Below are 71,844 nucleotides of genomic sequence, written 5' to 3'. Positions count from 1 at the left end.
ATGATATGGTGTGATAAAATGCATGCTCATAAGTGTTCTCAACAACATTGCATTAAGGTGATAACAAGAGAAATTATCTTTTACTGAGTAGGTGTATATCTCTTCTCTAGTAATTAAACAAATTATCATCTAAGCAATTTTCTGGACGGTAAGACATCAGCCACTTGTTTTGACCATAACTGAAGTTATGCACATCTAAATAATATGGTTGTAGACTTTCTGGAAACCTTATGAAATTTCCTACAACTTTATTTTAACCATATTAAGGTGATTCAGTAGTTATCGAGGCCAAACAATTCCATCCTTTAGATCTGTCTAGAGAATAAGTATTTCTGACAACAGACTTCTAAGTTATAACTCTCAAACCATAAGGCTTATGACTATGAAAATTTAACACAAGGTATATAAGTAAGTTATCTACAACTTTGTTATTAACAAGTTTCACATAAAATACCATTATCATCGTGAATTTACCACCACAACAGAAACTATAAATGCAACTATCTAGTTGAATTATAAAGCAATAATTAACTAGCTGCCTATAACCAATTACTTCTAAGCCTAACTAATAGCACTAACAGATCATATGCATCATAAGCATCATAGAAAACATCATGGTTATGCCTAACTAATTTTATTTATATTCATTTATTAATTTCCTTATATAATAAGGTGATTTAAAGGATAAATATTTCCAGTACTCAATAAATTCTGAGAAAATTACAATAACCTACAAATGACCCTAATACTCTATTGTACAATTTTCGTGTCATTTGGATAAGTATAGCCACCTCTACAAAAATGACAAGCTACATATGCTTAGTTTAGCATAGTAAAAAATGTCATGCAACAGATTTAATATTTTTCTTACTTTTCTCCTAGCACAAAAATACTATATAAAAAATTACATGATCATATGTTATGTATTTTTATTCCATTTAATTTCACTAGAAACTAATAATTAATTAGGATTAAATATGAAGATCGTGCAAGGTGCCGCTGCTATCGATGGTGGCGTCGCGGGTGACCAAGATGACGACGTCCACCAACGCGGAGGCCGCCGCGCAGCTCAAGGGTGTGAACTTGGACAGCATCGTCAACTCGCCACTGGCGCGGGAGATCAAGATTCCGTCGGTGGCGCAGCTCGCGCGGTGGGGCGTCCTGTTCGTGCCGGTGCCCGAGGGCATCGCGGGGATCGCCTTCGACGCCGCGACGGCGACGCTGAGCCTGCCCATCATCACGCTAGACGGCAACACAAAGGTGGTCCTGCGCAACCTGGTGGCCTACGAGGCCGTGGCCGTGCGTGGCCCTCTGGTGCTGGCGCGATACACGGAGCTAATGAACGGCATCATCGACACCCCCAAGGACGTGAAGATCCTCCGGCAGAGCGGCGTGGTGGTGAACCACCTCAAGAGCGATAAGGACGCCGCCGACATGTGGAACGGCATGTGCCGGGCGACGCGGCTGAGCAAGGTGCCCCGACGGGACACCGTGATACAGGAGGTGAACGAGCACCGGAGCCGCCGGAAGTCGGCGCGGGCGCAGAAGCTGCTCAAGAAGTACGTGTTCAGGTCGTGGCGGATCCTGACGCTGTTGGCCACCGTCGTGCTACTACTCATGACGGCATTGGAGACCATTTGCTCGGTGTACCCGTGCAAGAGCAGGTTCGGGTGGGATTAATGCGGTAATGGCTGGTCAAGGCATGCAGAGATGGACGAGGGGGGAACCACGTCAGGTGCGCGCGTGCGATTTATTCTATAATTTGCTTATAAGATATTCCAGTTATGTTGTTAATACAAATCAGAATCTGATCTCTTAAAAAACATCATTGTGTGTTCCTCTCTTCTCGCAATTGCATTCTCAATTAGATTGTTACTGTAACATAGACATGTGATTAAGTATGAAGGAGCTTATTGAATATGTATTGGGGCATGACATAGTCTCATATGTCAAGACCATGTGCGAGAGTGAAGGGCAAGTTAGAAGCTCGGGACATGACAGACCGTCGAGGCGGTGCAATGTGAGTAGAGGGCTTGGAGCCGATGGACAAGGCAACAATGGAGAGCGAGCAAGGCCAAAACCGATGGACTGTGAAGGCCATGTGAAACTATGAATTGGATCATATTGTTCATGAAGATCAAGCCAAGTGAAGATATGTGCATATCAAGTGGCTTGATGGAGTGAAGATGGAGGAGCTTCATGCTATGGACAATGGTCAAGGTAGCATGGTTAGCTACACTTGTTCATGACCATTGTTTATCACATGTTGATAAAGATGAATATTGGATGCTTGTGGGGCACCATCAACATGGAGATGGAATGTAATACGTAAGACAAAGGTGTATTTGTAGGGTGTTTTTTTTACTAACCATTGGTGTGCAAAGAAGTGCATGACCAGATTTAAGATAAATTGACTGTCGATGCGGGACCCATGGGATACCCCGCAAGGAAGAGATGAGAGCTAGTTTGATTAGGATTTCTCCCATGTAATCCTAGTAGGCTAGTAGTAGTGTTACCCTATAATCCTACTAGGACTCTACATTGTAAATCGACTAGGATTCTGGCCTCCTGACTATATAAAGGAGGGTAGGGTTCCTTAGATCGGGGAGAATAGAAGAGAACGAACAACACAGCGAAACATAACACTCCACAAATTAATCCAACGCAAAGGCTAACGCCGACTGGACGTAGGGCTATTACTCGGTCACGGTCGAGGGCCCGAACTAGGATAAATCAACTGTCTCTTGCGTTTACCGTTGAGTTCTGCATACGCTGAAGCTCGAACAAACTGCCCCGGGTACCCCCGTGGTAGGCTATCGGTGGTGAAACATCGACAGCTGGCGCGCCAGGTAGGGGCTGTCGGCGAATTTGCATCTGAGAGCTCGACGGATCTCAACAACATGATCTTCTCGACGGGATCAACCTTCATCTTCGGTTCATGGATTTGCGAGGCGGACGATAATGGCAAGCTTCAAGGCCGTCTCCTCGAAGATTCGGATCACCATGAAAACCTTTCTATTTCGACGACTACAACAGATCAAATCGTCGAAAGATTCGCGCAGCTCATGATATCTGATACAACTCAGATTTTGCGAATTTCCGCATCCGACTCAAACTCAGGCTCCGCATCCGAGATGGAATCTCTACCGAGTTCTTTCGAGAAATCGAGTTCTTTTCTGATAGGGCTCCGGTATGCGGCCTCGGCCTATCAAGAAAACAACTTGGAATACACTCAGACTCTTTCCAAGAAGTCGGGGCCTTTTCCGTTCGAACTCCACAACATGGCAAAATCTTATCAGGCACGACCCGAAGGATCCCTCGATCCAGTGCTTAGAATGCCACTAAAAGGAGCTCAAGAAGGTCTCGTACTGACTGTAACACCTCAAGACTACATCATCCACTGGCCAGGTTCTGTTCCTAAAGACAGCGGTATCCAACTAGTCGGCACGACTACGACGGCAATTCTACCCTACCAAGGAGACTTGATCTGCGACCTTGAAGCCTCTACCAAAATCATCAACAACTCCGACAGTGTGGAAACCAACACCAATAACAGAACAATTCACACACGAGAAGTATTCATGGTTCGTCATCCTCGATCACCTCTGGTCCCCCCAGAAGCACCCGACATCAGGTCATCGAACGAATCTGAGTCCAATATATCACCCTTTATCCAGGGGCACGATGGTGAGACCGAGAGTCAGAGGCAAGCCAGAGAAAGAAGAAACAAATTGAAACAAGGACCCCAATGCCGTGCTAGGCAGCACAAGGAAGCTTGGATCAAGTATGAGTCAGATCTAGCTGAGTATGACAGGAAAAAATTAGAACAAGAAGTCAAAAAAAAAACGTGCGACGAATACACCCTATAATAAGATCCGAGAAGCACTAGAAGAACTCGGAGCAGCATCACTCCCAAGTGAAAAACAGGAACAGCTCCGAGACCTCCTCCAATCAGCAGCCCTAAGGACGCACGACGGAAGGGCCCGCTTAAGACTGCCCGCCAGGTCAACATCTCATAGGAAGGAAGATCAAATTCAAAAGAAATCCGCTTTCGAGAGACTTGGACCAAATATAAGTCACAACAAAGAAAGTAGAAGGGACCACAGTCAAAATTACCGAATCGAACAACCAAGGAAGATCAGAAGCGAAATACCTATTTAGACATCCCCGCAGAACTACTCTCACCAAAACGACAGTTGGCAGGAAGGAGGTGCCGAATCAGAATACAAAGAAGCCGGAACGCACGATAGATTCCCCTGTTTTGCAAACAGATTTGCTTCAATACGGCTGCCTCACAAGTTCAAGCCGTCCAACCACTCTAAATTTGATGGCAAGACCGAACCAAGGTAGCGGCTCAGAATTTACTCGCAGTCGATTGAACTAGCTAGAGGAGACGACGATATCAAGACCTTATTTTTTCCCATGGCACTAGAAACCATGCCCCTCCAATGGTTCGACAAATTAAATCTAGGGTCAATCAGAAATTGGGAAGACTTGCAAAGAGTTTTCTGTGGAAATTTCGCGGGTATCATTACACACCCCATCACCCACGCAGAATTAAAAGGACTCAAGTAGAAAGGAGGCGAAACTCTCAGAAATTACTATCGATGATTTGACGAACTACGTGCCCAAGTACATGACATCACCGAACGAGAAGTAATCGAAGCTTTCTCTCACGGAATTATTGCTAGGTGGCAATTTCAAGACTTCTGGAAAGAAAACCCAAGATGCAATGAAGAATTTAGATGCACAGTAGAAAAGATAATTACTGCAGAGGAGAAGCCACAAGAAAGGTTCTCGGATAAAAACAATCAAGACAACCTAGACAAGCGAAATCATCGAAACATCAGACATCAGGAAAGAAAACGTGGACTAGACAACACTGTGGCAATGGCTGATAAATCAAGAAAGTTTTCCAAACCTAGAGGGTATGATGACATTGATAATATGCATTGCATTTTGCATCCTAAAGGAAGTCACACCACTAGAAATTGCTACACATTCAATGAGCGATACACGAGAAAAGATAATAAGGTAAACACTAAAGAAGACAATCAGAAAAAAGATGAAGACAACCACGAAGACAAGGGATTCCAAAAATCCAGGGGGACAGTAGTACTAATCTTCGCTGAAGCCCCAGATTCCAGAAGTAAACATCAGGAAAAGCTAGCTCTACGAACCATCATGGCAGTAGAACCGGCTACTCCAAGATATCTCAATTGGTCACAGTATCCAATCCAATTTTCAAGAGAAGACCAATGGACTAGCGTAGGAAACGCAGGCCATTACCCACTGGTTCTAGATCCAACTATCGTTGGCATGACTGTCACTAAAGTACTAATCGATGGGGGAGCCGGACTCAACATCATCTTTTCAGAGACACTAAGGAAGATGGGACTACAACTCACCGAGATGATTACACCAATGAGCACCCCTTTTATGGAATAGTACCCGGCAAGGCAGCTATGCCACTTGGACAAATCACTCTACCGGTTACTTTTGGCACTCCCTCAAACTACCAAATAGAGTTCCTCAAGTTTGAAGTTGTAGACTTCAATTCATCATATCATGCAATCCTCGGGCGCCCAGCACTAGCAAAATTCATAGCAATACCGCATTACCCGTACCTATTGCTTAAGATGCTAGGGCCTAATGGTGTCCTTTCCCTTCGAAGTGATTTGAAGCGCGTTTTTGACTGCGATGTTCAGGCAATTCAAATTGCAGCCAAGGCACAAGCCGCTGATGGTAGAAAAGAAATAGCCACTATTGCCGTAGAAATGAGCCTAGAAGAACTAGAGATACCGGCTAAAAAGCCCAGCATCCTCGCACCACTAAAAGAAGCCGACGTCAAGCAAATCGACCTGGGCACTGGTGATCCCTCCAAAATGGCAACCATCAGCGCCCACCTCTCGGCAAAATAGGAACTCGCGCTCACCAACTTTCTTTGGGACAACAAAGATATCTTCACTTGGAAGCCGGCCGACATGCCAGGTGTCCCAAGAGAGTTGGCTGAGCACAGAATCGATGTCAATGAAGGCTCAAAGCCTGTGAAGCAACGACTACGACAATTCTCACCCGACAAGAATGCAGCAATTAAAAAGGAAATCACAAAGCTAATGGCAGCCGGATTCATCAGAGAAATCCTTCATCAAGATTGGCTAGCAAACCCAGTTCTAGTACAAAAAAAAGAACACGGACGAGTGGCGCATGTGCGTCGACTAGACAGATCTCAACAAACACTGCCCGAAAGATCCATTCAGACTACCACGCATTGATCAGATAGTTGATTCGACAGCAGGATCTGCCCTATTATCCTTTCTTGATTGCTATTCAGGATATCACCAAATTGCATTAAAAGAACAAGACCAGAGCAAGACATCTTTCATCACTCCGTTCGGCGCCTACTGCTACAAGACCATGTCATTTGGACTCAAGAATGCTGGTGCCACATACCAAAGAGCTATCCAAACGTGCCTTGGTGATCAGATTGGCGAAAACGTAGAAGCATATGTGGATGACGTAGTAGTAGAAACAAAGAACTCGGATACACTAATTGAAGACTTAAGGCAAACCTTCTAAAACCTGAAGAGGTGGAGGTGGAAATTGAACCCAAGCAAGTGTGTATTTAGAGTTCCTTCAGGACAACTACTAGGATTCTTGGTCAGTCATCGTGGAATCAAAGCTAGCGCCAAGCAAATTTGAGCTATAACAGAGATGGGCCCTCCTCGAAGTGTCAAGGATGTGTAGAAACTAACAGGCTGCATGGCGGCCCTCAATCGCTTCATATCAAGACTCGGTGAAAAAGGGTTACCTTTCTTTAAACTACTAAAGAAGACAGACAAGTTCGAGTGGACATAAGAAGCCAATGAAGCTTTCAAAAGACTCAAGACGTACCTCACAACCTCACCCGTTCTCACGCCTCCAAAGAAACACAAGGACATGATGCTGTACATTGCAGCAACTTCTACTATGATCAGCACAGCGATAGTCGTAGAAAGAGAAGAAGAAGGGCACGTATATAAAGTACAACGACCCGTATACTACATCAGTAAGGTACTGTTAGAATAAAAAATCCGGTACCCGCATGTGCAAAAACTACTCTACGCCCTCCTAATCACTTCACGCAAGCTTCGCCACTATTTTGAAAGCCATAAGATTACCGTGGTGACAGATTTCCCACTCGGAGACATCCTACACAATAAAGACACAACAGGGCGCATATCTAAGTGGGCAGTTGAACTTGGTGCTCTCAATATCGATTTCACCCCACGGAAGGTAATTAAATCTCAAGCCCTTGCCGATTTTGTGGCCGAGTGGATAGAGATTCAACAACCCATGCCAAATACCATCCTTGACCATTGGAAAATGTACTTTGATGGATCGCTCAAGCTAGGCGGAGCCGGTGCAGGCGTTCTCTTCATTTCTCCAGACAGAAAACAACTCAAGTATGTCCTCCAGATACTATGGCAAGCTACAAACAATGAAGCAGAATACGAAGCCCTCATCCACGGACTCCGAGTGGCAATTACCCTTGGAATCAAGCGATTATTTGTATATGGCGATTCGGCGGTAGTCGTCAACCAAGTCAACAAAGATTGGGACTGCACCAAAGAAAACATGGGCGCCTACTGTGCTGAAATTTGAAAACTCGAAAAACATTTTCAAGGACTAGAAATTCTACATGTCCTGTGTGACTCTAATATCGCGGTAGACGTCCTCGCTAAGCTCGGGTCTGACAGGGCGAAGGTACCACCCGATATATTCATAGAGGAGTTATCAACTCCCTCTATCAAACAACCCGGTGATATAACCCCTGAAACCCCAGTTAAAGGCACCCAGATCTTGGTAATCACCACCTCATGGACCTAGGTTTTTATCGATTATATCAAAGAGAATAAGTTGTCAGCAGATAAAGCGGAGGCTACCCGAGTTGTCCGCAGAAGCAAGAACTACGTCCTAGTAGGGGACAAGCTGTATAGAAGAGCCGCATCATTAGGAGTACTCCTAAAATGTGTCTCGTTCAAAAAAGGCAAAGAGATCTTAGAAGAAATACACTCAGGTTGCTGTGGAAATCATGCAGCTTCAAGAACACTAGTCGGCAAGCATTCTGAACCGGATTCTACTGGCCGACCACTTTGAAAGACGCAGAAGAACTTGTTAAAAAATGCAAAGGTTGTCAAATGTTCGCAAGACAAGCTCATGTATCAGCTCACAATCTGATTTGCATCCCTCCCGCTTGGCCTTTCTCCTACTGGGGGCTAGATCAAGTAGGACCTCTCAAGAAAGCAAAGGGCGGTTTCGAGTATATCTTTGTAGCAATTGATAAGTTCACCAAGTGGATTGAATACAAACCACTCGCAAAATACAGCGTAGCCAAAGCAGTTGAGTTCATCCAAGATATTATGCACCGCTTCGGCATGCCAAATTGAATCATCACAGATTTGGGTTCTCCCTTTACAGCTATAGAAGTCCAAAGTTGGGCACAGGATTGCGGTTTTGGCATAGATTACGCATCAGTCGCACATCTAGAAGCCAACGGACAAGTAGAAAGGGCTAATGGACTTATACTAGCCGGATTAAAACCAAGATTATACGAAGAACTAGTGGACTATGGATCTAAATAGATTGAAGAATTACCCAAAGTAGTATGGGGGCTATGGACTCAAATAAGCAGAGCCACCAGATACTCACCCTTCTTCCTAGTTTATGGATCAGAAGCAGTACTACCTACCGACTTAATCTGGATGTTACCAAGGATAGAATAATACGATGAAGGAGAAGCAGAACACACCCAGAGATTAGAACTCAATAGTACAGAAGAAGTCAGAGTAAATGCTACCCTTCAATTAGCCAGATACCTCTAAGGTTTAAGACGCCACTACAATAAGAATACCCAACCTCGATCACTCCAAATCAGAGATCTAGTACTAAGAAGAATACAAAAAACTGACGGATGCCATAAACTACTCAGTCCATGAGAAGGTCCTTTTATTGTCACAAAAGTTACCAGACCAGGCACGTATAAGTTGGTAACTGAAGATGGAAAAGAAATCAACAATACATGGCACATCAGCCAACTAAGGAGATTCTACGCATGAAGACAACACAAGGAAGAACATAAATATAAGCCACAAGAGATCAACGTTCATGATCAGTAAAGATAGCGTTCCTCGACAACATGTCTTATTATGGCTTTCCCCCAGTTGTTTTCACTAAGCATGTAAACATTCATGATCAATAAAGATGGTATTCCTCGACAACAGATGTCTTATTACGAAGCTTCTCGAGTTGTTTTCACTAAGCATACCGGCTGAGAGTAAAAGAGCTAAAAAGATGCTTGAGCCCGCCGATGAGGGTAGCTAATAAGCTAACACCCGATCCAAAAAGCAAAATGGCTGAAATCATGCCTGAGCATACCAGCTGAGAGCAAAAGAGCTAAGAAGATGCTTGAGCCCATCGATGAGGGTAGCTAATAAGCTAACACCCAATCCAAAAAGCAAAATAGCTAAAATCATGCCTGAGCATACCGGCTGAGAGCAAAAGAGCTGAAAAGATGCTTGAGCCCGTCGATGAGGGTAGCTAATAAGCTAACACCCGATCCAAAAAGCAAAAAGGCTAAAATCATGCCTGAGCATACCGGCTGAGAGCAAAAGAGCTAAAAAGATGCTTGAGCCCGCCGATGAGGGTAGCTAATAAGCTAACACCCGATACAAAAAGCAAAATGGCTGAAATCATGCCTGAGCATACCGGCTGAGAGCAACAGAGCTAAAAAGATGCTTGAGCCTGCTGATGAGGGTAGCTAATAAGCTAACACCCGAACCAATCCTAAGATGTTTTCTACAACCAGACAAAAGCCAGACAAGCACTCGGCAAATCAAGAAAGTTTGTCAAGACAACGATCTACAAAAAACCGAGTTGTTTACACGGCACAGATAAAAGCCAACCAAGAAAGTTTGTCAAGACAATGATCTACAAAAACCAAGTTGTTTGCACGGTGCAGATGAAAGCCAGACAAGCACTCGACAAATCAAGAAAGTTTGCCAAGACAATGATCTACAAATACCGAGTTGTTTACACAGCGCAGACAAAAGCATGACAAGCACTTGACAAAATCAAAGACATCCAGGCAAAGAAGACATCAATAAAAAATAAAGGATCTTCATTAAAAAAGAAATATAATATTCTTATTATAGAGGTTGGAGTAATAAAGTCAAAATACATCAAGCATCGCCATCAGGAGAAGAAATATCAATATCAAGATTATCTACAATCCTCCTAGCCAAATCTTCAACCTCAGGCTCCATCTTTTCAATAGCATCAAGATATTCTTGACTCTCGGCTTCCTTTGCAATCTTGGACAGGGGCATCTATGGAGCAAGAACCCGGACCTGGGTAAGAATATTTCTGGTACATAGTTGGGCACATCTCTTCACGAACTCCTGGAAACAGGTCAGAACTTGGGGAATAAACTGAGCCCAAGATTGACCATCATCCGATGGAGTCCGGAGAAGATCGGCTACTGACTGAAATGATTTCCACAAAGCATTCCAGTTCTCAGTAGCCATCGTCAACTTACCAGTCAAGACTTCAACTGTTTTTTGGGCCTACACAAGATCCCTATCAGCTCCACGCCTAATCAACTTGGCAAGCGCAAGTTCTTCTTCAGCATGAGTAATTACCTCTTTAGCCCTGTTGTGACTATTGCGAGCAAGTGTCTTCATTTCCAAAATACCCTCCAAGAGCTTCTGCTTTTTAACTCAGAGAGCTAAACCAGGCACCAAAAACAAGTCAGCAGAAAGGGAAATTTGAATACAAGAGGAAACAAAAAGAACCCGCAATACCATTGCACTCATTCTTCATGGCCTCCACAGCTGCATCCCTCTGTTTTCCTGCCTCAACCACCTAGGCACGGAGAGCTTTCTCCTCCTTTTGGTGTGTTTGATGCTCGGTCTCCATCTCGGCCTGATAGAGATCAAGCTCTGTTTTTAGGGCACTAACCTTAGAAGATAACTTTTTCTCGGCTTCAGACGAGAAAAAGAAGTCGGTATGATCTCGAGAAAAAGACTGAGCAAAAAGAGAAAGAGAAAAACAAGACATAAGAACAGAAGAAAGATGAACATCCAAAGAAAGAACTTCAGAAAAGACTTACCTAAAGTTTTTCACCAAAAGAAGTCGCGAGGGTCCCCCAGGCAACGGTCAGCTCTAACAGCCGATAGTGGCATCGAATTGTTGCACCACATCATCATCCAGATGCTGAACGCCACTAGGAAGAGGAGCAGAGGGAGAAGCCGGCTGAGGCAAAGAAGACAAGACCAGAGCCATACCCTGGGAAGCCCCAGCTACCTCCCAGATGGCTCCACCGCCATGGCCACGGTCACCTCCGGGGCCAGAAAATTAGCAGCAGTGAGATCACTGGAGAACCCTGTCACCCTCACAGCCACCTCGCCGACCGCACATGCTGAGTCTAGAGACTCAGAACGCAGGGGCGCGCTAGAAGACTAAAAAGAAGTCGACTGAGGGTTGAGGGAAGGCGAAGGCCTGCAAGATGATAAAGAAAATCGACGATAGGAATATGAATCAGAGAAGGGGAAAACAGAAGCAGAGAAACATAACCAGGATTCACTCACTTAGCTATCTTCTTCTTCATAAAACCCCTAAGACCAACAGAAGACCTTAGAGGGAGAACTATAGAAGCAAAAATATCGCCGCCACCTTGCAATGGGAGTGGCGTGGTCGGAACCGGAGCTCCAGAAGAACGCGAGGTCGACGACCGCTTACTACAAGAGAATAAGGTCAAAGTCAGAACAAAAAGAAGTGTTCAATAGCAGAAAAGCAGGAAAACAACTCACCGACGCGTAACAAGGGCCGCATCATCATCCTCTTCCTCACTCTCAAGCATGGCAACCATAGCGCCATCTAAAAAAGAAGAAAAGTACTCGGTTAGAGGTAGAAGCAAACAACAAAAAGATAAAACATATTAATATGCTCACCTAGAAGCACGCTACCTATAACTTGAGTACCTGGACGAGTACTTGATTGACGAGACTTCTTGGCGGTAGACAAACTAGAAGAAGAACAATCTGCTCGCCCCCTTTTTCCAACACTGCAGGGAGCTCGAGGAACTAGATGAGGAACATACTCTACATATGTGTCAAGAATGGCAGAAGAAACACCAGGAAATATCATAGTGGTTTGAAACTTACTGGTTAAAGATGCCCCAGCAAGATTCTCCCCAAGCTCCACAATAGCGGGGCAGTCGTCAACTAGACAAGAAATATTAAGCGAAATTGGAGACAACAAAGGAAATACGAAAAGTACTAGCATAAGAAAAAACAACTCACAACAGGAGGTGGGTTGTTAGCACAATACTCAGAGACAGTATATGGGACGACGCTTACTCCCTTCAACATCTTCTGAAGGCGCTCGAGCACCTCCTCACCGGTCAGCTCAAGGGCAGGGACCATACGAGAAGGGTCCTCCGCTCTAGAGTATTCAAAACCATAGTTTTCTCGCTCCTTCAGAGGTTGAACACGATGGCAAAGAAAACTGGAGACGATACCAAAGCCGGTCAAGCCTTGCTATTTTAGAGCACATATCCTCTCCAAAAATGGCTTGATCGTCTGGAGCTCATCCGCCATCATGGGATTCTTCTCCCATCGGCCATTAACCACGGGACCAGAAGAAGAATGGACAGCAAGAGGGGGGATCATATTAGCGGCATAAAACCAGTCAGCACGCCAATCCCTCATAGAATCAACCAAATCATAATCAAAGAATCTACCCTTATGACCCTGACGAAACTGAACCCCACAGCCACCAAGAACATGGGTGTCATCGCTGCGGGGTTGGGGCTTCAGACGGAAGAAGTAACGAAAGAGAGAAAGAGAAGGAGGAATTCTAAGAAAAGTTTCACAAAGATGAACAAAAACAGAAAGATGAAGGACAGCATCGGGAGTAAGATGGTTCAGGCTAATCCCAAAATAATTGAGAAAGTGATGAAGAAAAGCTAAGGCGGGAAGGCAAAGACCAGCACGGATAAAGGAGATAAAAAGAACAATCTCACCAGAGCCTAAGGTTGGAACCCAATGCTGGCCTAGAGCTCTCCACTCAGCAATCTCCTTGTTCTGGATCAGGCAATCACTGACCAGCTCACGCAACTGATCCTCAGTCGTAGTCAGAGCTGGCCAGACCTTCTGAGCAGCCCTCATGGCCATGAATTCTTGATTTTCAATCACAGAAAGTGATGCCTCCTCGTCTACAAAGGCTGCCTAGGACTTGCTCGCGGATTTCTTCCTACCCATATACTAGCGAAAGCAATAAGGAACCAAGAAACGACGATGGTCAGGTGGCGGCGCTCAAATGACGGCGACAATGGCGAAGGCGGAGTAGGAACTAGGGTTTCAAGGCAAAAACAGGGCAGTAAAGAAAAAGAAGAAAGAAGGCCTTTAAATAGATTTTTACAGCAATAAAAATGCGGCCCATTAGGCCCGTTTTAACACGGCATGTGAATGCAACAGTTCATTTCCCAACACAACTGACAAAGCTAAAATGACGGACGGCACACTTCTACACAACGATACAGTTCAACGGACAGATTTTAGACTTATCCATCCAACACCAAGGCAGAGTTAACATATTGCTACAAAAGAACTCATCAACAATGAAGCAATGAAGGGTCGCCACACAAGGAACAGAAGAACTCAGATCTTACAGAAAGAACTAGGGAATCTCATAAACAACCAGGACATCAGCAGAAAAAAGAATGACAACCCAAAAAATAATATTCTTTCCATTATAAATGGCTTAAAAAATTACAAGATTACACATCTTACAAGACCCAACGAACTCGGTACTATGATGAGCAAGGTAGCAAAAAGGAACCCGGACACAACTAGGCTCTGGAACGACTACGTGTTCCAAATTGCTACTCGGTAGAACAAATCGCACTCGGCTACACTGTTTTCTTCAAAGTACGGATACAGAACATCCAAGGCGGAAGTCAATAGCACGACGGGACAACATGGAACAGGGAAGCCCAGTAGGCATCTGTCTACCCAAGTCCGACGTGACACCAGATCAGGCGTTGATCTGCACCGGACAGTCGTAGGGCAGGCAAGGGGGATTTACCCAGAACTACTGGATGAAGGAACATATCCCACATCATAAGACTTCCTCCAACTACCGCAACGTACCTCCTGGTACAATGCCGCTGCGAGATTAGTCTACCTCTAATTTCTATCACAAGACTCCCTCCAGCTACGACAAGATATACAAGAACTACAAGATACGCCCGGGGGTAGCTCTACTTCAGAAACTATCATATTCATAGCTACGAAGATTTCAGACCACGCAATAAAATGCTCGATGAATCAAAACAGCACACCAGGAGGGTATTTATAGACCAAAGAAGCGGTGCACATGGACCAGGAGCACCAACAGAACATACATAACAAAGGGCACAGTGAAAAGACAGAATTCAATGAAAGAGGACTCAGGCGTGAAGGAACAGTACTCAAGGACAAGCATATTCGAAAGGATATGCCAACACTATACAACTCGTGAACAAACGACATTTACACCCAACCACTACCATACAACCACATCTAACAATAGCAGACTACCAGAGAATATGCCAAAACCCTACGCCCGAGTTCTTTTTGGGTAAAAGAACCCGGATATACGCTCGGGGGCTGCAACAGAAGAGGTTTTTCAGCTCTTTTGAACAATATAAGATTCAAGACCCTCTAGCTCCTTGTTCCAAATAGCAAGAGGCTCGGGGGCTACACTCAGTGAGTGCCCTTTTTTCCTTGAAAAAAGCGCACGTCACCAAGAAGACTTCTTCAAGACAAACCACTTTAAGGACTCACGACAAAAAGTACCCGGACTGAGCTATATCCGAGTTCTTTTTGATAAAGAACCCGGGTGTATGCTCGGAAGCCTTTCGACGAAGAATCAGAGCAATTTCAAGACAAGACCCTCTAGCTCCTTGTGCCAAATAGCAAGAGGCTCGGGGGCTACACCCAGATGGGTGTACTTTTTCTTCCAAAAAGCACACACCACTCGAAGACCCCAAGAAGCGCTATATGGTTTCACTCAAGAAAGCACTCGGACGACGCTTGTTCCTGCTCGGCAAGACCTGGAGGAACAAGACGAGGCTTCCGGAGTTCAACCATGAAGTGCTCGGGGGCTTGTCGATGCGGGACCCACGGGATACCCCGCAAGAAAGAGAGGAGATCTATTTTGATTAGGATTCCTCTTATGTAATCCTAGTAGGCTAGTAGTAGTGTTACCCTGTAATCCTACTAGGACTCTACATTGTAAACCAACTAGGACTCTGGCCTCCTGACTATATAAAGGAGGGCAGGATTCCTTAGATCGGAGAGAATAGAAGAGAACGAACAACACAGCGAAACATAACACTCCACAAATTAATCCAACGCAAAGACTAACGCCGACTGGACGTAGGGTTATTACTCGGTCACGATCGAGGGCCTGAACCAGGATAAATCGACTGTCTCTTGCGTTTACCGTCGAGTTCTGCATACGCTGAAGCCCGAACAAACTGCCCCGGGTACCCCCGTGGCAGGCTATCGGTGGTGAAACATCGACATTGACTTACTATCAGGACGGTTATGAGGACGGTCATTCTTGTTTGCTAATCGGTTATCTAATGCCGTCCGCAGAGTGCTTGATGAAATGACAACGAGGAGAGGAGGAAGAAGATGGGAGCGGTAACTCTACTAGATTTCTGACGTAGGGTAACCGTATCTATTTGTATAGACAAACACGATCGCTGCTCGACCAGACTTGTCTGGACCAATAAAACAAACACAAGAGATTGCATCATGAAAGCCGTGCTCGAGCTGGCCGTAGCCATGCCAGACGGCCGTGTTGGGTAGGACCATGATTCCAAACAGGCCCTAGGCAGCCAGCCGTGGCAGCTGCCGGTTAGCCAGCCAGGTAACCTGCCAGCCGGGCGCCGGCCGGCCAGCCAGCCAGATCTGGCCGCAGCCAGTCGCCGGCTAGCCAGCTAGCCAGCAGCGCCAGCCAGGCGGCCGCCGGCCAGCAGCCCAGGCGAGCCAGCACCAACACGAGCAGACTGAGGACCTGGGTGCCGACGCGAGATCCGGGCCCCGAGGGCCCGAATCCGCCCTGCATGCCACAACCCAACAGTCGCCGCCGAGCCGCTTCAAATCAGAGGGAAGGGTCGGGAGGCCCCAGCTCCGACCAGAGGCCACAGACGCCGCCGCCGCTTCAAACGCCAGGAGGAGGGAGGAGCTCGCCGGATCCGGCCCCGGAGGGCCCGGATCCGCCCGGCCGGCCGGCCCAAACGCCGGAACAGTAGGGGAAGAGGTGGGGTCTCAGGGAAGAGGAGGCGGGGGGAGGATATGCAGGAGGGAGTGCGAACGGTGCCCGCTTTGAGGAGCCGCCGCCGCTCGCCGGAGAGCAGCGGCGGCGGCCGGAGGGGAGGCAGGAGGGGGCGGCGGCCCACCAACCATGGCAGCCGCCGCCACCGCTCACCACCTGCCCGTTGTGCCGCACCGCCTTGCGCCGATGTGGCACATCTGCAGCAGCCCGCCGCCGCCGCATCCGGCCCCCCGTTGTTCCGCCACGGGGAAGCTACCCGTCCAGCTCCAAGCGGCGCCGGCGAGGGCAGAGCGGGCTTCAGGGTTCGCCGCACGCGTCGCGTTCAACCCCTCCGGGAACTACGACCTCTCCCTCTCCCTCTCCATGGGCGAATACGGTGATTTTTTTCTCTTTTCCCCTCCCACTAAGCAATCAGCGGCATACTGATCCTCTCTGAATCTGAATGTACTACTAGCACTGAACAAAGTGACGCCATCAGGGAAAAATCAACTAAACAATCGTATGAAATGAACTGAGAACAGAACTAGATGACGCTATCTCCTGGTTCATCCGTTTCAGTGCATCTGAAATTGACTGCATGCTGAAAGGGCTAACTAGTAGGAGTAGCAATTTTGTTCAGATTCCCGTGTTTAGTTACGTTTATTTATGTAGGTCATGTTAGTACATGTCTGACAGCCATTCTGCCCAGAAAATATGTGACTTGCCCAAGCAAGAGCAGCCATTCATGTACTTCTTAATTGTTCTGTGGGTTTACCAGTCTGTCTCCCCGGCCTTAAAACGACATCTGTCTGCTTTAGACCAAGTACTAATTTTCTCCAAGAATTGATCCATTGATGCTATGAGCACTAATATCATACACTACAAAGATAGGCAGTTATATATTTGACACTTTTTTTTTGTAATCCCCTACCTATTTGCCGTCGGTGTGTCACTGACACATAGGGCTCACCTGTGGCGAAGACGGGATTTAGGCAATTTGCAATGGCTGACACTAATTTTCCCTGAGGTACAACCTTTTAACTGACTAACCCTGTGTTTCATTTGTGAACTATAAGAACTTTCTCAGGGATGCCAAGTGTTATGTGTTTTCAGCCATGCCTGGTTACCATTTCTAATTTTCATCTGAGTGTCTCCAATGTCCATATCCTGGCACCATAATAGTTTTTAAGCCTTGGCATTTGCGCTTGTAAGTAACCATTTTTTTTTTGTGCGGAGACCCACAGGTCCAACCTCCGTCACCGCCTACCGAAGGGCGTTTTGAAATCATTATCAACACTGACACCATCCGAAACTCGACCTATCGCCAGTTCAGGAAGCACTTGGTGACTTGAGTTCCTTAATAGCAGGTTCACAATCATACCTAGAGCACCATGCCATTAATTTCAACTAGCATTCACCAAGTTTGTGATCTGACAAGAACTTTATGTGCATTGTTCAGCTGATTCAAGAACCCTGTTGGATCAAACTGTTGGGTTTACCATTAATTACGAGAGAGAGGATGAGAGTACAACACGCGGGAGTTGTCAGAGTTTCCGGATATACGGCCCCTATGGTTAGTGAGGCTTGACACTGCTTACCCTTGGTTCCCGGTTGTAGTTGACTGGAGAGCCGGCAAGCTTGCCAGATACGCTGCAATGCTTGTCCCTCACCAGGTTCAGAGAAAAAAGTGGTTTTATGCACCCTTTAAAAATTTTAGTGTACAAAACTTTGTGGATGGATGATCTGCAGATGAGCATGCGAATGGGTGTGGTCTTCAACCTGGAGGCGCTGGAGCTGTTCGTGATGAAGAAAGTGTTTGCTGTGGAGACTTGGCTGAAGCAGCAGAACCAGACGAAGCCGAGGTTGAAGACGGCGTACATGGCCAGGATGGGTTTCGGTGTCGGAGATGAGCTATTCGACTTGATCGAGAAGTACCCTGTCCATCCTTCGTGATGAAATATACAAAGCTGAAAATGGGGATCCGATCCCACACAGAATCAGTTACAGAATTGTACAGAAAGGTACGTTTGCTTTCTTCCAGGAGCCCTTCTGATGCTGTCGTGTTGCTCATGGCCTTTTCGCTCTGTTGTACTCAGTTGCAGCAAACGAGGGCTGGCGCCCCTGCTCCTGTGACCGCAGAGTGTCGCTAGCTTGTCTCTGCTTTAGAAAATAACAGTGTGGTCTACAGTGGGATGACTTACTTTATGTCATCCTTTGGTGTAGAATGAATTTGCTTTTGCATAAATAAAACATTCGATTTTGAAAGGAAATCGATTACTGGAGAAATAGTAAAGAAAATCGTTCCCAAGGGGACGACTTTGAAATGTGGTTCCTCCGGTGCACAATTTCTGGATTGTCTTTCTTCAGGGATAGGAAGGACGACTTTATGTTGTCCAGCGTGACTTTTCAATTTTGTTTGACCACAAAGCAAAATTTGTGTTAGGAAAAAAAAGAGAAATGTATTTCATCGTCTTCTCTATTTGTTTGCGTGTTAACTCTCCGTTCCAAATTATAAATCATTTGGGCTTTCCTAGGTACATAATCTTTATTATGCATTCTCGGTACACAGCAAAAGCTATTAATCTTAAAAACCTAAAATGACTTATAATTTGGAATGGAGGGAGTATTTAACAACATTATATTCACATGATAGTTTTGTTGCCAGACCTCTACCGCTGAAACAATAATACCGTTAAATTTTAGAATAAATCTAGAAAAACATGAGCACCCGTGTTAAGTCGAGGAGATATGGCCGGCTGTGGTAGCTGCGGGCGGGCTGTAGCTAGGCTGCCGCCAGCTGGGGTGGCTGAAGTTGGCCAGAGGCCACTAGGGCTGGCCGAGTGAAGCTGGGCGCGTAGCAGACGTGGCCGGGGATGAGCAGGAGGCTGCAACCAGCCCACGACCGGCCCGGCGTGGCCGCGGGCAGCTGCGACCTGCATGGTGCTGCTGTGGCCAACGATGGCTGGCCGGAGATTGGACCGCGCGGCGAGGTTCGGTGTGCGAGACGAGCATTGGTGGCGGCTTGTGCGGCTACTAAGAGTCGAAGGTGACGGCTGGAGATGGCATTGCGCGGCGAGGCTGAGCGGCTGGAGATGCATTGCGCGGCGAGGCTGAGCGGTCTGCGGCTAGCACGGTGCCGTCATCCTCAGGACATCGCAAAGGGGGAGGAGTAGATGGGAGCAGCGGCTGCAGCGGGGAACAGCGGTCTGTGATATAATCAGTTCCAATAGCATTGTTTTTCTATTATCAAGTTTTTGGTGTATAATCTTTCCATAAAAAATTCAAATGATTTAAATAAAGTGTTACTATACATTTTTCACAAATAGATATACCTCTCAAATAGTTATATGTTCTAATTACTAATTGTTTATATCCATTCTATAGCACTCTTACATGGCAAATATTGGAACTGATTTGCTAGAAACCATACATTATGAATAAGCTAAGGCACGCTGACTGATTCAACCACCTAAGCTCGACTAGAGAAGTTTCCAATGAAGTTATATTTTAAATAATTGCGAGTCTTGCAAACTAGAGGTGTTCACATGTTGAGATGGCGCTGCACCTCTGATTGAGTTCGAGGGTTGATGAACGGCTCACCAACCGCAAGTTAGAGAACGCTAGGTAAACATTTATGCTAGACAAAGGAAAGAATGCTTCTTGTGTCTATATTGGACCTGCGTAGCTCCAAGCTGAGCATCAAAAGAAGTTTCTAGGTAAAAAATGACTTGTTATACGACTTAATAGAAAATGCTATATGTTCTATCTGGTAGGCTGCCCATGACGCGCAAAAGTTTCTAGTGCTATTAAGAGCCAAAGAGTAGAGAATCTACTCGCTAGAGAGGAAATAGAAGTGCTAATATATATTCCATACGGTCCATCAAGGACAAAAAGAAGCATATCTCACATTGCGGCATCTCGAGTGCTTAGGCTTGAAATCACCATAAAAGCAAGAATCAAAAGGGTACATAAATTTCATGCAGATGCTGAAAGAGTCTTGTACAACAACGATGGTTCTTTTTTAATAAAATCCATGGCTGACAACAAATTCTAAATCATTCCAGTACGAGTGTTCCTGCCACTCATGAACCAAGATATTCTTACCTTTATGTAAAATAGCTAAGCAATCGGAGCCCTCGGTCTGCCTCACTTGAACCTGGCTAAGCCAAGACTCACCTTGTCACTGGAGGGCATCAAGAATTCCCTTGACACTAGCTCAAGGACGTCGTTGGTGTCACTAGCTGGGTCACCACTGCCATCGATGTTGCTTGGCCCTGCTTCATCGTAGTAGCCAGTTGCACCAATGTTGTTGGAGGATTCACCAACGTAATGCGATGGACCAGATGTATGCTATCTATTCAGCGCTGTGAGAGGTTCAGCAAACGGGAACCAATTGAAGGTGGCTTGTTGGGGATTTTGGGTAACCAGCTGTAACTGTGGTGTCGATGCGGGACGATACATAGGATAGCCCATATAGTGCTTCTCCTGTGGATCATTGCTGATGTTCAGGTCTGGCAGCAGCGAATTGCCAAGATTGATTGCCCTAGGCTGGTGGGGCAATTGTGCAGCTAGGTTTGGGGAATTGAGGTGCATTTTTATCTCAGGCGCCGATGTAGGACGACCCTTGGATTGATAATTGGTAGGGATGCTGGTGGTTGTGGTGCTGCAGATTTGGAGTCCTGTTTCAGGCTGAGGATGTACTCCTCCAGGATGGAAAGTTGCTTGGGTGGCACTTATTGACTTTTCTTCTTCTTCTTCTTCAATTGACGCTTTGAATCTAGGCTACGCTTAGTTGAGTTCCAATGATTCTTGATGGCATTCTCGGGCCAGCCTGGGATGAACTTTGCTATTATTGACCAGTGCCTTCCATAGGATTTGTGAGCTTGAATAAGCACCATATCCTCCTCCTTCGTCCATATGTCATTTTTGTGTGACAAGTTAGTAATATGCAAGAATATTTAGCATAGCATTTCTAAACCTGAAGAGCATACTACTAAATATTCATGCCTTCAATTGCTCAACCATGTGAAATAGCAAAAACATTCAAATTGGCAAAAATATTAGAGGTGATGGGTTTCCTAGCTAGGCTTAGCATTTTGGGCATTTTTTTTGGGATTTCCATAATTGTCATCCATGGAAGAGATCTAGAGGATTCCGAACAACAAAATGGAGAAAGAAGGGGCTTGTGGTGTCAAGGTGGCAAGGGCACTACCAATAAGGGAGGTGGGAGAATAAATGGTGGCTAATGTTGCTCATGGAGAGTAAAATTATGTTGTTTAGAGGTAGTGACGGTGGTTATGTCTCCTACGACATGGAGAGCCACAAGAGGAAAGATTTGGGCCCATGTGGTGAACGTTTCTTAATTTATGAACACAAAGTTCCCTAGTAGAAAGATTTTTAATGTGTGTCTATAAAGTTCTTGATACAATGTTAGTAAGTTTTTGGTGCCCAACTTTGGATTTGCATGTGCACGGTTATATACTGACACATGAGTACAAAGATTTGTATCCAAAATTACAAATCTATTGTAGAAACCGGAAACTTGTGTATCCAAACCTATTGTAGAAACCTTTATGTGGGGTTAGATAATTCAAAAATATCATATACATAGTGTTTTGAAAAAGGAAAAATGAGGCACTTGAGGATAAACAAGCTCATTGGAATTGATACGAGAGTATAAGGAATCTAGGAGAGAGAAGGAAATCAATTTGTTTGAATAACAGTGCAAGAAAACATGGGCAATTAGATCAAGATCTAATGGCAGGAATCAGTAAATAAGGTTTAGAAAATAAATGCATTATCTAAGTAGTAATGATTTGGGTCTAAATCATATATATACACACAAATAGACCCTAACAAAAATATGGTAAATACAATTTTATTGATTCTGTTATATCAAATTTAGCATGAGTTCATTTTGTCCCTATCAACAAAGTTTTCGTTGAACCTTAATTTTCACAATCATACCATTATTGTATATATGGTAGGTGTAAAATGAACCTTTCCATCACAATTCAAATCCTATGTTCAACAAATGGACTAGCCAACACTTGAACAATTCAACTCAACATTTTAATATGTTTCCTATGGCTAAAAAGTATGGTTGCACGATTTAGTAGCTTTGATGAGGAATTCGCCATGTCAATAAGGCATGCTTCACCAGAACTATTCTTTTTTTTTTATAAAATATCTCCTTTATAATGGTAAGCTAAGACATTCAACATCGTTCATGTATAAAGCTCACAGGAAATTCCTTAATAATCCTACGGATTAAGTAAGCCACCAAAATTACAGAGACTATGGCCTTGTTTGTTTCTACAGATAACAACATGTCGCATGTGAGCAAACATGAGATCAGGGCTGCATCATGTGTCATGCAATTCAAATATCGCTTTTCATAGGCAAGTGTAGCACTAGGACACGCGGTGGACGCAATGTGTTTTGGTGGGTTTTCCGCCTTCCCGGCTTAAACGCAGCGAGAAACTAAACCGAACACGCCTTACAAATGAGCAAACTAAGAAACAAGAAACAAAGGAATTTGACCTTGATGTTGGGGTGCAGATGATTGATCCATCTTTCACGGCACTGCTTGCCAATCCGGCCAGGCAAAGACTGTGCTATCAGGGACTACCTCCCTTCACCAAGATGCATTACCATATCCCTCAAAATGCTACGGATTGGAGAAGCAAATGATTAGATCAAGGATGCAATTCAGAGGCTGAAGTTAAGAAGGGGAAGGAAACAAGTTTGATTTTACATTGTTACCTATCCTCTTCCGCTATCCATGATCCTTTGAAGGATGTTGGCTTGTTGTTAGTTGTTTCTAATTTGTTGTTGTGGAGCTGCAGCAATGTCAACAGGAATACAACTAAGGTCTTTGTAGCCACATGCTATAACTTCCACCTTTGGCATCTCAAACCCTGCTGGAGTCATACCTATACTAGACACAAGGGAGCTCACATTGAGGGGGTCGCCCATGACTTGAGCACCACCAGCTTGCACTAAACCAAGAGCCACTAGATCATGCTCAAACATGATATGCCCATGGCTAGAGCTTGCAAGGTTCCTCTTCGTCCTCCCATCCGCTGCCATGGGTGGCGCAAGCATGTCGTTGATGAAGGCAGACTCATTAGACGCCATGATCAGATCAAGATCCAAGGTTGGAAGCAACAGAATCAACTCTAGAGGCTAAAAATTTTAAGGTGGGTGAGATTGGGGAAAGTGGAGCATGATGAGGAAAGGATGACGATGGAGACCCAATCCCCTCCTAATATAGAGAACAAGGATGAAACATCAACCATTCATTGTCTTGAACCACTTTCAAATCCAATGGACATAAACAATGCAAAAACATGACATTCCACCTCTTGTTTTTCTTACACTTATGGGCTATATTGGGACAATTTTTAGTTGGGCCAAAAATAGTCAACCAAGCCCAACATAAGGAGTAACAAGTTTTTGGCCCAAGTTTGTTCCTTTGTGAATAAGTAGCCTAGAGATCTATGTAATGAACCATCATCTCAACTATTGCAATACTGAGATATTAATGTAGGCCAAAGAAAGTAGTCCCTCTAATCCATTTCAAAATATAATGCACAATTTGACTTGGCACGGTCTTTAGAACTCAGTCTTGACACATATCCCTATTACACTATTATTTGTAGCACAAATAACCATAAGAAATCAATTTCTGATTTGAACACAATTAGTTGAAGTTCACAACGCATGCCTAATAACATGTAATGGAGGGAACAGAAGTCGAACTGTTATAATCGGAAAGAGCTAGTCCAAACGGGTTGCCCCTATTACATGGTCCACCTCTATGATGTGGGTCAACCATTCTGCTTGTCACGTGGCATTTCCCCATTATTTCTTCCTCAAGCCCTTAACATTTCTTCTAAGTTCCACTTTGTCTTCCTTGAACTCCAAGTACAACTCCATCACTAATCCTTTGATAGTTTCTAAAAATTCATAACCAGGAACTTTGGAATAGATAGCAAGAATGTTTACTTGATGCAAAAAAAACTATCGAATTGTTGGGAACACCATATTGAAGTCTTAAAACATAAAACTCAATGGGTGAAACATTTCATTGAAGGAAAAATTAAGATTCAATGTTTTGGACCTTTTGGCTAGGCCATTGTCCTTGACTCTGTGACCACCAGGTACTCCCATGGTCGCTAGGCCACTTGCTCTTATCTTTTGGTCCAAGTCACCGATAGACTAAGCATGGCTACAACCCACATGAACAGTGCCCACGGTCCAATCTCTAGGTCCAGCAGTTAGACCGCCAAGGCTATTTTAGCAGCCCAAGAAACTCCAAATTGTCTCATTTCAAAATCATTTTCAACCATTGTAAATTTGTTAACTCCAAGTATTGTCCCACAGGACAACCACTACCATGAGCACTTGTTAGCATTTTTCAAATCATTTTGCAAAGGTTTTCAATCTCATTTTTTAATCACCACTCGTCTCTAATTTCAATGATAGGACCTCACAAGTGGCAGTAGATAACGAATATGCAAACACATTTGCCCCTCTTAAAATTATAGCTATCTATCCTAAACTCAGCCATTTTAAACTTCTCTACAAGACCTCATAGCTAGCAAAATGTAACACCTGATGTTCATACCTTTGCCTTGCACGAATCCAATTTCTCTCAAATTGATGTTCGCAAGGAAACATTGTATGACATGGTCACCAAGCCACTTGATATGATTATTGATTCTTTGGCTTGATCTTCATAAGTGGTGTGGATCCATAGTTTTTAAGGCGTCGCCTAGGCGACGACTAGTCGTCCGGGCAGATTTTCAAGCACGGCGTCGCTGTCGCCGCACCGTCCCGGCGTATGGCGTCGCCTTGCGGTTGAAGGCGTCGCCTAGTCGTCCTTCTCGCTGAGGCGGACGCCACGGACGTAAAAGGCGCGGGGAAAGAGCGGCGCCGCGCGCTCGAGCGGGCGGGAAAAGAGCGGCACGACGCCCTCGCGTGGGAAAAGCAGCAGCGCCGCGCCTACACCTCCCGCCAAAGCTCCCAATCCCCATCGCGTCTGAGAGAGCGAGAGAGGAGAGGGAAAGGAAGGAGAGAGGAAGAGAGGAGAGGGCGGCGACGCACCTCAAATCCGGCTACGGCGGCGGCGCAGGCGACTACCCCGCGCAAGTCTGTCCCAGTCGCGCGAGGCCGCCCGTCCGCGTGACTATGCTCCGCTGCTGAGGCCGCCCGTCCCATCCGCGCGAGGCCGCCCGTCCACGCGAGGACGCCCGTCCGCACGAGTCCGACTCTGGCGCCGTCCACTTCTGCTCTGCTCTGCTCCGCGACTCTGCTCTGCTCTGCTCCGCGCGACTGGCAGGTATATCCTCCCCTCCTCTTTCCTCTGCTGCTCACTGTGGCTCTACTCTTCCTCCGCGACTCTGCTCTGCTCTGTGACTCTACTCTTTCCTCTGCTCGTTGCGGCTATGTATGTTAGAGTATGTGTATGGCGTCGCCTCGCCGCGCGCCCAACTCGCCTAGGCATCTGGAAGGGGGTGGTGCGCCGCACCTCGCCTTAAAAACTATGTGTGGATCACTCAAACCATCACATAGACTTCAAGTCCACCGACCTTAGCCTCGCTTGCTCTTCTCCATTGCCTTGGTCCATCGGCGCCAAGCTCTCTACTCGCACTTCACCGCCTCAACGGTTCATCATGTTCCGAGTTTCTAGCTTGCCCTTCACCATTGCCTTACTCCATCAGTGCCAAACTCTATACTCACACTTCACCGCCTCAATGGTCCATCGTGACTGAGCCTTTTTAGCTTGCCCTTCACCATCTCTTCGCACACAGTCCTTTCTAGCCAAGCCTTGCCTTGGTCTCTTCTTGCTATGCTTGATTTGAGCTTTCCAACATGCTATCAATCATATACATGTCAGTGCCCAACTCTTCTTGTGAACTAAACCAATTTACCTTCAAACACTCAAATAGAATGGTCCGTCCACAAGCATTGTCATTAATTACCAAAACCCAAACAAAGGCCTATATCTTCTAGGGGCCTATAGAAGAAGTGGATGGGGGAGAGGATGATATGTTGAAGAAGAAAAGTATGGTGCGAAATGGCTGCTAGAGTGGACGGATGAGCGGATAAGGATATTTTTTAATTCAATGTGTTGGTGCTTTGATCTGGCTATGTTGTGGACCAACATCTCGGACACCCTGCACACAACATTTTTGTTTCACTAAGCATTGGGCATATTTATTATCTTTCTTTTAAGGAATATGGCCTTGTCTTCTAATAATTGATGTAGGGAAATTGGATAGATCAATATAATTTCTTAGACCGCTCCAATGACATTGATTTTTTGGGCAACTACCTTATTGAGTCCCCATAAGGTGCTAGATGACCAATGTGTGGGAGGGTATGAACCACTTGACATGTCAGGGTAGGGAGTCAATGGCTCTCTTCCACCCCCTCTATTGTTTCCTTTCCCTTCCTCTTCTTCTAGTTTACGGTGAGGAGATGCATGAGGACTATGACTACCAGAGCCTCCCTCTCTCCATTCTGCATATGAATCTAAAGCTTTGAATTCACATCATCCAAAATCAAAGTCTTACATCCTAAATCAAAAGTGTTACATGCTAGAGGGGGCAATTACAGCTGGTGGCTACAACGCCATCAACGACATTCATGTTGACATTGAGGCAGTTGCATAGCCACAAATCGGAAGCAACAACAAGCCAGCATCCTTCAAAGGATCATGGACAGTGCAAGAGGATAGGCAACAATGCAAAATCAAACTTTTTTCTTCCCTCCTAACTTCAGCTTCTTAATTGCATTCTTAATCTAACTGTTTGCTTCTCCAATCCATAGCATTTTGAAGGATATGGTAGTGCAGCTTAGTGAAGGGAGGTGGTCGGTGATTGCACAATCTTTGCTAGGCCGGATTGGCAAGCAGTGACGTGAAAGATGGATCTATCATCTCCACCCTGACATCAGGGTCAATCCCTATGTTTCTTGTTGCTTACTTTTTGCTCATATATAAGGCATGTTTGATTTAGTTTCTCGATGCCTTGAAGGCAGAAAAACAAGAAAAATCCAAAAACACGCCATGTCCACCATGTGTCCCCGTGCCGCACGTGCCTATGAAAAACGATATTTGAATTGTGTGGCGCATGATGCAGCCCCGATCACGTGTCTGCTCACACTTTGCCATTATCTATAGAAACAAATAGGGTCAGAGTCTCTTTAATATTGTAGGATTACTTGATCCATAAGATTATTAAGGAATTTCCTATGATCATTTCTTTATAGATGGACGATGATGAATGTTTTACCTTACCATTCTAAAGGATAGAATTATATAAAAGAGGAATAGTTCTGGTGTAGCATGCCTTTGTTTTTGGTAACTGACATAGAGAATTCCTCATGAAAGCTACTAAATCATGAAACCATACTTTTTAGCCATAGGAAACATATTAAAATGTTGAGTTGAATTATTCAAGCATTGGCTCGTCCTTTTGTTGAACGTAAGCTTTGAATTGTGACAGAAAGGTTCATTTACACCTAACACACTACAATGGTATGATTGTCAAAATTAAGGTTTCAATGAAAATAACTTTGTTGACAGGAACAAAATTTGATATTACAGAACCAATAAAATTTTATTTACCATATTTTTGTTCAGGCATATTTGTATACTATAGATTTAGACCCAAATAATTATTGCTTAGATAATGCATTTATTTTGTAATCCTGTCATCTTTCACTGTTATTCAAACAAACCGACTTCCGTCTCTCTCTCTCTCTCTCTCTCTCTCTCTCTCTCTCCTAGGTTCCTTGTTCTCTCACATTAATTCCAATGAGGTTGTTTATCCTTTTTTGAAAATGATTGTTTATCCTCAAGTGCCTTCTTTTCCTTTTTCAGAACACTATGCATACGATATGTTTAAATTATCTAACCCCACATAAAGGTTTCTACAATACATTTAAAATTTTGGATACGAATCTTTATGTTCTACAATACATTTATAATTTTGGATACAAAACTTTGTAAGCACATGTCCATATATAACCCTGCACACGCTGATCCAAAAACTAAGCACAAAAAACTTACTAATATTGTATCAAGAACTTTATAGACACATATTCAAAAATCTTTCTATTAGGAAACTTGTTCATAGATGAACATTCTCCAGATGGACCCAAATCTTTCCACTTGTGGCTCTCTATGTGGTAGGAGACATCACCACCGTCATTACTTCTAAACAATCCAATTTTACACTCTCAGCCACCAACAGCAGCCACCATTGATTCTCCACCTCTCTCACTGCTGGTGCCCTTCCCACCTTGCCACCAACATATCCCCTTCTTTCTCCATTTGTTCGGGCTCCTCTAGATCTCTTCAATGCATGACAATCGTGGAAAATCCCTAAAAATTCCTGAAATGCTAAGCCTTGGAAACCCGTCTCCCTAATCTCTGCCAATTTGAATGTTTTTGCTATTTCACACAGGTGAGCAATAGGGAGCATGCATATTTAGTATGTATGTCCTTCAAGTTTAGAATTGATCTTCACTTATGCTAAGCATTCTTGCATATTACTAACTTGTCACAAAAAAATGAAATATGGATGGAGAAGGACGACATCATGCTTATCCGAGCTCACAAATCCTATGGAAAACACTGGTCAACAATAGCAAGGCTCCTCCCTAGGCTGGCCAGAGAATGCCATCAAGAATCATTGGAACTCAACTAAGCGCAGCCTAAAGTCAAATCGTTGATTGAAGAAGAAGAAAAGCGAACAAGTGCCACCTGGGCAACTTTTCATCCTGGAGTACATCCGCAGTATGGAACCAAGATTCCAATCCGCAGCACCAGACCCACCAGTTATCGATCCGAGGGTTGTCCACACATCAGCGCCCAAGATGGAAATGCACCTCAATGCCGCCAACCTTGCTGCACCAATGCACCACCAGCATAGGGCAATCAATCTCAACAATTTGCTGCTGCCAGAGCTGAACATCAGCGCTGTGATCCGCAGGAGACACACTATATGGGCTATCGTATGTACCCTCCCGTGTTAGCGCCGCAGTTGCAGCTTGTTACCGAAGAGCCCAAACAGGCAGCTTCAATTGGTTCCCGTTTGTGGAACCTCTCACGGCACTGAACAGAGAGCTTACAACTGGTCCGTCCTACTACATTGGTGAATCCTCCAGCAACATTGGTGCAAATGGATACTACAATGAAGCAGGGCCCAACAACATCGGTGGCAGTGGTGACCCAGCTAGTTGCACCAACGACGTCCTTGAGCTGGCATCAAGGGAATTCTTGATGCCCTCCAGTGATAAGGTGAGTCTTGGCTTAGACAGGTTCAAGTGAGGTAGACAGAGGGCTCCTACTGCCTGGCTATTTTACATAATGGTAAGAAAATCTTGGCACATGAGTGGCATGAACACTCGTACCTGAATGATTTAGAATTTCTTTTGTGAACCAGGGATGCTATTTTAAGAACTGTTGTTGTTGTACAAGACTCTTTCACTGCATGAAATTTATGCCCCCCTTTTGATTCTTGCTTTTGGTGTGACACATGCGTTAGATCAAGATTTCGAACCCAACCACCTAGGATGCTGCATTGTGAGATATGAGTCTTTTTATTCTTGAGATGAACCGTGTGGAGTATATATTAGCACTTTCGTTTCCTCTCTAGCAAGTAGATTCTCTTTGGCTCTTAATAGCACTAGAAACTTTTGCGCATCATGGGCACCCTACCAGATAGAGCGTAGCATTTTCAATTCAAGCGGTATCACAAATCTTTTTTGCTTTAATTTGTGATTACATAGACAATTGTCACAATTTCATTCATCCACATATCATTCACAAAGAATAAATTGGAGATTTGCTATTGTGTACGACCAACCATCCAATGGCCATACAATATTAATGTCTCATCACCACAATATAAAAATGAACCAAAGGTATTGTTGAAAGGACATGGCATCTAGTGATACAACCATTGAATATAAAATGAGCTCGTTCTTATGTTGCATACCGATATCAATATGAATATGTTGCTAGATGATGACTGATCACCAAATCGTTGTTTTGTAATACCGAATGCCCAAGCCGACGCAACGACATTACTGAAGCCCTCCATGGATGTCCAGAACGACTCAAATCTGAACTGCGGCTTTGCCCATGGCGTGGCGTTTAGTCTCAGCACCAACGGTGCATGATCTGTATACTTCTTAATTGGTGTGTGTTGTGGGGTTATTACCACTGTCTGTCTCCCTCGCCTTAAACCGACAACTTGCTGCTTCAGACCAAGTACTAATTTTCTCCAAGAATATTTTGATCCGCTTATGCTATGAGCACCAGTATCGCACTCGCACACTATAAAGACAGGCAATCAGATATTTGACACTGAAGATTTTTGTAACCCCCTTCCTATTTGCCATCGGTGTGTCACTGGCAAATAGGGCTCACCTTTGGCAAAGACAGGATTTAGGCAATTAGCAATGGATGACGCTAATTTTCCCTTATGTTTCATCTGCGAACTATAAGAACTTTCCCATGGATGCCAAGTGGTTATGTGTTTTCATCAGCCATGCCAGGTCACTATCTCTAAGTTTCATTTGAGTGTCTCCAATATCCATATCATGGCACCATAGTAGTTTTTGAGCCTTGACATTTGCACTTATAAGTAATCATTTGTTTGTGTTTTGTGCACAGACCCCACAGGTCCAACCTCCACTGCCACCTACCGAAGGGCGTTTTGAGATCATTATCAACAACGACACCACCATAACTAGAGCACTTGGTGACTTGACTTCCTTAGCAGCAGGTTCACAATCATACCTAGAGCACCATACCATTAGTTTCAACTAGCTTTCACCGAGTTTGTGATCAGACAAGAACTTTATGTGCATTGTTCAGCTGATTCAAGAACCTTGTTGGATCGAACCATTGTGTTTACCGTTAACTACGAGAGAGAGGATGAGTACGACACGCGGGAGCTGTCAGAGTTTCCGGACATACGGCTATGGTTCGTGAGGCTTGATGCTGCTACCCTTGGTTCCCGGTTGTACTTGACTGGAGAGCCGGCGAGCTTGCCAGATACGCTGCAACGCTTGTCCCTCACCAGGTAATTTCAGAGAAAAAGTGGTTTTATGCACCCTTTAAAAAATTACAGTGTACAACAAGTTTTGTGGATGGATGGTCTGCAGATGAGCATGCGAATGGGTGTGATCTTCAACCTGGAGGCGCTGGAGCTGTTCGTGATGAAGAAAGTGTTTGCTGTGGAGACTTGGCTGAAGCAGCAGAACCATCCGAAGCCGAGGTTGAACTGTTGAAGACGGCAGACATGGCCAGGATGCTCGGCTTTGGTGTCGGAGATGATCTGTTCGACTTGATCGAGAAGTACCCTGTCCATCGTTCGTGATGAAATATACAAAGCTGAAAATGGGGATCCGATCCCACACAGAATAAGTTACAGAATTGTACAGAAAGGTACGTTTGCTTTCTTCCAGGAGCTCTTCTAATGCTGTCGTGTTGCTCATGGCCTTTTCGCTCTGTTGAACTCAGTTGCAGCAAACGAGGGCCGGTGCCCCTGCTCCTGCGACCGCAGTCTCTTTCTAGCTTGTCTCTGCTTTAGAAAACAACAGTGTCATCATCCGTGGGATGACTTTCAGAAGTCTATGGATGGGAAAATGAAATTGAGTATAGCAGCCAACTATCCAAATCAGCACAGCCCAAGGCCGTGACCTTTACTCCGGTGCTAGCCCTTCTACAGGCGCCGGATAAATCAGGTGGTGCTATAAACAACACATTAAACACATCTCTGAACACCTTTTCAAACCTTTTTAAATGTTGCTAACTCCAAGTGTTGTCTCACGAGACAACCACCACATCTAGCACAAGTATGCATTTTTAAATAATTTTAATTTGCAAAGGTTTTTAAACTCATTTTCAAACCATCACTCAACCCTAGCATGTATGCAGTGTTAGATCGCTCAAGTGGCACTAGATAACTGGTATGCAAACTAATTTTCCCCTCTTGATAGTACGGCATCCTAAACCTTGTCAAACACTTCTCTACTCAACCTTAGACTGGTGAATAAATGAAATGCCCTACAAATATACATTTGACTTGCGCATTCCATTGCATCTCCATCTCGGTGACGCTACTCAAGCATCCAATCTCCATCTTCATCTTCCAAATGAATAATGGTCATCCATATGTGTAACCAACCACACTACCATTGCCCATAGCATGAAGCTCCAACATCATTCCTCCATGAAACCACTTGATGATCAACACAAATCAACACATGGCTTAATCTTCCATGAATGATATGGTCTACTTCATAACTTCACATAGCCTTATTAGTCCATCGATCATAGCCTTGCTTGCTCTTCACCATTGCCCCGGACCATTGGCGCCAAGCCCTCTACTCACACATCACTGCCTCGACGGTCCATCATGTCCCGATCCTCTAGCATGCCTTTCATCCCCACACTTAGTCCTTCAAAGCCAAGCCTTGCCTTGATCTTCTCCACTTAGCCATATGAGATTACAGCATGTCTCATATTCAATAATCTCCTTCATCTTTGATATTTCAGCACTTGCATCACATGCACAAGCCATCTCTCTCCATAGCTTCTATGTCCTGCTCAACCTAGTGTGTGTGGACTAAGTATTTGTTCATCTCACATGAAACATATTAGTCCACCTAAGGTTGTCACTCAATTACCAAAACTAAATTGGGACTTTCACTAGGATGTGCTAAGGACTTCATAGGGGTGCATGTGCAAGGTGTTAGTGCTGTGAAATTATGTTGAGTCTCATATAAATCTTTATTGGTTTTGATGTTCTTCCCTATGTGTGGATTTCTATACCAAGATTGAGAGAGATGGTGATGAATATGTCCCTTGAGGTCTAGGAATATCCTATCACTAAGCTCAACCTCATCTTCTTAACCTTCATTCACTCATAAGGAGGATGTCTTCTTCAAGCTTGGGAGGAAATTGGGAAGAGCTCCTTCTTGCATGAACATGTGAATTAGAGATTGATATGAGAGCAAGGAGTTGACAGAGGGAGAGATTACGAGCTTATGCTTGGAATTGATCTAGTGATCAAGGTATTGAGCTTCATCTTCTTCTCCATCCAAAGCAAGAGCTTCCTTCAACCCTTCATCCATCCTTTGCCATCCTTACTTATTCTGTTTTTTGTTCTTGTTTTAGAGTGAGTGAGATGGTGATGAGAGTGGTGATATGAGTGGGAGAGAGCTGATGCTAGTAATTTGGGGTGAGTTACGAGCTGACAGGTGGGGACAAATGGAGTATGAAGTGGACAACACAACATTTGCATGTTTCTAGAATGAGAGAATTATTTATTTGGCACCGAAACAAATCAGTGTTTCGTATTTGGCACTCGAAAATTTAAACTTTCTTATCTGGCATCAAATTAAAATTTCCTTTCATAAATGGCACTGCCGTCCATTTAGGACCATAACGGTGTCAAGTGACTGATAAAAAGACATAAATACTCTTGTTTTGCAGCACAAATCCATGGTGCCAAATAGGGAAGTTCAAGTATTTTAGTATGGACGATATTGCGGGAGCTCTTGCGCAGCCCCGTGCCATCGCCCTGGCGACCCGACGCATAGACCCCGTACGAACGTACCAACATCCCCGCATCGCCGCCCTTCCGACTGAAGGAGGCAGGACGATGGCGTGTCGCTGCCCCCATGGGAGCGCCTAGCTCGCTTTGCCGCAATCTCGCCAGTGCCGCGAGCTGGTCATCGCGGTCTCCACGTGCCGCTCGCCGCTGTCACGCGAGGTCTGCCGGCACCACAATGCCTCACCATGCACCGGCGCCGCTGTCGTGGCCCCACACGCGAGCTCCCAGCTCGCTGCCGCACGCGAGGTCCACTCGTGCTATTCCCCGTGCGAGGTCATTCAGTGCTCACAGGTTTCTGCTTGCGGCCCGGTCGCGAGTCTTCAAAGCAGAGCTGTGGGGCGCCATGAAGGAGAGCACGGCCACAGGGGACTACATCCGGATTGATGACATGTTACCTCAGGTGTTCAAGGCCCTGCTCCATTTCATCTACACTGACTCGCTGCCACAGATGGAGGAACAAGAGGAGGCCACGATGGCCCAGCATTTGCTGGAAGCGGCGGACAGGTATGACATGCAGAGGCTCAAGCTGATTTGTGAGGAGAAGCTATACAGGCACCTAGACGTCGGCACGGCCGCAACCACGTTGGTGTTGGCTAAACAGCACTCCTGCCGTGGTCTCAAGCAGGCTTGCATTGAGTTTCTCAAATCTCCTGATGCACTGGAAGCAGTCATGGAAACTAATGGCTTTGAGCATCTGACTAAAAGCTGCCATGTTCTCGTGCAGGAGTTGATGTCCGAGCTTTACCTGTTCAAGCAATGCAAGAGAAGGAAATTGAAGACATGAGCCTAAGATTTCATCATTTGGTAATGACGATTAGGACTATCCTAGAAGAAATTAGTGGTTAAGCCCTTTGGAAAGAATGAACAAAACGCAAAGCTACGCTTCAGCGGCATGAACAGGTGGTCGTAGCTCACCTTCAGCACCGGCAGTACCAGATTCTTCACCTCATTGTCAGCCCACAAGTCGTTATTCAGGACTTCATCCCAGTGCTTCCAGCTGGTTGAAGCACCCAGGGCACTACCAGCTGCCTCTGCCGCCAATGGCAAGCCCTGACATTTCTTCGCGATCTTCTCACCGATCTCTACAAGTTCTTGGTCGACGTTGGCATCACTATTCGGCAGTGCCCGTCGCTGGCATACATGCCAGCAGTCTTCATCTGACAAGCATTTGAGATGATACACCTTGGTGCTCACCATCCTGGTAACCTTGTTGCTCCTCGTCGTCACGGCAACCGCGCTCCCCGGAGCACAGCGGCTCAGCAGGGCCGTCAGGCTGTTCCAGTGGCTGGGATTGTCATCCCACACATTGTCGAGAATGATCAAGCACCTCATCCCCGCAAGGTGCTCGACTATGAGCTCATGAAGCGTGCTCAGCTCGCCGCACTCCGGGCGCGATCTGGTGACCGCCTCGACGATCTTGCGGGTCACGCTGACGACGTCAAACTCATAGGATACCCAAATCCAGTGTGTTAGTTCGAAGCACGACTTCACAGCCTCCATGCCGTAGACGTGCTGCATCAGAGCTTTCTTGCCGACGCCGGCCATCCCGATGATGGGCACGACAGCGTAGGTCCTCCCGCCGTCCGGCTCCCCGCGTACCAGCGCGGTGACCCTCTCGATGTCACGCTGCCGCCCGTGGAGGCGCTCAGGACGGGGAAGCGCGCTGCTTGGCACGAGCGGGCTCGCCGCCGGCCGGGGCGCGCCGTCGTCGGGCTGCAGCCGGAGCTTCTTCCTGTCCGACGCAATCTCCTCGTACCTCCCCAGATGCCGTCGATCTTGCGGCGGAGCCGCCTCGCGATCTCCTCGTACCGCGCCCCCGCCCCGCGAGATGGGGCCAGCGCCGGCCGGCGAGCCCGCCCCACCGCCGCGTCCCCTGCCGGAAGCTCGGCCCGCCCCGCTGCCGCGACCCCTGCTGGACCCGCTCGTCGATCTGCCACCATGGGGAGACCTCGGCTGAGGGACCGGCGCCTCTAGCTGAAGGAAGGGCGCCGTGATTTGCTGGGCGCCGGCGGCCGACGGCTCCTCCGGCTTCAGTTTTGTTTTTTTTCACAGGAAGAGAAGACTGACACGGAAGAAGGGACCGAGCAGATGTGTGCGACCAAATTAAGAGGGCTATTTTGGTACTTATTAAAAAAACTGACATGGTCAACGAAGTCAACAAACGGTTGGATGCCCAAAATGGACGGAAGTGCCATATACGTAAGGAATTTTCAAGTTGATGCTAGATAAGGAAGTTCAAAATTTCTAGTGCCAAATACGAAAGAGTGATTTGTTTCGGTGCCAAATACAGAATTCTCCCTTCTAGAATCACTAGTGTCCTGTAGGATAGTCCATCAATAATTGTCGACTAGTCCACTCGGTCCTTGCGGACTTCTTTGTGCTGACAAGTCAACTAGGGCTGACTGCAGATTGATGTATAATTGAAGAGGTATCATGAGACAGTCTGTGGATTCATAAAAAGTCCTGAATTGTTTGCCAAACTTAGAAGAGATGGTCTCTAGGACACTTCTTCATTCACAAGAGTCACTTAGTCCTTAATGGAGCTTCTTAATCTGGCTTTCTTCCATATCTTAGTCTTACATCCGATGTCGGTTGGTCTTGTTTCAATTGGGATTTGACCATCACTCGGGAGACTTCTTCTTGAGATCTAGGAGTGGGAGTCAATGGGTTGCTTGAGAACAAACATAGTTCTCATTCGGGAGACTTCTTCTTGAGATCTAGGAGTGCGAGTCGATAGGTTGCTTGAGAACAAACATAGTTCTTATGGTCAGAGTTGGAGGTTAAGTCTAGATTGCTTAGGGGTCAAGTCCAATAGGGACTATAAATATAGGGGCACTGTAACTATTTCAACTTAAGCAAGAAATAGAAACCTCTCCTCTATCTCACGCTGCTGTCTCTCTCTCTTCTCCCTGCGCCCACGTCTCTCCCTTCCCTAAGCCGCCGCCGTCACCAGCAGCAGCCGGCGCAACAGCACCGCTGCCCCTGCAGCCCGCTCCACCACCCCTAACCGGCCACTCCCAAGAAAGACTGTGACACCTAGTATCCAAAGACCAGATTGATTGGATGGCCACCATCATGATCCACGAGATGAAGAAGTAGATTGATGTCCTCACCACCACCCACAACAAACAATTCGACGAGGTGAACGAGTACTTCATCAAGGCCAACGCCTGCTTGGACAAAATAGAGCATACATGATCCAAGGAGGACGCCAAAAATGACATCAGCAAGGTCACCGATAATCGGAGGAAGAAATTTTACGGATTCTTCGATGGGCTCGAGGTCTCTCCAACAAATTCATATCCAATTTAACCAGAGATCAAAACACTAGAAGCACCGATCGCGCCCAAAGTTCAAACACCGTCAGGAGAGAGTGACGCCTCCCGGATCGTCAACAATAGGTACACATCTAGCAACAAATAGAGAGATTCCACCACCAGCGCCACCAAACCGATGGACAGCATACAACAGCACACCGCAAACTCCGACACTCGCAACCTGGAGCATGGTGGAGACTCAGAGGAGAATGACAACACAGCCACCACGACCAAAGAAAAACAGGAATAGGAAATTGCTGCCAAGGAATTCGCGGCCATGGAGAAGGCAGAACGGTCCTTCCTCTTGGAGAAAATTGAAAGCCCAAAATTGTCAGCAAACCCAAAAATCGAGAAAAAAAATGATGAACAAACTGTTCGTTACCAAACTGGAGGACGAGATAATACCTACGGCAACATTACCCCTCCTGCTTCCTCGCCTACAGAGAATGCATCTGAAGGTGCCTTCAGTTGGAATCACCTCGGCGCCCACATCGACACCAGCGGCAACAACGTCAATTCCACCTACGTCGACCATGTTACCCAACACGTGGATTACAATTACAGCACCAGGATCCTACACACTCCTCCATACCACGGTCAGTAACTCCACCCTCACCATGATTGCAAAGGAAAGTGAACAGGGTACCATCACTGACAATGGGCATCGAAGCCTGGTTCCCTACTAGCAACACCGCAACACTGGAAATCCTAATCAGCCCAACAAAGGGGCAGCGGGGCACGCCCAAAATAAATACGACTACAGGTGCCAGCTACACCACCGACGTCACACCTACTGCCATCACCAGACCCTGCAGCACCAACATGAGAAAGAAGTCTGGACTCCTGTATAGGGCACCGTCAATCTGCAATGGTAGGAGATTGCCAGATTATGCAAAAACAGGCAACAGGTACAAAACTCCAATCAACACTCTCGGCCTATACAGCTAATCTGGATGGATCTCGACATTCCACACTCCCCGATAGACGCTGAATAAGCAACACAGGGTGCTCCATCTCCACCAGCACAATACAACTACGACCTCTTCAACTACATCACCAACTGCAGCATCATCATCTACATCCTCGGCATAGCAGGGTTGGACAAGACTGAGACGACCTACTGTTACTTCAGCACCAAGGGGACAAATTCAAGACGGCGCAATCTCACCGACGTCTATAGCAGCACTGGACCAGCATCTATGCTACTCAGAACCATCAGCATCAGGCATGCCCACAACAAAAGCTGTGGTAGTCTCTAGGAAGGAGGCCGCTTACTCCTCGTCACCTCCACACTAACAATAACACAGTAGAAGGATGCACTGACAAGAGAAAAGGGGAGAGACGTCATGGGTCCAACCCCAAACACCATCGTCACGGCACCACCTGAGCAACTATAGGCATCAACACCAGCATGTAAGGCCATCATCATCACCATGGGCAGAACTACATCATCGGCTTGGTCACTTGGCCAAGAAATCATTGCTAGCCTCTACAAATGCTTCTATTGCCAGGCACCACCACCACCGTCACCAGACCAGCTGGACAGTCCCATCTTAATTGAGTGGTCGACAAACCTGCAAATCCTTGTGGGCTCCGGCACTCCACCAACAACTATATATGGAGTACATCTCCATCAACAAGCACGACAACTCCGGACATCCACATAGGTCACTGCCCCAAATATGAGTCCAGAGATGCAATCTTTGCCAACATTCAGGTATACGGCTATGGGAAACCCACATGCCCCATACAGATACTCTATGTCAGAATCTACTGTCTCTTTCTCAAAACTGCACGAGACGCGACATCAACAATCGGGACACAACACCTCGTCTTCAGCTACGTCCACAACCTCTAGCCCTACTCCGAGCTCAATGACATCCACACGGAGAACATGCGCGAGCACTTCATCTTCGGCATCGAGACGGCAATCGTTGGAGGAGCCTTCTTCCCCCAGCAACATCAAAAAACGAGCAAGGATACAACACGAGGACGTGTTGTGCGGAGAACAGGGGCATATGTCATGCTACTAAATGGGACCCCCTCCACGTCGGGGCAAATGGGCCAGGCAAGGCCTAGGACCGAGCCCTAACTGGCCACAGGGCCGCTCGGCACACGGCCTTAGAGGCGCGAGGCTAGGGGGGCAACGCTGCCGCCGCCTCAAAATCTCCTGATATCTGAGGAGGTCTGGAATAAAAAGGAAAAGTCGAAAAAAGTAGGAAAATAAATAGAGATTTGGTTAAATATAATAGATCAAGATTTATTGAGAAATAAATAGTTTTGCTTGTAATAAAAGCAGTCCAAATCTATAAAGATTCTTTCCTTAGTTTCTTGGAGGTTAAATCTAGATTGCTTAGGGGCTAAGTATAATTGGGACTATAAATATAGGGCATTGGAACTATTTCAACTTAAGCAAGAAATAGAAACCTTTCCTCTATCACTTCTCTCTCTCTCTCACGCCGCCGTCTCTCTCCCTTCTCTCTGCACCCACGTCCTCTCCCTGCCCTAAGCCGACACCGCCGCCTTCACCAGCAGCAGCCGATGCAATAGCGCCTCCGCCCCTACAGCCCGCTCCACCGCCCATAACCAGCCACCCCCAAGAAAGAATGTGACAGGGCGATTATACAACCAGTGGCTACAACGCCCTTAGTGGCATTCAGTTGACATTGCGGCAGCTCCACGGCCACAAATCGGAAGCAACAACAAACCAATGTCCTCGAAAGGATCATGGACAGTGGAAGAGGATAGGTAACAATGTAAAATCAAACTTTTTCCTTCCCCTTCTTAACATCAGCCTCTTAATTGCATTCTTGATCTAATCGTTTGCTTCTCCAATCCATAGCATTTTGAGGGATATGGTAATGCGTCTTGGTGAAGGGAAGTGGTGCCTAATAGCAAAATCTTTGCCCGGACGGATTGGCAAGCAGTGTCGTGAAAGATGGATCAATCATTTGAACCCCAACATCAAGGTCAAATCCCTTTCTTTCTTGTTTCTTAGTTTGCTCATATGTAAGGCGTGCTTGGTTCAGTTTCTCGCTGCGTTTAAGCCGGGAACACGGAAAGAACACCCTAAAATGCGCTGTGTCCACCACGTGTCCCGGCGCCGCACTTGCCTACGAAAAGCGATATTTGAATTGTGTGACGCATGATGCAGCCCCGATCTCATGTTTGCTCAGATGCGTCATGCTATCGTTATCTGTAGAAACAAACATGGTCATATTATGTTTAATTTTGGTGGATTACTTGATCCATAGGATTATTAAGGATTTTCCTATGAGCTTTATACGCAGACGATGTTGAATGTTTTACCTTACCATTCTAAAGGAGAAAATTTATAAAAAAGGAATAGTCCTGGTGAAGCATGCCTTTGTTTTTGGTAATTGACATGGAGAATTCCTCACCCAAGCTACTAAATCATGCAACCATACTTTTCAGCCGGAGGAAATATGTTAAAATGTTGAGTTGAATTGTTCAAGTGTTGGCTGGTCCATTGGTTGAACATAAGCTTTGAATTGTGATGGAAAGGCTCATTTTACACACCTATACAATAATGGTATGATTGTGAAAGTTAATGTTCAATGAAAATAAGACTTTGTCGATAGGCACAAGATGAAGTCATGCTAAAATTTGATATTACATAATCAATAAAATTGTATTTACCATATTTTTGTTAGAGCATTTCCAGCAGGCTACCTAAACCCACTACCTATCCTATATTTGGGTAGTGAAGGTCAAAAAACACACTCTAGCAGGCTACTTACTAGACTACCTACTTTTGTTGGCCCAACAAATTCCCCCTCCCACTACCTACATTTGTTGGCCTAACAAATCTGTCTACCTATTTTTCCCTCCCACGCTCCTCTCTCTGCACTCGTACGCTCGCGAGCCGCCCCGCACTGCTTAACGGCGCTGCTCCCCTGCTCGCTGGCCCTGCACCCCGGCGGCGCTCTAGCCCTTCCTGGCGACCCTCCTCTGCCCCGACGACCCTCCTCCCCGCCTGCCCTGCTCCCAGCATGGCAGCGCCACTCCTCCGGCTCCCCTCTCCTCCAGCGCGCTCCTCCGGCTCTCCTACCCTCCCGACCACACGCGGGCGCACCTCCTCCCCACCGGCCCGCTCCCAGGTGTGGCGGCCGAGCGGCACGCTGCTCCTCCGGCTCCCCTCCCCTCCCGATGGCGCGCGAGCTGCCAGGCGCGGCGGCCTCTGCCGGCAACTCCCCTCCCGATGGCCGAGTTCGTTGATGGCTACAAGGAAGGGGATGACATGTGGGTCCCCTGTGTCATTGACTGCTAAAATAAATTTAGGAGCCATGTTTTAGGTAGTACTGCCGGAGTTGGAGATAAAATATAGGTAGTTAAAAAATAGGTGGCTACCTAAACAGATATTTAGGTAGTCTGTTTTAGGTAGAACTGCTGGAGATGCTCTTAGGGCCTATTTGTATACTATATAGATTTAGACCCAAATCATTATTGCTTAGACAATGCATTTATTTTCTAAACCTTATTTACTGATTCCTACCATTAGATCTTGATCTAATTGCCCATGTTATCTTGCACTGTTATTCAAACAAATTGATTTCCTTCTCTCTCTCTCCTAGATTCCTTGTTCTCTCACATCAATTCCAATGAGCTTGTTTATCCTCAAGTGCCTCATTTTACTTTTCAAAACACTATGCATATGATATTTTTAAATTATCGAACCTCACATAAAGGTTTCTACAATAGGTTTAAAATTTTGGATACAAAATTTTTTGGTTTATACAATAGATTTATAATTTTGGAAACAAATCTTTGTAATCACATGTCGATATATAACCGTGCACATGCAAATCCAAAAGTTGGGCACAAAAAACTTACTAATATTGTATCAAGAACTTTATAGACACATATTCGAAAATCTTTCCACTAGGTAACTTCTTGTTCATAAATGAAGAAACGTTCTCCACATGGACCGAAATCTTTCCTCTTGTGGCTCTCCATGTCATAGGATACATTGCCACCATCACTACCTCTAAACAACCCAAGTTTACACACCATTGATTCTCCACCTCCCTCATTGGTAGTGGCCTTGCCACCTGGCCACCCATATCCCTTCTTTCTCCATTTTGTTGTTTAGAATCCTCTAGATCTCTTCCATGCATGACAGTCATGGAAAATCCCTTAGCAATTGAACGCTTTTGCTATTTCATATGGCTAGGCAATTGAAAGCACGGATATTTAGTACTCCCTCCATCCTAGAATAGAAGACGTTTTAGGGCTGGACATGGGAACAAAGGAAAAGTGAAAAGGTGTTGTGCATAGAAAACAAGAAGGAGAGAGATATAGAGAAATAGAGATAGATATGTATTGGGAAGAGAAAAAGGTGTATTGAAAGAAGAGAGGTGTATTAGGAAGTGAGAGTGTCAAGTATTTTGGGACAAAATTGAATCCTAAAACGTCTTCTATTTTGGGACGGAGCGAGTATGCATGTTCTTCAAGTTTATAAATGTTATGCTAAATATTCTTGCATATTGACTTGTCACAGAAAAATGACATATGGACGGAGGAGGAGGATATGGTGCTTATTCGAGCTCACAAAACCTATGGAAAGAGTTGGTCAACAATAGCTAGGTACCTCCCAGGCAGGCCAGAGAATGACATCAAGAATCATTGGAACTCAAATAAGCGCAGCCTAAAGTCAAAGCGTCGATTGAAGAAGAAGAAAAGTGAACAAGTGACACCTGGGCAACTTTCCATCCTGGAGGAGTACATCCGCAGCGTGGAACCGGAATTCCAATCCGCAGCACCACACCCACCAGTTATCGATCCAAGGGTAGTCCAGACATCGGCGCCCAAGATGGAAATGCACCTCAATGCCGCCAACCATGCTACACCAATGCACCACCAGCCTAGGACAATCAATCTCAACAATTCGCTGCTGCCAGACCTGAACAGCAGCAGTGATCTGCAGGAGACACACTATATGGGCTATCCTATGTACCCTCCCGTGTCAACGCTGCAGTTGCAGCTAGTTAACGAAGAGCCCAAACAGGCCAGCTTCAATTGGTTCCCGTTTGTGGAACCTCTCACGGCGTTGAACAGAGAGCATACAACTGGCCCACCATCCAACTACATTGGTGAATCTTGCAGCAACATTGGTGCAAATGGATGCTACAATGAAGTAGGGTCAAGCAACATCGGTGGCAGTGGTGAACTAGGTGATGATACCAACACTGTCCTTGAGTTGGCATCAAGGGAATTCTTGATGCCCTCTAGTGAAGAGGTGAGTCTTGGCTTAGCTAGGTTCAAGTGAGGCAGACAGATGGCTCCGATTGCTTAGCTATTTTATTTACATAATGGTAAGAATATCTTGGTGCATGAGTGGCATGAACACTCGTACATGATTTAGAATTTGCTTTGTGAACCATGGATGTTATTTTAAGAACTGTTGTTGTACAAGACTCTTTCAGGCATCGGCGTGAAATTTATGTTTCCTTTTGATTATTGCTTTTGTGGTGTGACACATGCGTCGCATAAGAATTTCGAGCCCAAGAACCTGAGATGCCACATCTTGAGATATGCTTCTTTGTGTCCTTAATTGATGAACCGTGTGCAGTATATGGGGTTGTTTGGTTCCCCGCCTTGCTTTGCCACGCCATGCATGTGGCTGCCACCAAAAGTTTGCACCTGCTTGGTTCATGTGTAAGTTAAGGCGGCCACACACGATTCTTTAGTTCATTTATGTGCTAGCTTTTCGCCACAAGTGTGGCGGCCGTTTTCTCTGTCGCAGCTGCGGCACACCACAACTGAGCATGGCCTGTGTGGGCGAGGAACCAGCAGGCCCTATATTACCACTTCCCTTTCTTCTCCAGCAAGTAGATTCTATTTGGTTCTTAATATACCACTAGAAATTTTTCTATTGGCTATATGTATATCTCTGTACTTGTCGATATCTCTATCTCTCTATCTATCTATCTATCTATCTATCTATCTATCTATCTATCTATCTATCTATCTATCTATCTATCTAGCAGTCTATCTCTCTATCTTGCTATCTATCCCTCTATCTCTCTCTCTATCTGCCTATGTACCTATCTCTCTCTCTCTCTATCAATCTATCTATCTATCTATCTATCTATCTATCTATCTGTCTGTCTGTCTATTGTCTGTCTGTCTATCTATCTATCTATCTATCTATCTATCTATCTATCTATCTATCTATCTATCTATCTATCTATCTGTGTCTATCTGTCTCTCTCTCTCTCTCTCTCTCTCTCTCTCTCTCTCTCTCTCTCTCTCTCTCTCTCTCTCTATCTATCTATCTATCTATCTATCTATCTATCTATCTATCTATCTATCTATCTATCTATCTGTCTGTCTGTCTGTCTGTCTATCTGTCTGTCTGTCTATCTGTCTATCTGTCTCTCTGTCTCTCTGTCGATCTATCTATCTATCTGTTTGTCTGTTTGTCTGTCTATCTCTCTCTCTATCTGTCTATCTCACTATCTCTGTATATGTCTATCTGTCTATCTATCGATCTATATATCTATCTATCTGTCTTTCTGTCTATCTCTCTCTCTATTGTCTATCTGTGTCTAGCACTACTACATAACTGATAATCACCGCCGCCACTTTCACCACCGGTTTCCTAAAAACCAATGGAGATACTCATTACCGCCGGTTCGTATTACGAACCGTTGGTGAAATGATTTTCACTACCGGTTCGTGTTACGAACCGTTGGTGAAAAATTTGGGCTAGTATAACCGGCTGGTAACACAAACCGGCGGTGATAACCAATCCTTATAGCCGGTTTGTGTTACCAACCGGTAGTGACGGTTGACCCATTTTTACCGCCGGTTTGTGGTACCAACCGGTGGTGAAAATCATTTCACTAACGGTTCATGATACGAACCGACGGTGATGATTTATGCTGCAGCACAATAAAATTCAAAACTTTTTTTCAAACAAAGTCGGATGAAAACAAACTTTATATCAAAATTGTAGTTCTCGATGAGATCCACAACTTTGTAGTTGATAACCTTTTTATTTGAAATTGCTTACGGTCCTGAATTCTGTTTGAAGGTCTTATATTTTAAAATTCAATTTATTTGAGTTATACAACCAACCTCAGATGAAAAATGATCAAAAGCAAAGTTGCAGATCTCCCTATGATCTACAACTTTGTAGTTGACAACTTTTTCATTATAAATCATTTAGGGTCTTAAATTTGTATCTGAAGTTCTAAAATTTTGAAATTCAAATTTTACAAATGACGTCGGATGGAAAATCGACCAAAACCAAAGTTGTAGATCTCGATGAGAACTACAACTTTGTAGTTGATGACTTTTTCATTTGAAATTATTTGATGTCCCAACAGTATGGCTGAAGTTATGACGATTTGAAATTCAAATTTGTCAAACGACCTCGGATGGCGAAACCACCAACATCAACGTTGTAGATCTCGATCAAAACAACAACTTTGTAGTTGATGACTTTTTTATGTGAAGTCATTGAGGGTTCTAAATATTCATTTTAAAATCATGAGAAGTTAGTACAAAGGAATATACATGTCGTATGGAAACAAGAGAGACTTAGAGGCGGAGTGGTTAGAGTAGCTATGCATGAGGGCACAGCTTCGAATCCTAGCACCACATAGTGCGTGAAAAATCACGTGACTATCCATCTATCTCTCTACCTAGCTATCTATTTATTTATCTATATATCCTCTAATATAGTGTATTCTAGAGATTTTAGGACACTTATGTGCCCTCACTTCATCATTTCATAATCTGACACTATCATTAGCGTGCTTAATGAAGATTGATTGATAAATAACAAGTAACGACATAGTGCATACCAAATTTGTGTGACTATTTAATGCAAAACAACTCTTGTCCCTAGAATCTCTTATATTCGGATACAATTTTTGAATGCTACAAAGGGAGTAGATTAAATTAAAGTATATTTGTCTTCTTATTTGTTATACTATTCGCCCCGTCTTGAAATATAGTGCATTGGCGCTTCTAAAATTTGTACTAAAATATAATTTGTCATACCCAAGTTTGGCAAAAGTTGTTAAAAAGGAAGCCATAATTTAAGGAGGAACTCCTTAATTTTGTTTAATCTATGGTATATGCGTCATTTGAGTACTCTCTTAAGTCAACTTAAATTTTTTGAAATACATTGTATTACACGATGACAGAGGGAGTTTGTGTGACAATAAAAAGGCAGCGGAAGATTACATCTCCATAATAAGATATTAATTGTCTAATCTATATTTTGGTAGATATTAATTGTCTAATCTGTATGTTAGTTTTTTTGTCTGGACGATCACTCAAAAACGATTGGAAATGGCGCATAGTTTTTAGGAACCTGACGATGTTTATATGCATGCCAATGAACAAGAATAAATTAATGGAGTGTTCGTTTTGGGAATCAAACCATTTTAGATGGAGTGATGCATGCCAATGAACAAGAATAAATTAATGGAGTGTTCACTTCGGGAATCAAACCATTTTAGATGGAGTGATACATGATGAGTCTTTTCAAATTAGTGAAATGACCTTATTCCTCATACTAATATTATTTATTATCTTCTGAGGGATGGGGTGGTGATGAATCGACTCATTCTATTTCACAAACCAAATAAAAAAACTAAAGAGTGAGTTGATGATGGACGACTACTTCATTCTAAGAATGGCAAACTTCACCTTACTTTTCCCAAAAAGTGCAAGCTTGATGGGCACAACTTGAAACTCAATTAGTTCATTATATTTGTCCCTTGTTTACATGTATTGCATCTTGGAATACATGTTTTTTGTCTGTTGTAGCACCCAGTTTTAAGAACAAAACTAGGTACATGCTATATGTGTGCCCAGGAATTCAATTCACACATATAGTTACAAATGAAGGGGTAATATCAAAGACAATGCCTTTATTACATAGCGTATAAGTATTCATCACAAGAGACATAGTCTTACATTACATTATGTTCTATGTACTACAACTCTATTCTTTTGGCGAAGCCTCCAACACCACAAGATTCGTCAACTGGTTGATCACAAGCCTAAACCTCTTGGGAAACTTCACTGAAGAACCTCCATCTGGTACCCATCCAGGATTTTCCAAAGAATTAAAATAAAACAAGCGTAAGCTACTACCGCTTAGCAAGCATAACATGAGGAGATGCAGGCTTACACGGCTGAACTGTGGTAAGCACTTTTAGTTGATCATATTTTATTATTAAACATAAGTTGCTAAGTTATGCATAGACTCCCAAATATAAATAATTAGAGATATCAACAATTTTAATCATAACCCAAACCATCTGAGTAACCAACTATTCAGTAAGGATCCAGGCCGCTCATGTCCTTAAGCACGACTGATATACCAATTTTACACTCTACAGAGGTTGTACACTTTCACCATGAGTCATGTTGCCCATATGCCCGGATTAATTGCTGCCAAAACACTTCCAAGGTGAGCAGGTAGGGTACACTACGAAACTTTTCCCCAGTCGTTCTAATAAGAAGCAGCTGCTAAGGATTCCATCTCCCAAGTGTTATGGAGTCATCTCCAAAAATGGCACTAATACTCGCAGTACAGTACACACCTTGGGGATGAGGCCCATGCCCAGCCTGGTATGCCCCTCTTGCCGTTTCAATAAGCTGCTACAAACTAGAAAGAACAAGGTACTGGACTAAGACCAGAGCCATGTAGTCCTCACGGTTGTACTGTAAGTCCGGGGTTGCCACTTAAAGATGAGTCCTTATGGAGAAAAACTAGAGCACCGTAAGAAAAGGCCTAATGTTCTAGCCCTCTTGGTTCTATGTTGCTAAAAAACATCTTTTAATGCCATGTTGCATATATCTTTAATTGTATTCTTTACTCAATATTAGTTGAAGCAAGCTAAGCATACTACCCATATGCAAAACCCATAGGTAAATCAAGGATAGGATAATCAACATCAAGGTAAATAGATTCCAGGCGATTCATTAACATATGCATATGAATTGAGATTGCATTAAAGTGAACAGGTAACAAGGAGCCTCATATTATACTTGCCTCAATCAAAGTATCACTGCTGGTCTTGATCTTTAAAGGGTTGCTCTAGATCACCAACATACAACTCAATGTCTACTCGAGATCAAACAACACCATACAAGCATCCATACATACATACATACATACATGCATTGCAAACAAATATAAACTAATTAGAACAATACACCAAACAGCATAAATAGACGTTAAAAAGGTTTAAAAACTGTTCTACGCGATGCTAAGAGCACACGGGCGCGAGACTCACTCAAATCGGAGTTAAAATGGACGAGATATGGCTATTTTAAGGTCTAGATGGCAGTTTCATAAATAACGCAAACTATTTTTGGATTAAAATAAAAAAAAATATGTTTTTAAAACCGGTCAGGGACGGCGGGTTCAAAAACCTAGAAACTGGAGGGGTTTTCTGCAAAAATGCGGCGATGGCTACTGACCAAGTCAGCGGGTGACGTGGCTCAAGCTTGTTGGCTGGGGTGGTGGACCGGGTGCGCTGTGGCGTGGACCAGCTGCGGTGGACTCCGTCCACAGGTCGCGGTGGACCGAAGGGGTGCAAGGGCAGCCCGGCAGTGGCTCCATGGCCAGCGGCGAGCACTTCACTGGAAGTTTATCGGAAGGGCGATTTTGGGCATGGATCGCGATGGGATCAGTACTGGTAGATGCAGCATGGGAAGGACGTTCTCGACGGTGGGAAACGAACAGTGATGACGTATGGCTCGACGGAGCAGCAACGGCCTTCCTACAGGGTTCAGCGGCGACGTGAGCGAGACAGATATCGAGGGAAACAATAAAATGGCTCCCGCAGCTTCGTCACCTTGGTGCGGGCCTTGTAGTGCCGGCCCTGCAAGGGTGCACCGGGTGCGACGGCCTAGGGCCCACGGAAGGGAGGGGCCTAGGCCTAGGACACGAGGTAGTATAGAGCACCAGCGGGCCTTTAGACTATGCGATACTGCACACTACAGACTGAGAGAGAGTAGAGACCCCGGCCGGACCTTTAGACCCTTTAGGCCTTTGCACTATGCGACAGACGGACAGAGAGAATAGAGGGTCAGAGTCAGAGGCCCATTAGGCCAGACGGTCAGAGTCTGAGGCCTTGAGCCACTCGCCCACTCGAACAGAGGGTCAGACTTGGCCACTCAAGAGTCGGGACGACGGGACAGTCACGCGTGCACCGCCGGCCGAAGGCAAAATTTTCAATATTTGGTGAGTGCACTAGAGAATTTTGAATTTTTAGTTGGTTTGGTTATTTGGCACTATATTTTATTCTCTATAAATAAGGTGAGCAAGAAGTTGCAATCTAAAATTTTGAGTATAGATGATACTCTCAAACATATTGAAGGTATCATATCATATTTTCAGAAGTATACAGATGAAGGTTTCACTTCTAGTATGGATACAGGAAAAAACATTGCATCTGAAATAGATATAGACCTAAAATTTCATACAAAACGTCAAGGAATGAGAAAGAAATATTTTGATGAATGAGATGACCAAGATGAGGAAATACAACGGTCTGCTGTGGACACATTTAGAGTAGAGTACTTCAATGTTATAATTGATGATGCAATTGCTTCATTGATAAGTAGATTTGAGCAGATGAAAAAATTTGATAATGTTTTTGGGTTCTTGTTCAACTCAAAAAATTTGAAATCTTTGGATGAAGCTGATCTTTGGTTGCACTGCAAGAATTTTGTGGAAATATTTTCTCAAGATAACTCATCTGATGTTGAGATCAATGATTTTTTTTCAGAATTAAAGGTACTACAAGTGACTTTGCCAGATTCTTTGATGTCAGCGCTTGAGATTCTGGAGTTTGTTGTAGCTGCTGATTGCTATCCAAATGTTTCAGTTGCCTATCGAATCCTCTTCACTGTACCTATGACTGTAGCTTCGGCCGAAAGAAGTTTCTCAAAATTGAAGTTGTTGAAGAACTATTTAAGATCAACTATGTCACAAGAAAGGTTAAATGGATTGGCTATGTGCACCATCGAGAATGATATCTTGGACACTATTGATCTCAATACCGTCCTTGATGATTTTGCATCAAGAAATGCCTTAAGAACTATCTTTTTATGAGAAGCAATGGATATTATGGAGTTCTATTCTTCCTTAAGGTAATCATATTAGGTTTAGTCTACATTGTTCCTCATAATTATCAAATATGTTAAATTAAAAATATATCACTGAATTTATTTTCGCTTAGCAAGAAAAAATAGCGCTTATATATATTGTAAGATTTCTATATAGTTTAGAGGGGCCCTCGTGACGAGTTCGCCAGAGGGCCCTCAAAAACTTATGACCAGCACTGGGGCCTCGTTAACGAATCGGGAACGACGGCGGGGCAGCGAAGGGCGCCGATAGTGGCGGCGGTGGCTTGCTCCTCGGCAAGACCCAAACAGCGGCAGCGCGGAGCTAAGGCAAAGGCGGCGGCTCGTAGATGCGAAACGGGGGTGCGGACGGGGCCTCGGCTCTTTATAGGAGCGCTCGGCGTGTACCGCAGGCAACAAATCCCCGGAAACACAGGATGCGGTGGCGTCGGATGAACAGACTCGGTGTCCGGTTTGTGCACGAGGTAGGAGAAGGGGGTGCTGCTGACGTATGGGGCCGTGTTGTAGTGAGACAGGAGAGAGAGGGGAGGGCGCGGCTTGGCGCCTGGGCCGCCTGCCCAACTGGGCCTGTGCGTGCGGGGAGGGGAACACGGGCCCAAGAGGCAGCGAGAGTAGGCTGAACGGGCCTTTCGACTGTGCTGCGGGCAAGAGGGTGAGTGAGCCGGGGGAGTGGGCTGTTTTGAGCCTACGGACCAGAAGGAGAGAAAAAGAGGGAGAGGGAGAAAGGAGTGTTTTCCTTTTATTTCAAAATCCTTTTCTAAAGCAAGTTCAAATCATTTGAATTTAAGTCAAAACCACCCATTTCAATAAATCCAATGCAACAGCATGAATGCAAGAACAAGTTTTCTAAACTTATGATGAATTTTAATTTCAATAAATTTTTTTACTTCCCCTATGTTTAAATGTACACAAAAATACATAATTAAATCAATTTTAGTTCTATTCAAAGAAAAGCAAATTTCAGGGTGTTATATCTGTTCCAGGTAATTGGGTCGATCCAAAACTCATCAAGATGAACTAATCAAAGATGTAAAAAAAGTTAACTTGAACTAAGGCCAAAACTGGCAATGTGTACCAACTTGAACTCCTAAATGCTACCAGTGGGCCACTCTCCACCTATAACACGCACGTCCGGACACAAGCAGCATGTGTTGACCGGTGAAAACTGAAATAGGCCGGGCTGCTCAATGCTTGCATGGGCCGCATGGTATTGCCCGGTGGTGGTTGGGTGAATGACCGCTGGGCCCGACGTAATCTTCGTGGATTAATCTGGGCACCACCACCCCACGGGGCCCACGATGAGTCCTCATCTTCTTCTTCATCTCTCCGTCCTTTTCAGCAGCACGTCCCGTGCTCGTCGTCAGGCGATGCTCCGGTGTGGTGCTGCCGCCTAAGCCGTTGTTTCGGCTGTCGGATGCGTCGTCGCGCACGCCCACCGGCCGCCGACCGGAAGGTGATGATGGTGGTCGTCGCCACGTGAAGTCATCCGGTAGTATCTCCTCCTGCAATACACATCAGAGACACAGACATGCATGTGGCCAGTTACATGCAAGCAAGATGCCACTGTCTGTGCGACATGGCCATGATGAAGAAGAAACTAATGGAGAATGCTAGAAAGAACTGCGTCACTAACCTTCTGGCTATCGACCTTCTTCTGCAGTTGTTGATGTTGTGCTGTGTGGAGCTGCATGTCCAGCCTCCCAAGTCCTATAGAAGATGAAATTGGAATGCATTTACAATCAGTATGTACATACTCAGTTTAATTAATATAAGACCATCATCATCATGCTATACGAAACGAGAGAGATATAAAATGGAAGATCAAGTACACCACTGAATCCATTACCATAAGCTCTGGTAGCCAGGAGGAGGAGGATGAGAGAGACAAACACCACGGAGCTCCACATTGCAAGTGCTAATAAGAGTGTGTTATACGAAGCTGGTTAAAATCTCCAAACAAGAGAGTTTCCCGGCCAAGAGCTGGCTTTGGATGCATATATATGAATGAAATGAGCTCCTCTGATGCATGCGTATAGAATCCTTGCGAACACATATTCTGAAGGCATATGCATGTCTTGTAGCTAGTGAGGAGGTGAGAGAGTTTCTGATCACATATGACATATTCTTTTCCCCGAAGTTGGGTTACAAGCCTACAAAGAATGAGATCTTGATGTGAATCTCAAGATAAGGTGCATGCCACGGCCTTTAAGGGAGGATGTTCCCCTGAAATGTGGCCCTTGTTTTGCTCCGTCACCTTCTTCATGTCCTTACTCTGAGGCTTAGGTTCCAAGCCTTGGATAGTAAGACCACACAGTAAGGGAAAAGAATGGAGAATTCATTTCATGGAGATTGTCTCTCCCACTCAAAATACATAATGAAGTTGCACGATGTGTGGACCTAGACATAAATTTAAGGTTATATGAACAACTTGTGACTGATGGTAATTATAAAGAGGAAGTATCAAGTGTACAAGTGTACAACAGTATCTTGATTGATGAATATATATGCGGTAATGTTGGGTATAGGACGCCCGTCTGCCCGGATGATGCCGATGATGGGCCACGACGCATCCCAACGACCACTCATCCACTCCGCCCTCGCCCCAACCATTCTAAAAAAAAGAAAAAAAAACCTTCTAATTTCTTCTGCACCTTCCTCTCCACCACAGCGCCTTGCGGTTGTCACTCCGTCCGTCCCATCTTGAACGCAGATGCCACTCTGCCTCGCTGCTGTCGCGCGCACCCCATCCGGCGCCGCTCGCACACCCCCGTCACGCGCTGGTGCTGCTGGTTGTTCGCTCCGCCCGTCGTGCGCACCGCCGACCCGGACGAGCCAAGACCGGTGCTGGTGGTGCTGGTGCGCTCGTGCGCCGTTGGTGCTAGTGCGTCCGTCTAGCCGAGCCAAGCCCACTACTGGTGGCGGTGGTGCTCGTGCGCCGCCGCTCCCTGCCGGCTCCGACCGTGGCGGCTGGAATCGACCGGCCCCGGCCTTCCCCTCCCCTATGTTGCATATGCATGTTTCAATTGTTTTAGATATTTAAGATGTTTGTTGCAGTTGTTCTATTTTGATGTTGCAAAATTAGATCGGAGATGTTACATATGATGGCAATTGGGAATTCCCCGTCGGGGAACGCCTCCTCATCCCCGTCCCCGCGGGGCTAAGAATTCCCCGTCCCCGTCCCAGTTTAACGTCGCGGGGAGGCTTCCTCCCCATCCCCGCCCCCGCACGAGGATTCATACCCGACGGGTCCTGGGCCCGACGTAGCTAGAGAGATTTTTTTATTTTTAACACTTTTTGTGAACTAATTTTAAATCTAACACTGTTTTATTTTTTTTCTAAAACTAACACTTTTGCCGCGCCTATTTCCCTGCCGCGGCGAAATGCCTGTGCCGCGCCATGCATGGTGGCGCGCCGAGAGGGATGACGTGGCGACAACCGGGGCGCTGACCAGTGACGTGGCAGGGTTTGCTGCGCCACTAATCTTGGCGCGGCACTAACGCGCCAAGGCCCATGGCGTGGCAGGACCTGGACGCAACATTAATAAGGCTTGTGCCCATTCCTTTGGTGTGGAGTACTGTATCTATAATATTCTTATATAAAACTAAACCTTACTAGATAATTTTTCTCTTGATGCAAGGTGTCTACGTCATTTCCCACTAAGTCACTCACTGAATGTTCTATCTCTTCATGCAAGGTCACATTATTCCCACTAAACCCATATCATTCCTTATTAATTACAAAAAATGTCCATGTCATCTCTATCATGTACGGCAAAAGCAATTAAACAGAGTGTTAGTCGGATTGAGAGGAGGGATGGCTAGGATCAACACAGTTACTTAAGATTGGATGGCTGAAATATTAATGATGGCGCGGCTTCACCAGAGAGGAGAGAAATAGCAGTTAATGACACATTCCATCTATATACGTCATATATATCCAATAAAAGCTCTCCCATTCTTCGTCTCTATCTCCGAAGAGGAATGGGCGGAAGGTCATCTTGTTCTTCTCCTCTCCTGTAGAAAATGTTTTTGCACAAATCACTGTAAGCTCTCCTTGTCCTCTGGTGATTTCTATCGATTTCTTTTATTTAGATAGTCGAGGAAATTCCTTTAACCTATACATCATTAGAGTTTCGTGCTTTTGTTTCTTCCGTAACCTAGCTGTCCCCTTGTTAGTTCTATTTTTTTCTAATATCTCTCTCTCTCTCTGTGAGATGATCATTCATGTAGTTTTTTCCCTCTATAATGCATTTAAGTTTCTTAAAGAATAGAATATCGAATTGTTAAAAGGGGAGGATTGGAGGAAATTGGACAGGTCATAACACAAAGAAACGGTAAAAAGCAAAGTTTTTTTATGCAAGTACGGTACCAAGATGAGAAAACCTTCCAAGGGATGCAAGGAGAGGGATGCGAATTACCACTAGAATGGTCACACAAATGACCATGGCAAGCATTTCTTCAAGATATTGATTGGTGATTTTCATAAAAGATTGGTGAGCAATTTTCTTGCACACTGTGTTTCCGGCTATTCAGCTTGTGGAATACTGGAATGTGGTCATTATCATCTAAGAAGTGAAGTGAAGTAAGTTGCATCTGCACCAAAAATGCGGCGGCCGTTTCGGGCGCTAGACTTTTGGCAGCCTGTGGCGACCAAATGAACTGGCGAGTTGTGGCTGTGTTGCGGCACACCGTAAGTCCAGCGACGAACCAAACGTCCGCCGAAGCTTTGGTGCGAGAGTTGTGGCGAGCTGTGGCACGGCGCGGCCGCTATTCAAATGCACCCTAACTTTTGTTACTAATTCAATACTGTGGACTGTGGTAGTGTTTCCAATTAATATTAGCATGTTGTCCCTAAGATTACTGGTCAATGTAAAGATCTATGTTGGTAGCCATGAATGGAATAGCATCACTTACAAGACTATTTTGGCAATTTTATTTTAGAGCAATCAGGAATCAATTTAGTGTTTCATCATATGATGGTGTGCATCACTTGTTTAAAGATAATTAGCTATGATTGTATCAACCAACTTGCAATACAGCGATGTAGAATTTATACAGTTCTCTTACCTCATCTGAACTTTGTTCTGCGTTAATCTTGCTGCCGCAGGTCATACCGAGTAAATTTGTTAAACATTTCGGAGACAAAATAGAAGAAAATATTACTCTTGAATCACTTGGCGGTTATACTTTTGATGTTCAAGTTGCAAAGAATATGGGCAGAATAGTGCTTCAATCTGGGTGGAAGTCATTTGTTAGTGCGCATGACTTGAAAAAGATGGACTTCTTGGTATTCAAGTATGATGGGATGTCTCGGATGAAGGTTCTGATATTTGATCCTAGTGGTTTTGAGAAAGTACCACCATGTTTTGTCACGAAAAATGCTATTAGTGGTGGACGGAAGAGAGAAGAACCCATTGACATTTCAAGCAACTATGCTAATCTTCCCATGAGAACACCAGAAACTAAAAAGAAAGCATTAAAGCAAAGGGATAGGAGTAGGATCAGTATTAGTTCATCAAGATCCCTATCCAACTCATCAAGTTGAGTCACAATGTCATCAAACCTAGTAGCATCTATGTATATCTACAAGATCATGACATCATTATTTTATTTGGTCATAGGAGGATTGACATCTTCAGAGGGCGATGAAGCACATTTTGTTTCGAGTTACATGCTCCCACGATGCACCAACCTTGATAGTATGCAAAAGAAGAAACTGAAAGAGAGACTCCTAGCTATTTGTTCTAAAATCCCCATCTCTGTGTGTGTCATGAAGAAGTCAAACATTTCTAGAAGATCTCAAGCTATGGTGAGTTATGTTTTTCTCTTTTTTGGTTCCAGATTGATATTAATATTGCATTTCAATTGCACGTCCTTCAGCAAGCAGGTTGTTTAGCTTCCTAGACTCCTTGAAGAAATTTACAAGCTAAGTTCGATGGAAAACTTCAACTATTTTGACTTTTGAACACTGAAAACCCTTTCCCTCTATAACTAGGAATTCTCCAGGAAATACTCTAATGTATGTCTTCCATTGAAAAGCAGAGTGTTATTCTTCAGTGTCATGGCAAGAGTCGGGAAGTGATTTGCTGTATTCAGGTTCCAAAAGCTCAACGCAAAGTTAAAAGGCTTTCCAAAGGGTGGGCACGGTTTTCACATGACAACAATTTGCAGCTGGGAGATATCTGCCTCTTTGAGCCACTGAAGACCAAGAAGTACATGATGAATTTGCGTATCATTCGCAAAGAGTGAGATTTGGGAAGTGCTTTCTGCTGCTGTTTTCGACTTGTGCTTTTGCGTTTGATAAGAGTCGCTTATGGTCATGTGTGTCAGCCGTTGGTGTCAACTTTTGTAGTAGTGATATTAAAGCTTTTATGCTTGGCAAGGGTACAACTTACTCTGTTTTGTTAGATAAGGGAACAAAGTGGTACAGCTTACTCTATTAAGTGCTGAACAATATAATCTATGGTCTATCCATCCCCTGATTAGTTGACTACGCCATGTGGGCTGTGTGGTACATCTATCGAGTGCGTCGTGTGGGCTGCACGGACGATCATGCGCTAGGCAACGATAATGCTCTTGTGAGCAGTGGGCACGGCGCAGGCGTGACGACGGGCATGCGCGGCGGGCAGGCGGGTAGGCGCGGCAGGTGCGTGTGGGTAGGCGGGTGGGCAGGGCGTGGCGCGGTGGGACTGGGCCACGGGCCTTTAGCCGGCTCTGTCGCGCCACCAAATAGGGCGCGTTAGTGCCGCGCCAAGATCAGTGGCGCGGCAGACCCTACCATGTCACCGGTCAGCGCTCCGGTCGTTGCCACATCGTCCCTCTCGCCGCGCCACCATGCATGGCGCAGCACAAGCGTTTAGCCGCGCCAGGAAAATAGGCGCGGGCAAAAGCGTTAGTTTTGGAAAAAAAAATTAAACAGTGTTATATTTAAAATTAGTTTACAAAAAGCGTTAAAAAATCGCTAGAGACAAAAGACGAAGAAGATAGGGTGTGTCACAGCTCCCTACATCTACATTTGCTCACCTACCTCAAAGCTAGGTGAAGCCATGAGAGGTTGGCGCTAGGACGAAGCATCTGCATCCGCAAGCTGGAGTGCTCGGGCGGGCATCAGGATGAAGATCTGCATGTGCAGGTGGTCGACGAACTCGAGTTTGAGACTGGAGATGGGAGGGCAAGGTGCTTGGCCGCTCGCATGGAGAACGTGCTGGCTGCGAGCGGCACCGACGTCACTGGAGTGGGGTACTGGCGAGTCGAAGACTAGAGGGGCATGAGCGCTCTGGTGCGGTCGCGCCTCGCGTGGAAACGCTGAAGGGCGAAGGGATAGCGGGGCTTGGGTGGGACTCACTCGGGAGACAGGTGCGGGTGAAACTATTTTAGGGTTTGCTGGAGGGAATGGACGTATAGATCGTGTTCTACAGTAGACAGACAGCCGGATGCACATAGATGATGAAGTGTTAAATGGGGCTCCGCGGGCAGCGGGTTCGGGGACAGCTCCCCCATCCCCGGCCTGGCCAGACCCGACGGGGATGGATTGGCCCCGTTTAGATCCCTGTGGGTTTGGATTTGGTCCCAAACCTGTCCCCTAATAGGGGAATTTTCCGCGCGGAATCGAGTATCGGGTCCCCGTTGCCATCTTGCAAGTGTTTTTAGATCCATGTTGCAAGCGTTTGTACAAAATGATTTATCTGTTTCCAGACGTATGATGCAATCGTTTTTATCTGAATGTTGCATATGATTCACATATATATTGTAATAGTATATTCCGAAATGTGTCAACTGTTTTAGTCTTATGTTGCAGCAAGTGGTTTCATATTGCAAGTTGCGAGTGTAATTTTTTGGATATTTCATGTGTCCACACACATGTTGCAAGTGCTTGTTCTAAGTGTTTCATTTGTTTTCAAACATATGTTGCATTCAAATTTTTTTCATGTTGCAAGTGTTTTATGTTGTTTGGCCAGGGATGAGCCGAGGGGCAGGCAGACGGTGCGCGCGGCGAGCCGGGGGGCTGCAGACGAAGGTGCTAGGGGCGAGTGGACGGGTGCTCCGGTCGGGGCGGGGCACGCCGGATCCTGGCTCTCGAGTGCCGCCCGCGCGGAGAGAGAGAGAGAGAGAGAGAGAGAGAGAGAGAGAGAGAGAGAGAGAGAGAGAGAGAGAGAGAGAGAGAGAGAGAGAGAGGAGCGGGTCTGTGGTATGACCGGCGGGCGCAGCGCGGAGTGCGCACACGGGGTGGGGCGAAGGCGGACAAGGGTGGAGCGATGGTGGACTGGGGCGGACTGCGCAAGCGTCCGGATGGTAGCCACGCCGATATATATGTCATAAAAAAACATCACACATCCCCCGGATCCATTTTGAATGGCCTCCATCTTAGTGGGCTCCCTCTAAAAGAAAAAAAAAACCAAGAATTATTATTGGGCCTGAAGGAGAAATAAAAGCTGGACTTTGTTTATCTGTCCTACTTTCAGCGCTATACCCAAATCGAATTGGAGCATTTCTATGAGTTGTTTCAGCAGCAATGAAAGCCCGATAAGCTGTATTCTAAGATACTTATGCAGTCATGTAATGTACGTTGTGAATGAAAGTAAACTATTTTAGAAATTAAGTTATAAAGAGGGAAAATGTTTAATGAAACCTAGTTTGAGGCCAGTTTAGAAATAATGCTCGGAATTTCCCATGGAGGTCCATAAATACTTTTGCACTATATATTTGTTTTCTTTTGCCTGGAATGGTTTAGCATAATTCCAGTCGGATTCAGTCTTCTTCATAAAAAATGTCCCAATTTTCAAATTCAAAGACCCTTATTGAAAATAAGGGCCCGTTTGGCACGGCTCGCAGCGGCTCCGGCCTATCTGACAAAAACACTGTAGCAACACTGTAGCAAAAGCCGGTTTTCTCTCTAAAAAGCATCCAACTCGACAGTATAATTTGTTCATGTATAATTTGTTTCTAAAAAGCATCCAACTCGACGGTATGAAAGAAAACAGAAAACTAAAAAAAATTTATTGAATATTATAGAGAAAATGGGGACAATAATTAGCAGATCTCTAACGTTGATCCATCGATCAAATTCTTAGACCAAAAAAGAATTATGAAAATAATAGGAACAAAGGAGATAAAGAAGATAATAGGAAGACTAATCCTAAATAATATAGATGTCAATGACTATCTATTCGGAGAGAGCAAACAAGCAAATCACTAATTATAATTAACTATCTAATTGGATAGTGTACTGTATGGAGGAACTATATATCTAGGGGTGACTGTTATTTGTAGTTGCCTCTGGAAATGGTCGTATTTCCAGAGGCAGCTGATATTAACAGCCGCCTCTCTACAGACTAATTAAACTATTAAATAGTTAATAAAGGGAATGCATTATAGGGTACATATAAATGTTGGACGTGCTTGGCCCCTCAGCCTGCCTTTTCCTCCGCCAATGATGGATTCAGTGGTCACGATCACGACTCACGCGTGGCAGGAGAAATGTGTATTTTAGTCCACAGCACATGGATGGGAAACCAAGAGACGACGTGCCGTCCGGTCCGGATTGTTCGTGGATCCTGTCGTTAATATGATATAGGTTTGCTGCCTCTCTTGACCGACTTCACTTTAACCAGCAATTGCTAGCCTCTTTATTTGAACGAGACTTTTCTACCTTAAATATCTTTCTGTCACCCAAAGAGATTCTTCCTTGCACCACATAAAAAGAGAACGTCACAACAAAAGTAATCAAAAGTAAAAGTATTAGAATTCCTCTCAGAAGGATAGAAGGTAACTTGCAGGTGTTCCTTTTCTTTGCTGTCTTCACAATGTGATCTTCAAACTCTGGCGAGCAGTGGACATTCGAAGGAACAAAACGACCGATTTGTCTGATGTACTCTTATTTTTAGAAGTTATTTTGTGTCTGTTTGTTCATCTTCTTTACCAACCTTTATTTTCCTTGAGACATATCAGATGTGACACTCATTTGAGTGTCTTTATATATAAAAAAAACTTTTAGATATCAACATGATATAAAACCTCTGAAGTTCCTATAGAATTATAGGAATTATCGTGGCCAGCTCTAGGATAGGGCTGAGAGGGCTAGCCGCTTCAAGCCCTTCGAATTAAACTAAGAGGCCCTCCTAGGTACTATACGTGATATGCACTAATGCGAGCTAGCGCTGTTTGGCATGGCTAAAAACCCCAAAAGGTAACACCAACACAGCTAGACGAATTGACACTGCCTGAGCCCATGAGACGTTGCGACAATTGGCCTCCTTCGTACACACATGCGGATTGTAATTCCCTACAATGCCCTTACTTGTTGGGTTGTACTCATATCCACCTCAATCTATATGTATTAGAGTGAATTGAAGTATAGTTAAGAGGTCATTTGAAAGCGCTCCACGGAGTAGATTCTCTGGCTCCTCCTCACCGAGCAGCAAAACTACACACAGACTCTAGAGGGGAGCAAAGTAGCATATAAGAATCACTTCTTCATTTACTGTGCTGGAAGTTAAAAAGATCTACTCCGCACTACTCTATATTCAATCTCCACAATAATCACTCTAAAATTAATTCTCACCTGCTTCCCATCCTGCTTTCGCTCTTTCACCAGAATCATGTGAATCACTCCATCAAAGAATCAAGAAGCAGAACTACAGAATCTAGGAGCGAAGCCCTACCAATCAGACCCTAATTTCCCATCCTAATCCACCCCAAATGGCTTCTTTGGTTAATCTCCAACCCGAGGGCATTGGAGGAGATCGAGGGGCATTTAATCCCCAGCGCTATAAATCAAAATCTCCCTCAAACTCTCTCGTACTGGAAATTCACCAAACAAAACTATATGTGAATTAAGGTAGATATGAGTACAACTAAATCTCCCTCAAACTCCATGCTATGACTCAGCGATCTGCTGAGAGCCTACTACGTTCAGACAAGCGATGGCCAAGGAGAGAAATAGTCTTGCAAACTATAGGCTGCCAGACCAGACGCCGGTCCACATATAAGGATGATACACCATAAGTTCTCTTTCTTCCTTACTGTAATTTCTGATGTTCTAACTTCCAAATTGGAAATCTATCCGTTAGAGTAAGTCACCGTTCACCTAAATGATTGTTTAGTCTATTTAAAGGCGTATAAACGGTAAAGGCAGGTCACCTCTGTCGTTAGGCCCTATAAATTACAAGGATGGAACGTTTAAACCATTAAAAACCATCTAAACGGTTTAAACAAAGTTGAGTTAATGTGATTAAATGATCCAGATGACCATTTAATTCACCTGTAGTCAATAGGAAGATTAAAAGTACCACATTGGCATCGAACTAATTATCATCGTAAATATATGAGGCGGAGTGGGATTTAATTTTCTTACAAAAAATATTTGAAAGAATTCTTATTTTTACATGCATAAATTAAATATGTATACCTTTTAGAATATTTGAGTTTTACATACTTAAATATGTATATTTTAGTGTTACTATACAAAACCATTAGGGCTGTTTAACTCCATTTAAACACCGTCTAAATGCTAAACAAAGAGTGACGATTGTTTACCATTTTACTTTTAGGATAATATTGGGTACAATCCTTACAGTTATATAAGAGTTGATCTAAATTGTGATTTGTGTGAATTGTCTAATTGATTTTTATCCTTTGGCCTGAAGACTAATCCTCAATCTAGTACTCTGTGTTCAATCTCATTGTCATTACAAGTTGTGATTGTAAAGCTTTGTATTAAACAAGTTAGAAGAAAATTTTAAAGTAATTTAATATATATAATGTGTTTGATATGAATATTGCTTTTGGATGTATGTTAAGTATAGTAATATTTAGAAGAAGTTTTTGGTAAATTTTACATTCATATATGTATATGTACATGTTGAGAATTATTATTTTCATATCTATAAAAAAGAGTCACATGTTTTAGTATGACTTTGGACTTAATAAAAAAACTCAAGACAGGGCCCTGATCGAGTTTGTGCTAACTTTTTGCTGGAAACTGAGTATTTCAGATAAAGTTTACCCTTTTTATCATGAACTAGGCACTGCTCAGCTAGTTGGGTTTCTTGAGAAAAAAACTCTCTATTCGGATTCAAATTTTTAACTTGACGTGGGTGTTTGGATTTTTCTGAATTTATTCTAAGATTTAACGGTATTTTTTCAGTGGTAGGTGACGTACTTATCAATAGTGAGCCACTGTGAGTAGTAAGCGTGGCAGAATAATTATAGGGTTCTTTCAGTGATAGTGATGTATCCACGATATGATGGAGATCTAGTGCCATTTATTATTTCAATGGTACTGGACTGGTGAAGACTTGAAGAGACGACCGAAACTCAGCGGTCAAGCGTGGCAGAACAATAGTGTGTCCACGACATGTGCATAGAACTTCCGTAAAGTAAAACACATGCATGGAACATTGATGGATAAATTGTCTTTCAAAAGAAAATCCACAAAGGTGGGGCTGTCGATTTGTCAGGCTCATTGACCTCCACTGACTGTCACTACTAGGCTACTAGCGATACCTATTGGTACTTTGGTAAAGAAGAAGAAGTATCACTACGACGTCACACCTCATCTCCGTGTGGGCGTATCAGGAATTTGGTATGAGTTTGAGTGGTGCAACTTCACACAAATAAATAAAATGTATCATGCTAACACACAACACGAGTGATTATAAGTGTAGAATTTACCAAAAACACACTACGTAAAAAATGATTTTTAGTAACGGTTTAAATTTTTTGCAGGGGCGGTTAATGAGCCGTCCCTACAGTGGCGTGCTCGGGTGCCCAGACACCAGCTGCCCCTACAAATGGAACAACAGAGGCGGCTGGTGATACGAGCCGCCCCTATAAATAGGGTCTGATTTATAGGGGCGGCTCAATCCCCAGCCGCCCCTGGAGTTGCTATTTGTAGGGGCAGCTGGTGATTGAGCCGGCCCTACAAATGCCCCCATATATATAGCTCTGATTTGTAGGGGCGGCTCAATCACCAGCCTCCCCTATAAATGACCCACATATAGTACAGCTGCAGCACCTTCTTCCTTCTCGGGTCACTCACTTCAACCCGTGAAAGAAAGGTGGAGAGGCCTTGGGCACCTCTCAAAAATTGCTCTGCTAAGGGGGGAAGGTTTTGGTTTCAAATCCTTTGATGGAGAGGTTGTAGAAGGTAAGAAAATGCTATTCCACACTTTTTTTAAAGTTTTAATGGTTGGTTAGTGAGTAATTAGAGTTTTATTTTTCTCTCTCTTCTATGGTGCTTGAGCTACTTATGAAGCAAATTAGACCCAAGTTTTAAATGTACTAGGGTAAATTAGGGAGAGGAACAAGATCATACCCTTATTTAGTCCATGTTTCTTGATTTTAGTGAACAATTAGTTAGTTTTATGGATGTTTCATGTGCATATGGATCTAGATCTAGGGTTTGGCTTTTTTATTAATTTCTTTTGTAAATTTATGTTTGATGAAATTGGACAGGATTTGTATGAAAGATATTGGGTAAAGTATAATTGTTGCTAATTGTTGTCTTTGAAATTGTTTATTGTAATCAATAAATATGTATTTTAATTATTTATGGATAAATGGGCCATTAATTAATTTTCCTCTACCATGGTGTGTTTGTATGCTTCATGTAATTATATTAGATTTATATTCATATATATCTGAAGTATATACAATTATTCTCAAGTAATTATTAATTTGATTCATTTTTATATAAATCTGAATAAGTAATCCTTTAATGTTTGTTTTGTTGTTGTTGTAAAAGATAGAGTACATGAACTCTTGGATGTATGGTTTGTTAAGGTTCGAGGCAGATTTCTGTGAAGAGGTGGATAAATTTATTGAAGCCGCAAAGAAGCATGCAACGACATTGAAAGAGAATAAGGATACAATTATTTGCCCCTGTAAAGATTGCAAGAACCGTATGTCATGGAAAAATGTGACTATCATCATATCACATTTGATTATGCGAGAATTTGTTGAGGACTACACAGTGTGGATTCATCACGGTGAAATGATTATTGTTAACGACGAGGATGAGGAGGAATACGACGACGAAACCATAGAATCCCTGTCCCAATATTCAGCAGAGCTTGATGCACGGATGGATTTCGAATTTGGCAATGAACAAGGTGGTGATGCTGGTGGTTGGATGGTAATGATGAAGGTGGTGCTAATAATGATGGTAGAGCACGTGTCGAGGATGAAGACGATTTGGAGGACATGATTCGAGCCCTTGGACCAGAGATTTTACTAAATAGCCCGAAAGGTCTAGAAAATTTAGAAAGGGTGACAAAAGCATCGAAGGAGATTGTGTATGGTGTTGAAAAGGGCTATCCGACAGATTGGACATTGCTATGTTTTGTGCTTGAGCTGCTCATCCTGAAGGCTAAGTACGGCTGGTCAGACTGTAGTTTCAATGATCTATTGCATCTCCTGTCATGGGTGCTGCCACAACCAAACTTATTTTCCGCCAACACATACCAAGCGAAGAAGGTCATAAGTCCATTGACAATGGGGGTTGAAAAAATCCATGCATGCCCCAACCACTGTATACTTTTTCGTGGTGAAACGTTCAAGTCACTGGATAAATGTCCCCGGTGTGGGGCCAGCCGGTACAAGAATAATGACCTTTACGGTGGGGACGAACCCTCCATCAGGAAAAAGATGAATAAGAAGGGTACAAAAAAGGTGGTACAAGAATCTCAGCCCCTAGAGGATACTCCATTAGGCAACGATGCAAAGCAGAGAAGAATTCTTGCCTTGATAATGTGGTATCTGTTAGTGACCGACCGCTTGAGACGTATATTCCTAAACCCTAAAGAAGCCGCACTCATGACATGGTGAGATGATGAGCGCAAGGTGGATGATGATAAGATTGCACACCTGACTGATTGTAGTCAGTGGCAAAGGCTTGATGAGAAGCACAAAGAATTTAGCGATGACCTAATGTACGATTTGGCTTGAGCACCGATGGAGAATGAGCTCAGCTAGTTGGGTTTCTTGAGAAAAAAAACTCTCTATTCGGATTCAAATTCTTAACTTGATGTGGGTGTTTGGATTTTTCTGAACTTATTCTAAGATTTAATGGTACTCTTTTATTGGTAGGTAACGTACTTATCAATAGTGAGCCACTGTAAGTAGTAAGCGTGGCAGAATAATTATAGAGTTCCTTCCGTGATAGGAGATCAAGTGCGATTTATTCTTTCAATGGTTCTGTACTGGTGAAGACTTGAAGAGACGACCGAAACTCAGCGGTCCAGCGTGGCAGAACAATATTGTCAGAGTCCACATGTGCATAGAACTTCCGGTTAAGCGTGGCAGAACAATAGTGTCAGAGTCCACGTGTGCATAGAACTTCCGGTCAAGCGTGGCAGAACAATAGTGTCAGAGTCCACATGTGCATAGAACTTCCGTAAAGTAAAACACATGCACGGAAGGACAAGTGTGTTTAGTTTTCAAAAAGTTTTCTAAAAAGTGCTACAGTAGCAATTGCATCAAATCTTGCGATACGTGTATGGAGCATTAAATGTAGACGAAAAAAAACTAATTACACAGTTTGGTTGAAAATCACGAGACGAACGTTTTGAGCCTAATTAGTCCATGATTGAACACTAATTGACAAATAAAAACAAAAATGCTATAGTAGCCAAATTTCTAAATTTCACTAACTAAACACAGCCTAAATTGTATTTCAAAAGAAAATCCACAAACGTGGGGCTGTCGATTTGTCAGGCTCATTGACCTCCACTGACTCTCACTACTAGGCTACTAGCGATACCCATTGGTAGTTTGGTAAAAAAGAAGAAGTATCACTACGACGTCACACCTCATCTCCGTGTGGGCGTATCAGGAATTTGGTATGAGTTTGAGTGGTGCAACTTCACACAAATAGATAAAATGTATCATGCTAACACACAACACGAGTGATTATAAAGTGTAGAATTTACCAAAAACAGACCACGGTAAATTATTAATAAGGTCTTACAAACATCTTGAAAGTTTTAGTCCAAAAAATGGACTAATCGTGCATGGCTAATAGTTCGAGGAAGAATGTATTTGCGGATGTTTGGTTGCTAGCCATACTTTGGCACATTTCACCTTTGTCAAGTTTAACTAAGTTGTCCCCTAAAAAAAACTAAGTTGGCAAGTATTTGATGAGCAACTAAACTTAGATTTTTTTTAGGCTCTACGTAGAGTAAAAAAGTATGGCAAGATTCCATTAGGCGTGACAAAATATGCTTCAAATTTTCTAGTCATATTTTTTGTGTCTTGCCATACTTGCCTAAGGAGAAAAGGAGACCTAATCTCCTAACCTAGAAAGTCGAGACTGCTTGCTTGCATCACAACGTCTCACTATATCAGACACCACTCAGCGCAGGAAACACTATTTGTCACCATGCCATCGCCTTTTGTGTGTGGAGGCACAAAGATGAGCCAGTATATCGGTTGCCCATCTCAGTTCTGCTCATCGCTTGATGTGTACTCCCTTCGCCCCATAAAAGAGTTATTATCGCTTTCAAGAAGTTATTTATTTTAACTTTGACTAAATATATATAATAAAATATTAAAATTTATGGTATATAATTAGTATCATTGGATAGATTTTTAAATATATTTTCATAATAAGCTTATTTGGAGATACAAATGTTACTAATATTTTCTATAAATCTAGTCGAACTTAAGAAAGTTGACCAGCACGAGTCTTTTTTATGGAATGGAGGACGTAGAATCACAAAAGTTTCCATGCACCGAACACCACTCTTGTCGATTTGCCTCTCTATGAGATCGGTTGAGGGTGAAAAAAATCAATGGGCAATAATTTGGGAGTCTTTTTTTCCACTTTCTATTGACACAGAAACTTGGGCCTCGGGTTAGGGTTTTTTTGTGGTGTCACGCTACATATAGTCTAAATGACTCATGTCCATTTTGCACGCTGAGTAAATTACAAATAGGTCTAAATTGTGAAAAAAAATCCAACAAAAAGTGATGAGCCTACCGTATCAATGCACAGTGTAGGCTCATCCGTTTTTGTTAGTAAGAGAATCACGAATGGGTACAAATTGTTCTCGCTACATCAGGAGTGCACTGATACTGCATCCGTTTTTGTTAGTACAAAAAAAAATCACAAATGGGTATACATTGTTCTCGCCACATTAGGAGGAAAAAAATGGCACACATGCCACTTTTGATTTCTTCATTTACCCAACCTTTCTAGACGAGTACCAAACCCAGCCTGGAAATTTCCAGGTCAACAAAATTGACACTACGATTCCTTGCTGAGGTAAAAGCTTTGCAGGTCCACTTAAACCGTAACCACAATTAAATCACATTCATAACTCTTGCATGGCCTATAAATACCTGTGCGCATGGAGTAGACGTAGCCACCAAACAATCTAGCTTCAGACCAGATATCAGCAAGAACACCACCATATCTAAAAGATGGCAGCGCTTCAATACAACTGCGATGCGGGACTTGCAAAGGCTCCTACCTTCCACCCGAGCCTGTGGGGTGATTTCTTCCTGACATACCAGCCGCCAACTGCACCTCAGGTAACAGTGTCATTAGAGACTGAAGATAGGGAGCATGCCTGGTTGAATGCTGTGAAAATATGAACTGATACTTGCCTCTTGCAGCATGCATACATGAAAGAGCGAGCTGGGCAGTTAAAGGAAGAAGTTAGGGAGATTATAAAGGGCACAAATGAACTACCAAAAATACTGGATCTTATAGTCACACTGCAACGGCTTGGACTAGATAACCACTATGAGATCGAGATTGATGAGCACCTGTGCTCTGTTTACAATTCTAGTTACGACGTTAAAGATCTGAATTTGGTTTCACTGCGCTTTTATCTTCTAAGGAAGCATGGTTATGATGTGTCATCTGGTAAGGCCATACTGTTAGTATAAAAAATAGTTTGAAAGGAAATAATAGAATTCAAAGTAAAAACCACATATACGTGCATTAAAAGGCATAATAACTGTTAATTCACTGATGACTTCAGCAGCTCCTTTTTGGTGGGGATTAGTACAACAAGAGAATTGGTTTTGTTCTCAACATGTAGATCTCCATTAATATGCATATGTACAGACACACCATAGTTGATATGTTTAGCTAATGTGCATTGATCCTGGAATAAATAACATAAGCCATGCAAGAAATATTGATTTTTAAGTTGAAAGCATAAAGGGCAATCTGACTGTCATTGATATGTTGGGTTTCATGTGTATAATTAATATGATTTATTTGATCAACTTTGCAGATGTGTTTCTAAATTTCAAAGACAAGGAAGGAAATTTTGCTTCTGATGATATCAGAAGTCTTTTGAGCTTATATAATGCATCATACCTTAGAACTCATGGCGAGGAAGTACTTGATGAAGCCATTATATTCACTAGAAGCCACCTTGAAGCCACATTGACCTCGTTAGAATCCAAATTAGCAGATGAAGTCTCTCTGTCCCTTCAAACGCCTCTCTTCCGGAGGGTTAAAATACTGGAAACAAGGAACTATATCCCTATTTACGAAATGGAGCCCTCACGGAATGAAGCCATGTTAGAGTTTGCAAAACTGAACTTCAACCTCCTTCAAATTCTTTATTGCGAGGAGTTGAAAACAGTCACAGCGTAAGCTAGTGCAGACTTTGAATTTTATTGTCCTATTAATTAGCCAATTATACATCAGATATTTACAATTATACCATTACAGGTGGTGGAAGCAGCTTAATGTTGAAACAGATTTAAGTTTTATTCGAGACAGAATAGTTGAAATGCATTTCTGGATGGCAGGAGCATGCTCTGAGCCCAAATATTCTCTTTCACGAGTTATACTAACGAAAATGACAGCCTTTATCACCATACTAGATGATATAATTGACACCCACAGTACAACAGAGGAGGGCAAGCTGCTTGTCAAAGCGATAGACAGGTACAACTAAATGTTTCCCTAGCAATCTAGTAATTTTCACTGTAAGTCTGTAACATGCATTTGTAGTTGCCATCTTTTGTATATTTTAAACATCTGTCATGGACATTGTGAGGGCTCCATGTTCAGCATACAGCAGCTAACACAGCACGGGCTCCACCATGGTTACTGTAGTATAAGAAAGCAGTGGATTAGGTGGCCTAATTTCTATTAGGTCAGTTAGGAAGTTATATTTAATAATTGACCTAACTTAGGATCTTTTCTCTTGTATTATTTTATTTAGATTGGATTGTTATGATAGTAGACACAATAGAACTATACTCGAAATGTTCCCAATGTATTGTAAAATGCAGGTGCAGTCAAGACGAGGTTGAAGTACTTCCAGACTACATGAAGGACTTCTACCTGTTTTTATTGAAGACATTTGATTCTTGTGAGGAGGAGCTAGGACCAAACAAAAGATATCGGGTGTTTTATCTCAAAGAAATGGCAAGTATTGACTAGCCAACAAGTTACTTAGCAAACACATGCATTTAGTTCAATATCCACAATTACTACTTCAACCTTTCAACTCATCATTCAGATTTCTATGATCAAAATTCTGTTAAGTAAAGTTCCCCCCAGTTTTGTGCATGGAGAATGTGACAGGCATGCACAAGCACAACAACATGAACTAAAAATCTTCATTGCAAAACTTTCTTCAAGAAATCGCTATGGCTTTGCACTGATATTACTATGTAATATGTTCCACAAATTTATATGTTGCAGTTAAAGATATTGGTCCGAGGATACTCTCAGGAGATAGAATGGCGTGATGAACATTATGTTCCTGAAACAATTGATAAACATCTTGAAATTTCAAGAGTGACTGTTGGAGCTTTTCAATTGGCATGTTCTTCATTTGTTGGGATGGGTGACATCATAACAAAGGGAGTTCTCGATTGGCTTTTGACATATCCAGAACTTCTCAAGTGTTTCACAACGTTTGTACGACTATCCAATGATATTACATCAACAGAGGTCTTTCTCTATATTGACACATCTTTATGTATATTTTACACCTTATAGTACCAACAATTATAATCTTGTAACCAAATTCCACATGATATAAGTAGATAATTTAGTAAGTACTGGCTTAACAGTACCAAACTAATGAAACACATGATCGTAAAGCTTTTTTTTTTAACGCAAACATGGTCACAAAGCTCACTTAGTCAGTCTACTTATTTTTTCACTATTTTGCAGCGCGAGCAAACTGGAGGGCATCATGCTTCTACTGTTCAATGTTATATGTTGCAGCATAGCACAACGATGCATGGTGCATGTGAGAAGATAAAGGATTTAATTGAAGATTCATGGAAGGATATGATGCAACTCTACCTTACACCAACAGAACAGCCAAAGGTTGTGGCACAGACAGTCGTTGACTTTGCAAGGACGGGGGATTACATGTACAAGAAAACTGATGCATTCACTTTTTCCCATACAATCAAAGATATGATAGCATTACTGTATGTGGAGCCAATATTGTTCTAAGCTGCAGAGATCAGACAAGACCCATTTACCAGCTATCATACTTCGAAATATAGTGTTTATTTACTTTCATCAGTATAGAATAAAGTGGTGACTGCTAGACTCGTGTTCAGAAATCTTGGCAGTTAAGGTAGTGTAAGAATGTTGTAATAGGTAAAGTACAAAACACTATCGTTAGCTCATTACATAAATGTATTGTGTTACCCTCCCAAGTAATATCTGTGCCTTTTTTTCTTTTTTCATACATTGTTCTGTTTCAATCTCTCTAAAACTACTGGTGATGCAAAAATACATGACAATGCTAGGTTTGTTAAAATGCTTTTCATGAGGAGGTGTTCATTATCACATTTTGCTGTATATCATCCTCATGAGTCCCAGTAAGTATGTTCATTCTTTTGTTTAGGGAAACAATTATAATGTAATTGGCCTATTTGACATTATATGGGAATATAGGTAACTCCCATAGTCTCAGATGCATTGTTGGGGTCAATGAATAGAATGTGAACACGTCCGTTGACACGTGTTTCATTAAGAGAGTAATGAGTGCAAATACAAGACAGAACACCAGAGGTCTGTTATTCAGGAATGTTTACAAGTGGAGGCAGTGCAATCTCTGTTGGCCCCTGGATCTCCCGCACGGGTGAGCCGACCGCTCATCGGCGTTGCCGACCACACACTATGGCTAGAGGTAGAAGAAGGAAGACAGAACAGAGCGCACACACACATAGCACAAGCACCAGCGTTGGCCGGAGCTCTACAGAGGAGATGGCAAAACTGAACTTGCTCTCTTTACTGAGTTGCACTGGGAAGCTATAAATACAACTCTACCCATCTAATCTTAGTACACAGACATGTCAGGCTGCCATGATGCTACAGTGACTAGATGTGACAGCAAGGCGTACTTTGGCGTCTGCCCCTGCTGTGGCTACAGTGCAGCAAGGGAGCCTTTCGAC

At 44.0% G+C, this 71,844-nt stretch overlaps 5 protein-coding genes and 4 pseudogenes across 5 annotated transcripts; 6 read left to right on the top strand and 3 right to left on the bottom strand.

Moving 5' to 3' along the window:
- Positions 1-1,008: 1,008 nt before the first annotated feature.
- LOC136469092 (putative UPF0481 protein At3g02645) lies at positions 1,009-1,680 on the top strand. Its single transcript, XM_066467418.1, has one exon. It carries the CDS (start codon positions 1,009-1,011, stop codon positions 1,678-1,680), a length of 672 nt encoding a protein of 223 aa, XP_066323515.1.
- A 14,933-nt stretch (positions 1,681-16,613) lies between these two features.
- Positions 16,614-34,315, top strand: LOC136476415 (protein CHLORORESPIRATORY REDUCTION 6, chloroplastic-like; annotated as a pseudogene).
- LOC136475389 (uncharacterized) lies at positions 20,494-23,487 on the bottom strand (annotated as a pseudogene).
- LOC136475396 (uncharacterized) lies at positions 26,723-29,692 on the top strand (annotated as a pseudogene).
- LOC136469091 (BTB/POZ and MATH domain-containing protein 2-like) lies at positions 34,168-34,776 on the top strand. Its single transcript, XM_066467417.1, has one exon. The coding sequence runs from the start codon at positions 34,168-34,170 to the stop codon at positions 34,774-34,776; it is 609 nt and encodes a 202-aa protein (XP_066323514.1).
- Positions 34,694-35,939, bottom strand: LOC136476413 (putative disease resistance RPP13-like protein 1; annotated as a pseudogene).
- Positions 35,940-39,921: 3,982 nt separating this feature from the next.
- LOC136476414 (transcription factor MYB3R-5-like) lies at positions 39,922-43,758 on the top strand. Its single transcript, XM_066474235.1, has 3 exons — positions 39,922-40,057; positions 40,152-40,278; positions 42,831-43,758. The coding sequence occupies exons 1-3, from the start codon at positions 40,020-40,022 to the stop codon at positions 43,596-43,598; spliced, it is 933 nt and encodes a 310-aa protein (XP_066330332.1). The 5' UTR covers positions 39,922-40,019; the 3' UTR covers positions 43,599-43,758.
- Positions 43,759-51,636: 7,878 nt separating this feature from the next.
- On the bottom strand, positions 51,637-52,359 carry LOC136477751 (uncharacterized). The gene is made up of 3 exons (XM_066476003.1): positions 52,299-52,359; positions 52,086-52,159; positions 51,637-51,954 (listed from the first exon to the last, which is right to left on the bottom strand). The coding sequence occupies exons 1-3, from the start codon at positions 52,357-52,359 to the stop codon at positions 51,637-51,639; spliced, it is 453 nt and encodes a 150-aa protein (XP_066332100.1).
- Positions 52,360-67,825: 15,466 nt separating this feature from the next.
- On the top strand, positions 67,826-71,097 carry LOC136472106 (zingiberene synthase). Its single transcript, XM_066469835.1, has 7 exons — positions 67,826-67,983; positions 68,068-68,320; positions 68,697-69,060; positions 69,143-69,361; positions 69,712-69,847; positions 70,127-70,378; positions 70,604-71,097. The coding sequence occupies exons 1-7, from the start codon at positions 67,873-67,875 to the stop codon at positions 70,892-70,894; spliced, it is 1,626 nt and encodes a 541-aa protein (XP_066325932.1). The 5' UTR covers positions 67,826-67,872; the 3' UTR covers positions 70,895-71,097.
- Positions 71,098-71,844: the final 747 nt, after the last annotated feature.

Source organism: Miscanthus floridulus, chromosome 8 (assembly GCF_019320115.1).
Source record: "Miscanthus floridulus cultivar M001 chromosome 8, ASM1932011v1, whole genome shotgun sequence".
NCBI classification, from domain to species: domain Eukaryota; kingdom Viridiplantae; phylum Streptophyta; class Magnoliopsida; order Poales; family Poaceae; genus Miscanthus; species Miscanthus floridulus.
The sequence above is the reverse complement of the archived record's forward strand: the minus strand, read 5'-3'. Positions and strand labels throughout refer to the sequence as shown.

Bases quoted from the DNA above. Each gene is read 5' to 3' on its own strand.
- LOC136469092 (XM_066467418.1), top strand. From the start codon at position 1,009: ATGGTGGCGTCGCGGGTGACCAAGATGACGACGTCCACCAACGCGGAG.
- LOC136469091 (XM_066467417.1), top strand. From the start codon at position 34,168: ATGCCTCACCATGCACCGGCGCCGCTGTCGTGGCCCCACACGCGAGCT.
- LOC136476414 (XM_066474235.1), top strand. From the start codon at position 40,020: ATGTCCTCGAAAGGATCATGGACAGTGGAAGAGGATAG. The intron at 40,058-40,151 runs GTAACAATGTAA...TCCAATCCATAG, and splicing joins TGGACAGTGGAAGAGGATAG to CATTTTGAGGGATATGGTAA. The intron at 40,279-42,830 runs GTCAAATCCCTT...GACTTGTCACAG, and splicing joins ATTTGAACCCCAACATCAAG to AAAAATGACATATGGACGGA.
- LOC136477751 (XM_066476003.1), bottom strand. From the start codon at position 52,359: ATGTGGAGCTCCGTGGTGTTTGTCTCTCTCATCCTCCTCCTCCTGGCT. The intron at 52,160-52,298 runs GTAATGGATTCA...CATCTTCTATAG, and splicing joins CCTGGCTACCAGAGCTTATG to GACTTGGGAGGCTGGACATG. The intron at 51,955-52,085 runs GTTAGTGACGCA...TGTGTATTGCAG, and splicing joins AGAAGGTCGATAGCCAGAAG to GAGGAGATACTACCGGATGA.
- LOC136472106 (XM_066469835.1), top strand. From the start codon at position 67,873: ATGGCAGCGCTTCAATACAACTGCGATGCGGGACTTGCAAAGGCTCCT. The intron at 69,061-69,142 runs GTAAGCTAGTGC...ATACCATTACAG, and splicing joins GAGTTGAAAACAGTCACAGC to GTGGTGGAAGCAGCTTAATG. The intron at 70,379-70,603 runs GTCTTTCTCTAT...ACTATTTTGCAG, and splicing joins ATGATATTACATCAACAGAG to CGCGAGCAAACTGGAGGGCA.